This window comes from Anomaloglossus baeobatrachus, chromosome 5, assembly GCF_048569485.1.
Source record: "Anomaloglossus baeobatrachus isolate aAnoBae1 chromosome 5, aAnoBae1.hap1, whole genome shotgun sequence".
In the NCBI taxonomy this organism is placed as follows: domain Eukaryota; kingdom Metazoa; phylum Chordata; class Amphibia; order Anura; family Aromobatidae; genus Anomaloglossus; species Anomaloglossus baeobatrachus.
In genome coordinates, this window is record NC_134357.1 from 181,401,551 (window position 1) to 181,473,639 (window position 72,089).

The following is a 72,089-nucleotide window of genomic DNA, read 5'->3' on the forward strand; positions in this document are numbered from 1 at the left end:
GATGGTGTAGTTTTCAAATATCTGCAATGTTCTTGCTTTATTGTAGTCTGGGACAGCTTTGTCATGGTTTCTGTGGCTGCTATTGTTATTTCTGCTGATGTTACTAACAAGTGCCTTGGTGGTGCAACACTCAAATGGTGTGTCCACTTCTATTACTTTTACAATTTGGCTTTTTTGTGTGTGAACACCTAATATTTCTCCTTTCCCTCCTTCTATTGCTTCTTCTTTAGTCACTACTAAGCCAAATATTTTGAAAATGTGGAGACTCCAAGTTGGGTCTCCAAGTTGTGTCTCTGTCTGTATTGGCAGGGATCTCAGAGAAACAGGCCTATACTTGTCACTCGTCCAAATCTTCATTTGAAAGTTGTAAATTTTGGGCCAGACCCTGTTTGTTGCATGGCCCATGCCTCACTGCTGCGCCAAAACACTATTTGTACTTTGGGGCAATTGATGCCTTTTTCCTGGTGTCTGTCCCTAATTTTTGTAAATGTGGAGACTTCAAGTTGCGTCTCCAAATGGTGTCTTGTCTGTAGTGGCATGGGTCTCAGAGGAACAGACTTTCTCCTGTCACTCATCCAACTCTTCATTTATGTAACACCTGCCTGGAGCCACAGACTCAGACTAGCTGTAAAGGGAGGCTAGAGGAAAGCCGCTCACCAAGCAGGACCCTGAGAACTCTGCAACCCTTTAACCCCTATACAGAGATTTGGAATTACACAGAGCCCCAGAGATCACCACCAGTGGTAGTTCTGTATTCCTGGTTTCTGTTCTATTTGTATACTAATTCCCGTGCACTGACCACTGCTTCTTTTCTGACTACCCTCCTGCCTGTCGTTTTTGTACCTTGCTGAAAATTCCACATTTGACCTCTGCTTTGTTTCCTCATTACGCCCTTGCCTGACGATTCTGCTCCTGTATTGCATCTCCTGGTTTTTGACTCTGCCTGACTACCACAGACTACAGCCTATCTCTGGCGGTGGCCAGCAGACAGGAGGGGGAAAAAGAAGGGTGTGGTGTCTTCCAATTGGTTGTAGCTGAATGATGGTAACTTCAGCTAGTAGACACATGCCACCTACAGTCAGCCAGTGGTACTGCAGATCCCATGGAAATCCAGCCCAGTGGATGAACAGAGCCTGCGCTCACCAGCACCACTGGCATCGACTCCTCTCCCACCACCAGCACTATCCACGGCAGGAACACGGCGTCACCTGGTGATCGAAGCAGAAGTCAATGGAGCGGACTCCAGTGGGGACATATCAATTTGAAAGCTGTAAATTCTGGGAAAGAACCTCTCTGGTGCATGGCCATTGCCTCATTGCTGCGCAAAAACAATATTTGTACTTTGGGGCAATTGATGCCTTTTTTCTTGGTGTCTGTCCCTAATTTTTGAAAATGTGAAGACTCCAAGTTGGGTCTCCAAATTGTGTCCTGTCTGTAGAGGCAGGGGTTTAAGAGGAACAGGCTACTACTGTCACTCATCCCCTCTTTATTAGAAAACTGTAAACTCTAGCTAGATCCTGTCAGGTGCATAGCCTATGCCTCACTGCTGTGACAAAACACTATGGTTACTCTGGGGCAACTGATGACACTTTTCTTTGCGTCTGCTCCTAATTTTTGGAAATGTGGAGAATCCAAGTTGGGTCTCCAAGTTGTGTCTTGTCTGTAGTGGCAAGGGTCTCAGAGGAACAGGCCTGCTCCTCTTAGTCATCCACCTCATCATTGTGCATGGCCCATGCATCACTGCTAAAACACTATTTGTTCTCTAGGATAATTTATGGCACTTTTCCTAATGTCTGCCACCTAATCTTTGGAAATGTGGAGACTCAATTTGGGTCTCCAAGTTGTGTTTTGTTTGTAGTGGAAAGGGTCTCAAGGAACAGGCCTGCTCCTGTCACTCATTACCTCTTCATTTGAAAGCTGTATATTCTGGGCCAGACCCTGCCTGGTGCATGGTCCATTTCTCACTCATGTGCAAAGATATAATGGGTTGTGAGACTGTGACCGGGGTTATCTATGACGGCCGGTATGTCTCGCCCCGGTTGTGCTCACTCCATGATAGAAAGTAAATCCACTCTAGGGTTAATGCTGTTTCCCTACAGGCTGAAGGAAGGGTTAAATGGAAACAGGAACAAGGGCAGGTGTGCCGGGTGTGAGGGAGTGAACAGAACTCCCTGAGTTCTCTGCTGGAGAGGCACATGTATATTGTTGTGAACTTTTGTTTGGACATTAAACCGTGTGCTGTGAACCTTAATGCCTGGATCCCGTGTCTTCTGCTGCGCAGCCGACCACGCTACCTCACATATGGTGGAGAATGCGGGCATGCCAGCCGGTGAGGTGTAGCATCCATCCCTGGTGACCCAGTAGCACATGTCCTGGATTCGAGCGGCTAAACTACAGCCCAAACCCGGTGACGCCATGGAGGACATACTAAAGCAGCTGGCTCAGGCTAATGCACAGCAACAACAGGCTAATGCACAGCTACAAGAGGCTAATGCACAGCAGCAACAGACCAATGCACACCTGCTCCGGGCGTTGGAACGTCAGCAGCAATCCTTGCAAGGGCAGGACAAAAGGCACCAAGAACAGCTGGTTCAGGCCAATGCACGTCAGCAGCAAGCCTTGCAATTGCAGGAACAAAGACATCAAGAACAGATGGTTCTCCTGGCCAAGTCGATCCGTGCCGGACCGGCAGCATCAACCCCGGGACCGGGTGACGACGGCAGCGTCCGGAAAGCGGTGAGACAAGCGTTGCAAAAGATGACCCCGGGGGATGATGTGGAAGCGTTCCTGGCGGTGGTAGAGCAGCATGTGGCTACGCAGGACTTGATACGGGACACTGAGACTTTGCGTACCGCCCGTCGGTCCGGCCCCTCCAAGCCTAGGGCCAAGGACCCACCGCTGACAACGGTGCAGGAGTCCCCTACCGTCCCGTCAGAGGCCGCGCCCGCCATTCCTGAGGTCCGGAAGGTTCTGTACCCTAAACGACAACCCGTCAAGGGGGTTTCCGTCCCCATTAGATGTTGGCGGTGCCAGCGGGTGGGACATATGGAAGCCCAGTGTCCACTCACCACGAAGCCCATGGATTGTGGGGTTACCCGGCGGGGTTCAATGTATGCTCAGGTGGTGTGTACCGCTGACCTGGACTCCCCAAGAACGGAGCCCCACTTGTGCCAAATACAGGTGAATGGATGTCCGGTTACAGGATTGTTGGATTCCGGGAGCTTAGTGACCCTTGTGCGATCCACCTTGAGGGCTAAAGTAAAGGCCACAGGACGTACCGTGGGGGTGGTTTGCATACATGGGGACCGCCGAGACTATCCCACGGGGATTGTCACCATCACAGCACCTTGCGGTCAGGTGCAACATGAGGTGGGACTTCTTAACACTCTTCCCTATGACGTGATCCTAGGAAGGGATCTGCCCTATTTTTGGACTTTATGGAAGGGACCCCCTAAGTCTCCTCAGATATTGGTCAGTCCGGGACCTGAGCCCTACAATCCTGAATCCGGGACACCTGCCGTAGGGATCCCCGTGATAGGGACAGAATGTGAACCCGATAGGTCGCCCCTAGAGGTATTGGCAGGAGAGGCTGAGACGGTCGAACCCATCCCGGAGTTGGAGGCGTCCCCGGATACGTTTGGGACTGCCCAACTCCAGGACCCTACATTAATACATGCCCGGAGTCGGGTGACAGTAATTGACGGGGTGGCACAGCTGCCCGGTGCCCAGGTAAGGTACCCCCATTTCGCTCTTAAGCAGGATTTACTCTACCGGGTAGATGAAATACGGGGCGTGGGGGTAGAGCAGTTGGTGGTGCCCCAGCCGCATCGCCGGCGGGTCCTCGACTTGGCTCATAAACACCTGATGAGTGGCCACCTAGGGGTCAAGAAAACGCAGGAGCGAATTTTGCAAAGGTTCTATTGGCCCGGAGTCTTTGGGGAGGTAAAACGGTTCTGCGAAACCTGCCCGGAGTGTCAGCTTACCGCACCCCTGACCCATTTTCGCAGTCCGTTGGTACCGTTACCCATTATAGAAGTCCCTTTTGAACGGATAGGGATGGATCTGGTGGGGCCCCTCGTAAAGTCCGCTCGAGGGCACCAACACATCCTAGTGATCGTTGACTATGCCACCCGGTATCCCGAGGCGATACCTCTCAGACATACTGCAGCAAAGCTTATAGCTCGGGAGTTGTTTGCTGTGTTCTGCCGGGTGGGGTTGCCCAAGGAGATCCTTACGGATCAGGGGACCCCATTCATGTCTAAAGTGACCAAAGAGCTATGCCGGCTACTCCAGATCAAGCAGTTGCGTACGTCTGTGTATCATCCTCAAACGGACGGTTTAGTCGAGCGTTTCAATAAAACCCTGAAAACCATGCTCAAAAGGGTGATCTCAAAAGACGGGAAAGACTGGGATATGATGCTTCCCTATTTGATGTTTGCCATCCGTGAGGTGCCACAGGCATCCACGGGGTTTTCGCCTTTTGAATTGTTATACGGGCGACATCCCCGGGGATTGTTGGACCTGGCAAAGGAAACATGGGAGCAAGAGCCCACCCCCCATAAAAGTGTGATTGAACACATTTTGGGTATGCAGAACCGCATAAGCGCGGTCATGCCAATTGTGAAGGAGCATTTACAGGAGGCTCAGGCCGCGCAAAGCGGCCGCTACAATAGACAAGCCACCGTGCGGACCTTTAAACCCGGGGATCGGGTGTTGGTATTAATCCCCACGGCAGAGAGTAAATTCCTGGCCCAGTGGCAAGGCCCCTACGAGATAAAGGAAAGAGTCGGGGAGGTTAACTATAAAGTATTGCAGCCCGGTAGGCGGAAACCTGAACAAATATACCATGTCAACCTATTAAAACCTTGGCAGGAACGGGAAAGCCTGATGGCTGTTTTTTCCCCATCTCCCTCTTCTTCGGGTCGTTCACCTCCGGCTCCAGCGACCTCCGGAGAGGATGAACCGGAAGTAAGGATTGGAGAAGCCCTCACCAAGACTCAGAGGCGAGAGGCCAGACGGTTGGTTCAGCAGACCCCCGATGTCTTCTCCGAGCTGCCCGGTAGGACCAGTCTGATACGACATGATATTGTCACCGAGCCCCACCTGAAGGTACGCCTGAAGTCATACCGGGTACCGGAGGCTCGACGACAAGCCATATCGGAGGAAGTAAAGACAATGTTACGCCTGGGGGTCATCGAAAAATCCCGGAGTGAATGGGCTAGTCCGATTGTCCTAATACCAAAACCCGATGGCTCCTTAAGGTTCTGCAATGACTTTAGGAGATTGAACGAAATATCCAAGTTCGATCTCTACCCCATGCCCCGGGTGGATGAGCTGATTGATAGGCTGGGACAGGCGCGATATTTTACCACGCTCGACCTGACCAAGGGGTACTGGCAGGTGCCACTGACGGAGTCCGCCAAGGAAAAAACCGCTTTTGTTACGCCGGAGGGTCTCTTCCACTATGTTGTCTTGCCTTTTGGGTTACATGGTGCTCCGGCCACGTTCCAGAGGTTGATGGACTTAGTGCTGGAACCCCACCAGGCGTATGCATCAGCGTACCTTGATGACATCATTATTTACAGCTCCGATTGGCAGACCCACTTGGAACAGGTACAAGCGGTGGTGGACGCGCTTCGAACAGCCGGATTGACAGCCAATCCCAAGAAATGTGCGTTGGGACTCACGGAAGCCCGCTACTTGGGCTACGTGATAGGCCAAGGAGTGATTAAGCCCCAAATTAACAAGGTTGAGGCGATCCAAAAGTGGCCTAGACCCCTGACCACGAAGCAGGTTAGGGCCTTCCTGGGTATCGTGGGGTACTACAGGAGGTTTGTAAAAGATTTTGCGGGACTATCAGCCCCCTTGATGGACCTTCTCAAAGGCAAGAAGTCCGTCATGGTGCGCTGGACTCCGCAGGCCGAGGACTCCTTCCGGGCCCTGAAGGGTGTCCTGTGCGGACAGCCCGTTCTCGTACACCCTGATTTCCGGAAGGAGTTCATAGTACAGACTGACGCCTCAGAGGTCGGCCTGGGGGCAGTGTTGTCTCAGGTGGTTCAGGGGGAGGAACACCCCGTCACCTTCTTAAGTAGGAAGCTCACCCCTCCCGAGCGGAATTATAGCGTAGTGGAGAAGGAGTGCCTGGCGATCAAGTGGGCCTTGGAGTCCCTACGCTATTACCTGCTGGGACGGCAGTTTCGCTTGGTGACGGATCACTCTCCGCTGGTCTGGATGAGGTCCGCCAAGGAACGGAATGCCCGGGTTACCCGGTGGTTCCTTTCTCTGCAGAACTTCCGGTTTACGATTGAACATAGGACCGGTGGGTTGCAGGGCAACGCCGATGCCTTGTCCCGCGGCCCGTGTTTGATGGCGGGAGTTCAATCCCGCACGCTTGAACTGAGGGGGGGGGTATATGAGACTGTGACCAGGGTTATCTATGACGGCCGGTATGTCTCGCCCCGGTTGTGCTCACTCCATGATAGAAAGTAAATCCACTCTAGGGTTAATGCTGTTTCCCTACAGGCTGAAGGAAGGGTTAAATGGAAACAGGAACAAGGGCAGGTGTGCCGGGTGTGAGGGAGTGAACAGAACTCCCTGAGTTCTCTGCTGGAGAGGCACATGTATATTGTTGTGAACTTTTGTTTGGACATTAAACCGTGTGCTGTGAACCTTAATGCCTGGATCCCGTGTCTTCTGCTGCGCAGCCGACCACGCTACCTCACAGGGTACTCTAGGGCAATTGATGAAAAGTCATTTAAGCTATTCCATGAAGTATGAGGGCTCCCAGCCCAACAGGCCTAGACCTGTCAGTCATTCACCTCAATATTTCTTATGTTAATAGTCCAGGGAAGGTAATGGCTGTGCCACAATAGTGTGGCTTCACTGTAAAATAATTTGAGCAGTTTTGGCAGCTTTTGGGCCACTGTAAGTGTGTTGTCTATGCCTGTGTTCTTGCCTCTCATTGAATTCAATAGAGTCGAGATATATTCATCTAGCCATTTAGCAAACACAGGTGAAGTCGGCAAACATGAACCGAACCTTGGGGGTTTGCTTATCTCCACGCCTTACAACCAGAACTTTAGATAAGAAAGCTAAGGGATAGAAATGGACAAATGGCCCCAATACTGACCTACTGGATGTAATGCAAGCTGGGCCTCAGACCTTTAATGACAGGGGTAAAGACCTGTCAGGGGTTTTGTCACAGTGCAATGTCACTGTGACAAAACCCCTGAGGTGCCAGAGCAACAGAAATCCCCCACAAAAGACCACATTTTTCAAAATGCAACCCTCAATGAATTAATTTAAGGATGCAGTGAGCATATTGACACCACAGGTATGTCACAAAATTTTATACTATTGGGCAGTAAAGGAAAATTTACATTTTTACTACTAAAAGCATTGCTTGAGGCCCAGATTTCCAATTTTCACAATGGTAATAGATAAAATAGTCCCCATAATGTGTTACACAATTTCTCCAGAATGTGGCAAACTCCACATGTAACTGTAGAGCACTGTTTGGCAACATGCTTGGGATCAGGAAGGAAGGAGCGACATTTGACTTTTGGAGCACAAATTTTCCTGGAGTAGTTTGTGGACTCCATATGCAAAGCCCCTAGATGCCAGAAAAAGAGAAACCCCTTAACTGATCACATTTTGCAAAGTATACTACTTTGAGAATTCATCTACTGGTGTAGGGACAAATTTGTCTCTGGAAAATACCCATGGAGGTAAACGCAGTAATGCAGAGAATGTTGCAGAATTAAAAATAACCAACAAGTCCTTGTAGTGGCCAGTACATTGTAGTAGTAGTACATTGTGCACAGCTTGTGTTTCTGTGGAACCACACCCCATAGCTTAAGCAGGCTCTCCTCACTGCAATAATGTTAAACATGGGGACATTAAACTTTAGCTTAGGCACACTGTTGCGTTCAATAGGGAAGGGGCATTTGATTTTTAGAATGCAAACTTTGCTGGATTTCTTTTTCTGAGAGCCATGGCACATTTATGCAGCCTTTTTGTTACCAGTAATGTGAAAGCACCCTATATTTCTGTAAACAGATGATGGACCTGAGTGGGGACTTGTTTTTTTGTGAGTTGAGTTGAATGCTAGTTTATGGCAATTTGACCACAGTTCATGTTTATCCAGTTCAGTATGTTATGCACTTACATCCAGGTCATGTTTATCCAGTTCTCTATGTTATGCGCTTCCTTCTAGATCGCCGAAATATGTGATTCAGGTAAAACCCCCGACGAATCCATTCACAAATGAGGCAGCAGTTACTCCAGACTCCGTTTGGCCTTCTTTTCAAAGACGCATGAAAAGATGGACAACCGTGGACCGCAGGCCAGATGGGAGTTCCAAGTGATTCCATCTACCTCATTACAGTGAATTTTCTATTGGGAATCTTGTTTGAATCACATTTTTCAGAGATGTATATGTAAACCCCAGTGTAAGTGCTCAGTATACAGTGCAGGATAAATATGAGCCCAGACTTACTGTGATTTTTGGGAGGTAGAATAAACAAATTAACAGTAGTTGGAGATTTGACTATTTTTTATGCTGCTCATCTTGGTATAAGTGATAGGTCAGCTTTATTCCTCATGTCAGTACAATTACAACAATACTAGATTTATATTTTTTTTAGGTTTGCTACAACCACACTAAAAAACCCTTTTTACAAAATAAAAGTTTTTTGTATTACCTAATATTGAAGGCTACAGATTTTTTTATTTTTCTTCTGACAGAGTAATGTGAGGGTTTAATTTTTGTGAAGTGAGTTTGAGTTTTTATTGGCTTTTTTGGGTCATAGTATTTATTGATCGCTGTCTATTCCCCTTTATTAGAAGCAGAATCTAAAAGAAACAGCAATTAAGAATGTTTTTTTGTTTGGTTGTTTTTTTTACTTCTTTTATCGTGTCATAAAAATGATCAGACAGCTTTATTCTTCGGGTCAGGACAAATATATTGATACCACATTTATATTGTTTTTTTAGTGTTTTGCCCCTGTTATACAATTTTTTTTTACATAAAAAAATAGTTTTTGCATTGCTATATTCTGACAGCTATAGCTATTTTATGTGTTTGCTGATGGAGCTGTACGGTTGCTTTACTTTTCAAAGGTGTTCACTGCAGAGGTTCACTAGTTTGCTAGTTTTATGAATTGGGTTGTTCTAGATAAGCTTCTGATAGGTTTATTGGCAACATCTGAGTTAATTAGAGACACACCTGTGGATGTATTTGAATGCACACCTGAAACACACTGCTTCTTTGTGTAGCATCATGGGAAAGTCAAAAGAAATCAGCCGAGATCTCAGGAAGAGAATTGAGGACTTGCACAAGCCTGCTCCATCCTTGGGTGCAATTTCCAAATATCTTAAGGTGCCTTGTTCATTTGTACAAACAATTATATGCAAGTACAAACAAGATGGGGATGTCCAACCACCATACCTCTTTGGAAGGAGATAAGTTGTGTGTACCAGAGATGAACATGCTTTTGTCAGACATGTGGATATCAACTAAAGAGCAAAAAAAAAAGACCTTTTGTAGATGCTGGTGGAAGCTAGTAAGATTGTGTCATTATTCACAGTGAAACGAGCAATGCATCAACATGGGCTGAAAGGCTACTCTGCCAGGAAGAAGCTATTACTTAAAAAAAAAACCATAAAAAAGCCAGATTAATGTTTGCAAATGCACACAGGAACAAAGAACTTAATGTTTGGAGACATGTCCTGTGGTCTGACGAAAGTAAAATTGAACTGGTTGGCCAAAATGACTATCGTTATGTTTGGAGGAAAAAGGGAAAACCTTTGACGCCCAAGAGCACCAGCACAACTGTGAAACATGGGGATAGCAGCATTAATCCTGTGGGGGTGTTTTGCTGCAGGAGGAACTGGTGCACTTCACAAAATAGATGTCACCCTGTGGAAAGAAGATCGTGTGGCAATACTGAAGCAACATCTGAAGACATCAGCCAGTAACTTGAAGCTTGGGTGGATATTGGTCTTCCAAATGGACAATGACCCTACTGCCAAACTGGTTACAAACTGGCTTAAGGATAACAAAGTCAATGTTTTGGAGTCACCATCACATAGCCCTGATCTCAATCCTATTGAAAATGTATGGGTAAAGCTGAAAAGGTGTGTGCGAACAAGGCGACCTACAAACATGGTTCAGTTACACCAATTCTGCCTGGAGGAATGGGCCCAAATTCCTACCAACTATTGTGAGAAGCTTGTGGAAGGAGATCCAAAATGTTTGACCCAAGTCATATACAGTTTAAGGGCAATGGTAGCAAATACTAATGACATTTTTATAAACTTTTAACTGTGCAGAGAGTAATAAAAATGCCTGAAAACATTCTCTCTCTCTCTCTCTCTCTCTCTCTCTCTCTCGTTAATCTGGCATTTGGCAAATATAAATAATTTTGGTTCATAACTGACCTAAAACGGGAAAGGTTTATTCTGATTTCATTTTCACATTTTCACTCTTATATATAGCTATTGGATTTTTCAAGTCAGTATTCACACAGCAGTTTCTGCTATTTCATGTATTCCCCTTATATAGTCACTGGTGTGCATACCTTATCTCCCCATAGTGATGTTTTTTTTAGGTTTTTGCACCCAGTTCAGACTTAGAATGGTGTTCCAGACGTTATTCCTTATTTGTTAGTTGTTTTTCGTTTGTGAACCCTCCCCAACCACACCTATTGCCAATCCATATCATACGCATATATAGCCTGGGTCTCAGCTTCCCATACACGGTAAGTTTTTTAACTGCATGAGAGGACACACACAAGCTAGGGACCCCAACGTAGCGAAATACTTTGGCGTAGTGTTGGGGCTCTATTGCATTGATCTATTCAGTAGCTAAATTTCTCTTGATTCATATGTTCATGGCAGTAATGCAGATTCCATTTTTCACATTTCATTCTTACATATAGCTATTGGATTTTTCAAGTCAGTATTCACACAGCAGTTTCTGCTATTTCATGTATTCCCCTTATATAGTCACTGGTGTGCATACCTTATCTCCCCATAGTGATGTTTTTTTAGGTTTTTGCACCCAGTTCAGACTTAGAATGGTGTTCCAGACGTTATTCCTTATTTATTCTGATTTCATGTCAGATAGTAAGGGAAACATGCATTTGTGTCTTTTTAGATAGTGTTTGTAAACTTCTGGTTTTAGCTGTATACATCCATATTTATTCGTATAATAATGTTTTCATTTTTTTTATTTTGTGATTTTTTTAAAAATAGTTTTACATTTTTTTAACTTTTTTTCACTTCTTACTACTTAGTCTTTATATGGCATATTCATTTTATTACTTACTGCAAAAGCATGGCAATATATTATACCTTTCAATGTTAAACTGACTGAATGCCTCTTAGAACATACTGCTGGCATATTATACGAGGCCAAATGCACACATGCACAACTCACCACGTACACAGATGTAAACATACATACAAGCACATTAACACGTCATCTCTTATATAGACTTGCACATATGTCGCGGGCGGGGAGGACGCCGCCGCTGCTGCACGCTCGCTAACGCTCGGGTCCGGCGCTGCTGCGGCTGCTGCTGCTCGGTGGCTCGAGCGGTGGGCCGGATCCAGGGACTTGAGCGGCGCTCCTCGCCCATGAGTGAAAGGGGTGGTTGGTTTGGGGGATTTAGTCCGTGACGCCACCCACGGGTCATGGTGAAGATGGGCACCACTGCTGCTGGTGACGGGGATCCCGGGAGCGATGGTAGGGAGCAGCTGGGATGTTGTTTTCCCCCTCCGTGGGTAGGGGTCGGTGGTGCCAGGGCCCAATGATGTGACGGGGAGGCAGGGTTGGTGAGGTGCAGGGTTGCAGGGACAGCGCGGCATGGTGCCGGATGGCACGGGTGTACTCACTCAGTCAGAGATGCACAAAGTCCTCGGTAAACCAAACGGCTGGATGGATGGGTCCCGCAGCCGGCTGCAGTGTCTCTCCCAGGACAGGTGATGGTGGCTGCCATTCCCTGCACCTTGATGTTCTCATTTGACTACTATGGATCCCCAACGGTAGTCCGCTCCCCGGTGTATGGATGCCGGAGGAGCCCGTTTGCCCGCAGGCGCTGGCCCTTGGGTCTCTAGCCTTAGGCGGTAGCTGTATACCCTCACGGTGTGGGCGGTTGCCTTCTATCGGGTCTTTGGCTGTTAGGAAACCCCTGGGGTTCCGGTCACACTCGGATTTAACTATTGTCGGCGGCTCCAAGCCTGGTCGGGGTCCGATGGCCCTGTCTGTGTGTGCTGGCTTCACTTCGCTCCCCAGTCGGTACCGGCGGACCAACGCCCGACCCCGGTCCTATGGTTCTGCGTTGCCTCACCACTCCTGCAGATGGCCACCACCGTCTGCCAACCTTGCTGTCAGTGCCTGGGCCACAAACCCAGACACTCAAGTGTTTACTCCTCTCAATTCCACCTCCTGAACTAAACTGTCATGGTTTTATTTTTTTTCAAAAGCTGTAAAAATATAAATAACATGTAAACATTTCAAACATATAAGCATTTTGTTAGGACACTTAAACGTTGCACATATAAACAAAAACATTTTTAATAATAACGGACGGACGGACGGATGTCTTCCGCTCTCCCACTCAAGCAACTTAGCCCTGATGCTGCCCCTAAAAAGTGGGCAACACCCCTTGACCCCAATCCAGGTTCAGGCTGCCCGAGCGGGAACGGTTACGGTTTCTCGCACCCGGCTGTCACTTCAGGGGACCCCACGTCCAGGGGGACCCCTGACCCCCGGAGGATGGCCACCGGTCCTGGTGGTGGCCGGGCCCCAGCCTGCTCTGCTGCGGGCCCTTCCTCCAATCTGCCTCTTCGGAGGCGGCAACTGTTTCCATCCCATAAAACTATTTACATGCCCACCAGTTCGTGGGTGGCCTGCCAGTTCTCAGCCATGTCCATGAGTAGTTCCTCATGTGGGTGGTAAAAGACACATAAAGTCCCTCCGGGGACAACTTGCCGGCAACGGCTGGAATAATCAAGTGGACAATCAGATGAAGATCACGGTTGATTAATGTCATTTAATTAAACTGCTGAGGGCCCCAACAGGGGACAACTGTTTGCAACGGCGGACCGCTGCCACTACTTGAGGTCATACTCTTTCAGGACCTCTTCTAGCTCCACATCCGGATGGCTTGGTGGAGGAAGAGGGAGCTGGGGCCACATCTGCTCACCTCGGCTCTTCCTCTGCTTGACGTCCAGGGCGAACCAGCCCCTCTCCCCGCAGTGGTGGGTGTAAGTCACCAGGTCTCCCGGCAACAGATCACGACCTGGATGGCCCGTGGGGAAGTGCGAATTTACATCGCGGCGGGCCACAAATACTTCGGCCTCCAGGCCCGGCTCGTATTGTTAATTGTTGGCCATAAATTTACTTTGATGCAATCTAGTCATGCATCCCTCTTAAACTGTCTGCAGTCCAAATTATGAGTCACTTGTGGTAGCATGCATACCACTCTCTATCACACACACCAGAGATGTACTCGGATATGAATAGAAAGTAAGACTGATTTATTCCGGAAGTTGGACAAACATTTAAATGGACTTATTGGCTAGGTGCCAAAAATACGTAACATGTCTCCTATTGGATAAAGTAGAACAGCTTATTCTGTGATATACAATATACTGTAATGTGCTTGCTTCCTCATTTATATTAAGCAATGTCAGCATGATTCACTTGTCACAAGACTCTGTCTGTCTGAGTCTTATGCCAAGAGATATATGTGTGGTACAGTTCAAACACCATCTTAAATCCTGTTCTTAATGGATATCTCCATATAACTCTTATATACTCATAATAGTTCATAATCTTGTCCATAACAGTCCCCCCTTTGGAGATAGCCAAAAAGTCTTTCCTTACTTTTCCCGAGTCTATTGATCTGTCCTAATGCCGATGGTTACCTCACTAACATAAGAGATACCCCATCCCTTGTGGATGAATCTCCCCACCCAACAGACTATGCATAGGAAGCCAGATCCTGACCGTATTCTCTAGACTGTCCTCATGGCTATGTTCCACTGGCACACGTTATTCAGGAAGGGGGAACGTGGCAGTAGTCTTCTAATTGGCTAATATTTATCAGGGTTGGTTTCACTCAGAGTCTCATGCTCCTCAGTTCTCAGGTGGTAATGGTGGGACATCATCAAAGGTGGGATGCACAGTCGTCTTCCAGTCCACATGCTTAGATATCATCGTCCTGGCACAAATTATCGGGTAGAAGAGGGAAGACAGCCATCTCCTGGTCTCAGGTCCGACATCTCTTTGTTGTGGAATGCATGGATCTTCGTCCGAAAGGAAAAGAGTGAGAGAAGAGAGAGGAAGAGAAGATTGAGAAGAGAGGAAGAGAGAGAAAGATTGAGAAGAGAGGAAGAGAGAGAAACATTGAGGAAAGAGAGAGAAAGAGAGGAAAAGAGGAGAGAGAGAAAAAGAAAAGAGAAAAATCTAGATCTGGTTGGATCTGGAGGAGAAAACTCAAAAACGTATATTAGGCAAATGTTTAGTTAAACAAACAACAAGCTTAGTTGAAGTATCTGGGGGTACTTCTAAACAGGATTTTATAGGGTCTCAACCTAGTGGTCCCTGCTGGGGTGTGTCTGACACTGAACAAGTCAAGGGGAAGACTCTCATGCCCTTGCTTTCTACACTGCCCCATCCTCCCAACCTTCCCTCTATTCTGTGGCTGGTATGGGGTGTGTAGAGTCAGTTCTGTGTCTAAGGCCTGCCATATCTCTTTGGCTGGCAGTGAAAGCAGGTCACTAGCCACTTTCTATGGTCTCCGGGAGCCCACAGCTGCACCCTATCTCAGTCCTCTTCTTCTTCTGAGACTTGCTCTTGTAGGGTCAGGACAATGTTTTCTCAAGACTTTCCATCTTTCCTTTCTTCTTCACATTGGGGTCATTCAAAAAGCACAGATTGACTGACTGTTTCTTTGGTAAGTGGTCTTGGGGCTTCCTTGGATGTTCTGTCAGTGAGGGCACTTCTTACTGCTTCCCTTGACTCCTCCAATGTAGGCCTCAACCCTGCTCACCACGACTCTGTCTGGCAATAGCAAAGCTTCCATCCGTTCTTCTATGGCCTCATGGCGGCGTACAGTTCCATTGGCAGTGATCAAGTCTCTTGTCTTCCATACAGAGTAGATGCTGGCTGCCATCTTGCAGGCTTCAGGGAGAGCACATACATCTGCTTCTTCACAGACAGGCATGTGGGTAGCGACTGCTCTATCAGCACAGCGTCTTCTGCTACCACCACCATACCCATGTGGAACCGTCTTCTTGATGCACATCTTGATCCATCCGCAAAGGGGTTAAGTCAGGGTCCAAAGGTGTATCCGTCACTGTATCGAATCCAGAGTTTCCACAGCTATGCCAGAGTCGACTACCTCTTCCACCAAGGTGTCAGAGGTGGGACACTGCCCCCTTGGAAGAGGGAGACGTTTAGCAGGATTAAGGACCGCACACCGGGAGATGGTGACTTTGTCAGGGAGCAGTGATGTCATACGGGCACTGATCGTCAACTGGTGCTTTAGGTAGGTGTTCAATCTGGCTGAGTAGTATTCACAGGGCTGCTGTCTTCCTCCATGGCAAACAGGTAGAATGACTTCTGGGCTGGAGAGGACGTGATGATACTCTTCAGGTGGCTGTGAATGCAGCACATCTGTATGTGGAGTGATCTTGTAAGCTGCTAGATCCATCTCCAGACATCTTGCCACTTGAAAGAGGGTGTCTTGGTCCTTCATTTCTGTAATCAGGAGTTACCAGCTGTAGTTGTGTGCATATGGGCTCTCGGAGACATGATACAAAGGACTATACCCAGGTTTGTAAGAAAGAGCAATGAGTGTAACTTGGGGTCAGGAGAACATTGAAATTCTAAAAACTAAGAATCCCTAAAACCCCGGGGAAAGAGAAAAGAGCACAAGAGGGTTTGGAAACTACCAAGCAGCACCCCCTGACTACATATGCACAACTAGGAAAAAGCAGTGGCGTGTATCTACTCTACCTCTCCTGTTCTGACCCTGTAACTGGGGGCCCTGCACTCTCCCTCATCCCGACGGTAGACCTGATGGTGGTCAGGGTCGGGCCTCCAACGTATCCCTCTCTCCTGTCAGACCCTACAACCTAAGACACAAAGGATTACTGGGTGGTGCCAACAAAAACCCTAGTATATGCCGACTCCTGATGATCAATGTCCCCTTGGGACCACGTGATCCTCCACCCTCTCTATCAGGGAACTCTTGTGCAAGATACCAGGCAGGATAACATACAAGTGAAAATATCTCAAACCAGGCTAAGCAGCAACTGCCATAGGCAGAAAAATATTCACTGTCCACCAGGACTAATAGTGAGCAGTCTATATGGTCTACTAAACTGTATACTAGATACAGCAAAAACAAACATGCAAAAGTGAAGGGAAAAGGTTTCCACAGGACTATCAGCAATAACCTCTGCTAAGGTTCATTAGTGGGAACACAATGGGGCACAACTGCATATATGACCAAAACGGAGTGTGTGTTTCAGGTCCCTATGTCCCCCCTCTGCAGCCTCTGCTGCATCAGCAATAAACAGAGCAGTGGCTTTGGCTGCTGAAACAAAAATGGGGAACTGGGTGTCAGCTGGACTAAAATGGCGTCAAAAGATGAACTATGTAGTGTCTGAGTTAAAACGGCCGCTAAAGAGAATTACCGATAAGAAACAGCCGCTAAAAGAGGAAGTAGGTGTTGGTTTAAAATGGCGTCTGAAGAGGCCTGGGAGGGAGGGACATGGGTTGTGACATGGGTTGTGCCATCTACATTCAGGAGGTATTCAATCTGTCACTGGGAATATGGATTATATAGGGACCCCTGGGCTGACCCTGTAACTAGGGACCCTGTACTCGTCCTCATCTCCTGTCAGCCCCTGCAATAATATCCCCATACCATACCCCACCCAGGGCTGGGCAAAACACAGAGTGACAGAAAGAAATCTACATTCAGGACAGGAAATAATGGGGTGGGCTTACGTGGACACAGTGTTCCACAGACAGCACACAAGTCCACCCTATATATCAGCTTATAGCATCTTATTTTCACAGACAGATAAAATACACATAGTGTAGTTACTAGATTCAGAATTACATCTCTTCAAATCATGTCTCCCTTGGGAGAATTCTCTTTTTCAACATACGTGTGTCATTACATTTAAACTTCACAGAACTCCATTGAAATAGAAACTAACATTTCTCTTTTTTTTTTTTGCTACAGTGTTCCTCACCAGAAACTGCGTGCATTATACATACAAACATCTTCCAGGAAAAACTAGAGGACCAGTGTCATTTCGGTGATAATAAAGTACACTCACCACTCACCCTTACTGTAACACTGTAAACCTGGTTCCATTACTGGCCAAAAATTATCCCCAGCTTTAATTTGGGTGAGCCCATACAAATCAGTTTTGGTGGTGGGGTGAATCATTGTTAAATCATTGTCATCTTCCTGCCCCCCCTCTGTGGCTTCTGTTGCACCAGCAACTTGGGACTTAAGATGGCTGGAAAGGTGCGGCCCGACCTGAAATGATGTCTGGAGAGGCTAGGGAGGGCGTTTGGTGGGCAGGGGGACAAACTACACAAGTCCAACCCTCTGGGGACGACTTATAAGGAGGGGGGCGTTGCTTCCTAATGGGCTTGGCCATTTCCTGAGCTGACATTTTCTGAGCTGGTGCAATATAGAAATATCTACTATCTCCATCCCATTCCTCTTTCCATGCCAATTTTCATGCCAATTTTCTAACATCTTTTGACGTTCTATACCATGCCTCAGCATCCATAAGGAGATCTTTATCTTTCAAAATCCCTCGCTTATTTAACAAGACATCTGTTACGGGGGGACCAGCAGATTAGGACCAGGGGTATATATCCCAATCGCCAGTCGGGGCCCACCGTGCTCCAGATGGTAATGGAGCTGCTGGCACCCTGTGGGTTAGGCGGAGACTATAGAGCTGGATGGCTCTGAGATAACTCAAGGAACCGGTCACGTGTGTAGGGACACGTCAGACCGGACGACAACCCAGTTAGCGTTTCGGTGGAGCGGACGCTACTCCGACCACGTGTGTAACAACACGTCAGGCCGGATGGTAACCAGTTAGCGTTGACCGAGAAGACTGCTGCGACAGCGCCCTGCAGCCACGTGTGTAAGACACGTCAGGCCGAGCGGTCCTCTGATTAGCGTTTCTGGCCACCACTCGACTGGCCACGTGTGTAAAGGACACGTCAGACCAGGTAGTCACACCAGTAGCATTTGACTGGGAAGCCGAGGAGGATAATAGGGTTCACACACCCAATCCAGGAACACCCTGTTAACTTCACAGGGGTTCTGGGGTGCGCTGTCCGTGCGCGTAGAGGGCACAACTGGACAGGTGGCGCAGCAGGTACACTGTCCGTGTGCGTAGAGGGCACTCTCGAACAGGTGACGCAACAGGTATTCTGTCCGTGTGCGTAGGAGGCACAACTGAACAGGTGATGCAGCAGCCGAAGCCCAGTTAACGCCACTGGACTGCTCTAGCACAACAGGTTTGGTAGCAAGGAAGCACGGCACCTGACCCTCATGTGCTGAGCCACGAATCTTGGCGTGACAAGCACCGTTCGCCTAGCCCTACCTACCGCTTCCAACAAGGCTTATGCCACCAAGAACTCTAAATGAAGACTGCGCACCTCCATATTGTCTCCAGCCCCTTTTATAACCTGGGTCCGCCCCAAAGCCAGGGTGGAACCACCAAGGTCCAATAGCAGAGTGCCATGTCATCAGTGACGTCACATGCGACCTATCCGGAACCGCCACGTCATTGATGACCTCATGGCAGCCACGCCCCAAACACTTCACCAGTCATCATCTGACGATCAATGGTGAGGTGCCAGATCATAGGGGTGGGCCTCTGCGAGCCAGTCCGGAGTTGCCACATCATCAGGACACCTGACACCCTCTGCCCTATCAGGGCCTGCCACCTCACGGACATGCTCAGTGAGGTCCTTACCGGACCTAGCCTCTGATGCACTAAGTGCCTGAGCATGCTCAGTAGCCTGCGCAACAGGCTCAGAAAGCAGACTATCAGTTTGAGCATGCTCAGTGGGCACATCCCAGAACTTAGACACAGCACGAAGTCCAAGTACCTGTGCAAAGAGGCTGTTAGGGTTAATTGTGGAAGCATGCTCAGTAGCCTGAACTAAGGACTTAGTCGCAGACATAACACAAACAGGCTGAGCATGCTCACTAGGCAAAACACCGGGCTTAGACTCTGGCTGGGGTAAATCGGCGCACGCATGCGCACTAGCCGCCTCTCCACACTTAGACGTGGTGGAAGGAACAGCCAACTGGACGACCCGAGGCACGGCCAAGAACGGCAGCCGGCGCCTGGGCGCAACAGGAACTGCAGCAGACTGCTTGCGGCTATGGCGGCGCCGGTTCGTAACAACATCTTTCTATTCTTGCTCCTCTAATCTCCCTCTTGGCAGTGATCCCTGAAGGAGCAACTTCATATTTTTAACATACTTTTTACCTTTTTTGCTCGCTTGCTAATTCATCTGCTCATCTGCCATTAAATTGACAGGTGTGGACTGATTAGACCCCATGCTTAAAGGGTACACGACCTAAAACTAACACGTCAACCTGGATGTCTGGTCTGTGCCGTGGTGCACTTCCTCTCCTGGACCAGCAACTATACACATCTACAGAATACACAGATTTCTCTCTCATTCCTACCAGGAAGAAGTGTCACGTGGGTGATAGAAACTAAATTCACCCTCACTATATCTTACTTCAAGTACTAGTAACCTCTGTTCACACTATATACACCTTATTTGAATGGTCCGTCCAGAACATCAATAACACTGATTAAAACCAAAGTCAAGGGATTCTGCCAATGTTCCTCCTACCTAGGATCGCGGAGAACACATTCCACCAGATACAGTCAGGGCTCTTACCATAACTCTGTACTGGCCAAAACCAAAATCAACCCCCCTATCGTCTCCCCTCTGTGGGAGACGTACCAGGATACAATCAGGGCTCTTACCATAACTCTGTACCTGGCCCTCAGCCTTATCAACTACTGACTATCGACCGGACATGTCACACACCAGTGTATCTCACAGTATACATAAACAGTATACATAAACAGTTAACCTTCTCAAAGTACAGCTTCTGAGTTTTTTGTTGTTTTTTTTTCCAACCAAACGACAGCTCTCACTACATTATCGGCACACTTCACCTTTTTCTGCCGTAACTGAACAAAACAGAACTTCCCGTTTCTCGAAAGCCAGCAAGTACTCCACCTGCTGCAAATAAACAGACATTTCAACAGGTAGACACAGATAAACACAATGACATAACAATAAGGACACTATATATACCATCCAGGTGGCTGATCTTGCCTGCAGATATAACCATATATATATAACCAGCGTATATAACAACTTCCTCATTTTCCCCTACCGTTAATTCAGAGAAAAATGAAACTTAGAACTTCTGCTTTCTCCCAGAGCAGACAAAACCCAAAACCACATTACATTTCATGTGATTTAGAATTACATTTATACAGACAGCTTAGGGTGAACCTGACCACCTTGGTGTGAGATCTTTTAGGACGGCTTATCTCATGCGAGATGGCGGTCATTAGGTGTCTAGACTGAGACAGCCCAACCCCCCTTTCGAAATGCAAGTACACGCATGAGGTTTGCAAGGTGAGATTAGACAAATGATCTCACTTGCATTTGGAGTGCGCATCTCCCCTCTCGTTCAGTTGCCGTTCGAATCAAGGTGTCAGCATGGCCGTCCGTCATCCAGAGCTCCGTCCTAAGGTTCGTTGGGCGCCACTGTTAATGTTGGCCATAAATTTACTTTGATGCAATCTAGTCATGCATCCCTCTTAAACTGTCTGCAGTCCAAATTATGAGTCACTTGTGGTAGCATGCATACCACTCTCTATCACACACACCAGAAACGTACTCGGATATGAATAGAAAGTAAAACTGATTTATTCCGGAAGTTGGACAAACATTTAAACGGACTTATTGGCTGGGTGCCAAGAATACGTAACACGTCTCCTATTGGATAAAGTAGAACAGCTTATTCTGTGATATACAATATACTGTAATGTGCTTGCTTCCTCATTTATATTAAACAATGTCAGCATGATTCACTTGTCACAAGACGCTGTCTGTCTGAGTCTTATGCCAAGAGATATATGTGTGGTACAGTTCAAACACCATCTTAAATCCTGTTCTTTATGGATATCTCCATTTAACTCTTATATACTCATAATAGTTCATAATCTTGTCCATAACAGTAGATGAAGCCGAACCCTCTCCGCTGGTCAAACTGCAGGACTTGGCCCTCGTACACCGGGCCCCGCACCCGAAAGGTGGCATGGCGGAGTGCATCTTTCTCTTTAATCACCCTCGCCATCACTTCGGCCCTCTGCTGCTCCCTGGCAGCAATCTCCCACGCTGGCCATTACCGGTACTCTTTCGTGGGGGTCCTGCGGTGACGTGGCCTGTACTGCTGCTTTGCAGTGGCGGCCTGGCGTAGCCTCAGCCGAGGCGGGGGATTCAGGGTCTGTTGGCCTCACCGGTTGGGCCTTCGGGCCGGCAGCAGCCGGTTCTTCCACGTCCGGGCGTACTGCCGGAGCCGGGACGGTCTCGGGTACGGCCACTTCCGGGGCCGACGGCTTCTCATCGCTGACGGCTACTTCCCGCGGGGAGTTTCATGGTAGCGGGAGGGACACAGGCTGTTCCCGAACAACGCCCCCAGGCCGGCTGCAGTGTCTCTCCCCGGACAGGTGATGGCGGCTGTCTTTCCCTGCACCTTGATGTTCTCATTTGACTACTATGGATCCCCAACGGTAGTCCGCTCCCCAGTGTATGGATGCCAGAGGAGCCCGTTTGCCCGCAGGCGCTGGCCCTTGGATCTCTAGCCTTAGGCGGTAGCTGTATACCCTCACGGTGTGGGCGGTTGCCTTCTATCGGGTCTTTAGCTGTTAGGAAACCGCTGGGGTTCCGGTCACACTCGGATTTGACTATTGTCGGCGGCTCCAAGCCTGGTCGGGGTCCGATGGCCCTGCCTGTGTGTGCTGGCTTCATTTGACACCCCGGTCGGTACCGGCGGGCCAACGTCCAACCCCAGTCCTACGATTCCGCGTTGCTTCACCACTCCTGCAGACGGCCACCACCGTCTGCCAACCTTGCTGTCAGTGCCTGGGCCACAAACCCAGACACTCAAGTGTTTACTCCTCTCACTTCCACCTCCTGGACTAAACTGTCACTTTTCCCGCCTCCAGGCCTGTGAACTCCTCGGTGGGTGGGGTCAATCGCTTAGCTCCACCCCACCTGGTGTGGACATCAGACACTGGAGGGAGGCAACAAAGGTTTTTGTTTGGCTGGTGTCACTGTCTAATGGGGGTGGGGGTGTTTGTGTGTTATCTGTGATGACCTGGCTAATCCAGGGCACCACACATACACACAAACAAACTCATATACATTTCTGCCTGACTCACAAATACTTTATGTGCCCTATCTTCTCCCCTCTAGCTGAGTTTCACCCTTCCTACTCCCCAAACAACTAAAAAATAAAGACATATCTATATATATAACAACCATCGTGATTACTCGCTAATCCCGCCCCCCGCACATTAACTCTGCCCCCCGCACATGCCTTTGGATTTCAGTCAATTAAATTTTCCAGTGGCCCACCCGTTTAGTCATTCACAGACAAGCGTACATCAACTTCTATGAGGTAAAAGATCAGAATACAATTAAATGTACGTTTTTAATTCATTCCTGCTCTTTTTTAATAATTTAAAATTTATTTGTGTTTTCTTTAGATCTGATCCTACTTCATATTCACAACTCTACATCTGATCCTCCTTCATATGCACAACTCTACATCTGGTCCTCCTTCATATTCACAACTCTACAGATTGGATCCTGAGTATGCAAACATTCAACGATTAAATAACGAGCGAAATGAAGGATGCAAAAGGGACATAATGAATACTATTGACCGTTTACTCAGAGATATCAATCCATTTGCTCAGACTTTCAAGATGATGAAGGATTTGATTGATCAGCGTGACTATGACCAGCATAAAATCGAAATGTGGATAAGAAAGGATAGACAAGACGATCCTCGCCGATACAACTTGCCGACAGCCAATGAAGTTGTAGCCGTGTTTGTCTCCGATGATGGAGAGCTACCGATCAAAAGAGACATTGCCGTTCATCCCATTGGGCAGTGAGGACTACTGAATTTTGTGTACCATATCTCAAACTGTGATCCAATGGTGTATCTGTGGCGCCCCTGACCTGGTCAGGCACCACTGAGTACTGCACCCATGCTGGGTCAGTACAAACAGGTAATTCTAATGGCTGATTAGGGTGTGGACACACAGACACGAAGTACCCAGAACACACAGCTTAGAGGGGACCCCTGGGCAGACCCAGGGAGGGGGCGTAGCCCTTGTATCCCAGCTAGTGGTGGGTGGTGGGACAGGAGACAGAGAGTTGTGCAGTGGCAGGCAAAGGAGTAGGAGTGGAGCAGCCGTGTCTGAAGGGTAGAGCTGAAGAGCAGGACCCTGTCGGACCCTGCCCCTGTAGTGGCTGCTGACGCGGGAGAACATTACCACCAAGTAAGACTGAAAGACACCCGAAGAGAGAGAGAGAGCAGTAAGGAGTTGAGTACGAGGACTCCTGGTAATGAATGCACACATGGGAAACAGGTCCCCAGAGCAGAAATCTATTTACTGGAGCGGCTAAATCCTGCAGGCTGTGGGGACTAGAGGTACCACGCCAACCAACACAGAACTCGCAGCATCAACAGCAACGAGGGGGCCCATAATAAGGATCGAATCGAGTCTGGAGTCATCTTATCCTTGGTCCACGCTGTCAGAAAATGGGTCAGAAAGGGGAGAAAGGCAGTAGTGACTTCCCTGGACACACCCCACGATATACTTCAAGTCAGGGGTGATCCGAAACAAAGGTGCAGGAAGGCGAGTCAGCAGTCACCCCTATATCAGCCGGAGGGATACCTGGTTCCACCTGGTTCATCATAGCATCACCCGGGTTGTCTCACTCTACCAGCAAAAAGTGAGTAAAAACCCTGAAAGACATTTCTGGACTCTGTGTGAGTTCTTCTGCGACCTGTGGTACTACGCACTTACACCCGAGCCCCTGGGGCCAGCCTCACTCTCAGGAGGCCATAACACCAGACTGCAATTACCATCAACCCCAGACGCTCGTTAAACTGCAGTGGCAGTCCCTCCCCACCCTGACCGCAATTACCGAGATTGGGGTCACAACTAGATATAAAGAAAACCTGACTGACCTGTGGCCAGGAGTATCAACAGGGTGGGTCCCTGTGGCGTCCCTGCAAGTGGATAGAAGTCCTGAGGAGCGGTGGGTGACTCATCTCATCTGGCATCGCGAACAGGATCAGGACTAGACCTGTTCAGACAGGTGACCGAGCGCCTTGGCGGTCCTCTTGGAAAATTTGAAATGCCACCATATTGGTACCGCAGAAAGCGCACCAAGAAACAACAGCAGCCCACGCAAAAAGAAGTAACCGCCCACGAAGAGGTGTGGCTGACCCAAGAGAACTCCTGGAGTACTCTGAGAGAGAGACCGCGGGAGATGAAGGCGGACCCGTCCCTAGACGGAGGAAATGTCCCAGGCTGGTGGAGAAGAAAACGAAACTCAGGTTGCAGCGTGACAAGAACCTGGTGAGCAGCGAAGAAGAGAGGATGGCGTCTGCATGCAGTGAGCCAGAACCTCGCACTGCCGCCTGGTGGGAGTGGGAGCTTGTCCAGTTCTGTGACCGGATGCAAGCGAAGATCCTCTAGTAGGTGACGGAGTGGCACTTTGAGCTACGGGAGACGGTTGTGGCGGTTTGGGCCTACGAGAGGTGGACCGCATGACAAGTGCCGTGCAGAGAAGGGACCACCCAGACCTTGGGTGAGTCCCACGCTGCCCCCGCCCACTTGGGTACGCTGACCCCGCCGGCGCTGTTACCGGAGTTGGTCCCTGCTGCAATGCCCGTTGAGACCCATGCTGCGATGCCCGCAGTGTTCCATGCTGCAATGCCCGCTGTGACCACTGCTGCGATGCCCGCTGAGACCCATGCTGCGACATCCATGCAGCAACGTCCCGTCCGGCCAGACCAGACCAGGCCACAGCAACGTCCCATCCGGCCAGACCAGACCAGGCCATAGCGACGTCGCGCCCGGCCAGACCAGATCAGGCCGGAACGCCTTTCACTTCTACCCCCGGACCAGAAGCGGTCACAGCGCCCCAGTCACAGACTGGGGATGCCACCCATTGGTTCCTGCCAGAAGTGGCCGAAGAGGTGGCTCGACTGAAGGAAGATCTAAAGACATGGTTCCCGGCGCACCTGGTGGACATGTACCTGGTCCCCAGGCTGCCATCCAGACCCACCGCAGCAGCGTCAGCACCCTTCAGGTCAGAGAGCGGTCCACGACCCTGGTCCTCTGATGAAAACCCATCCTTGGGGCTGCTGCCAGAACAGTCAGAGGAAGATGCAGCACCCTTTGAAAGTAAGGGAGGCCTGGTGGTCGCGCTGTCGTCCCCCCACTGCTGGGAAGAGGTTGCGACATCCCCTGCTACAGAGGAAACATCGGATGTCTTCATGCCCAGTCTGCATGGGACCTGGGAGCCCACAGACAGTGAAATGATGGTGCTGCAAAGGCCAGCCAGCAGAGGAATGCGCCGCATCAGGGCGAGACAACTTCCAGTACCACCCCCCTGAGAAAGAGCTGGTAACGGCCCAAAATCTAGAGGAGAAGCAGTCTCTACGTCGAGCCAAGTACCAGGTTAGAGGTCCTCTCCACCGCAGAGTGGTTGAGGAATTCAACCTGCGGACCGGCTACAGTTTTATAGAGGAGGCTGGCATCAAGGATGGCATCTTTGTGTCAAGAAGGGATGTCCAGTCCCACCTGCCCAGAGAACATCCTGGGTGCGACCTGTTTATGGGAGACCTAGAAGAATACACCAGACACAAGGTTGAGAGAGGCTGGTACGCATTGGATGTAGTACCATGCCCAAAGAGCTCCAGCTACAGGTGCAGCTTCCACCAGGTCCCCACAGTCATCGCCACCAGAGGACGCTCAAGATGAAGCTCAAGGTGAAGATACAGATACAGCTACAGATACAAATACAGATACAGCTACATCACTAGATACAGCTACAGCTACAGATCAAGGTGAAGCATCAGATGACACTACAGTTCCAGATGACAGCGCAAGTGCAGTGCCAAGCGCCAGCGCCAGCGAGAGGAGAAAGTCTTTCTGAGTCCTGCAACAGAAAGAATGTAAAAATGTGTGTTACCAGTTAAGCAACATTTAAAGTTCAAGATGTGCCCACAAGAACTCTTGTGAGAACCCTCATGTACCACCTGTTTTAAGCACCTGGTTTTGTGCATTTTGAAAAATACGGACCATAAGGCTATGAACTGGCTATAGCCACAAACTCTCGCAGTGTGTATAGTTACCCCAGCGGTACCAACCAGAGCACGCCTGTTTATGGGGCCTGGCTCTGCACCATCTGGAAGCACGCTTGTGATGGTGCTTGCTGTCCAAAAAGCCAAGAGCATGAATGTTTATGGGGCCTGTCTCTCCACCATTCGGAAGCGGGTATGCCTGTTTATGGGGCCTACCTTTTACCACCAACCTCAGGAGAATAAGATGAAAGGAATTTGGGTGGGTAATGGACTTGTGGTTGGAGGGTGGTGAGACATGGCACCTGGTATGTTTTGTAATGTTTTTACATGTTTTATGATGTTTTATACTGTTTTAAATGTTTTACAAGTTTGCACTTTAAAACGTTCTTGTCTTTGCAGCCCGAGGACGTGCTGTTGATAACTAAGGGGGAATGTGGCACCCCTGACCTGGTCAGGCACCACTGAGTACTGCACCCATGCTGGGTCAGTACAAACAGGTAATCCTAATGGCTGATTGGGGTGTGGACACACAGACACGAAGTACCCAGAACACACACACAACTTAGAGGGGACCCCTGGGCAGACCCAGGGAGGAGGCGTAGCCCTCGTATCCCAAGCTAGTGGTGGGTGGTGGGACTGGAGACAGAGAGTTGTGCAGTGGCAGTCAAAGGAGTAGGAGTGGAGCAGCCGTGTCTGAACGGTAGAGCTGAAGAGCAGGACCCTGTCGGACCCTGCACCTGTAGTGGCTGCTGACGGGGGAGAACAGTACCACCAAGTCAGACTGAAAGATAGCCGAAGAGAGAGAGAGCAGTAAGGAGTTGAGTACGAGGACTCCTGGTAATGAATGCATACACGGGGAAACAGGTCCCCAGAGCAGAAATCTATTTACTGGAGCTGCTAAATCCTGCAGGCGGTGGGCACTAGAGGTACCACGCCAACCAACACAGAACCCGCAGCATCAACAGCAACGAGAGGGCCCATAAGAAGGATCGAATCGAGTCTGGAGCCATCTTATCCTTGGTCCACGCTGTCAGCAAAACAGGTCAGGAAGGGGAGAAAGGCAGTAGCGACTTCCCTGGATGCACCCCACGATATACTTCAAGTCAGGGGTGATCCGAAACAAAGTTGCAGGAAGGCGAGTCAGCAGTCTCCCCTATATCAGCCGGAGGGATACTTGGTTTCACCTGGTTCATCATAGCATCGCCCGGGTTGTCTCACTCTACCAGCAAAAAGTGAGTAAAAACCCTGAAAGACATTTCTGGACTGTGTGTGAGTTCTTCTGCGACTTGTGGTATTACGCACTTATACCCGAGCCCCTGGGGCCAGCCTCACTCTCGGGAGGCCATAACACCAGACTGCAATTACCATCAACCCCAGACGCTCGTTAAACTGAAGTGGCGGTCACCCCTCACCCTGACCGCAATTACCGAGAGTGGCGTCACAACTAGATATAAAGAAAACCTGACTGACCTGTGGCCAGAAGTATCAACAGGGTGGGTCCCCGCGGCGTCCCTGCAAGTGGATAGAAGTCCTGGGGAGCGGTGGACGACTCATATCCACTCCTCTTTTCATATGGTGAACACGGCTGGCAACCTGGAATACGGAAGCAAGGGAGAACTGCAAAAAGGAAAAGTCATGAAATGGAGGATGGTGACTATGAAGAACAGGAAGATATCAGTCTCGATGAAGGGGAACAAGAAAAAAACAGGAATGTGTCAATAAGAGAATTCTATGCGTAGCACCTTCAGGATCGACAATCCTTCAACCCGCTGTTAAATTCCGGAAAGCTGACACAACAATACATAATTGATGCCTACCTATAAGTTGAAGCGCAGCGACTGGACTGGAACAGACAAAACCAAAAGAAACTCAGAGTAGAATTATATGTCAAGCTTCTGGATTATATCAACAGTAGGGCTGAACAGCAAGATCTGAGACCGGGTCGCATCGTCATACTTCCCTCTTTTTTTATCGGTGGAAAACGTGCCATGACACAGAATTACCAAGATGTGATGACTTTGGTAGAAAAATTTGGAAAACCAGATTTATTTATTACGTTCACTTGCAACCCAAAGTGGGAAGATATTCAGTCCGGCTTTTACAACATGAAACAGCAATAGACCACCCAAATTTGGTATCTACCATATGCCACTTAAAGCTACAAAAGTTTCTAAACGACTTGACTGCAAAAAAGAAGGAGTGATGGGAAAAGTAAAGGCATACACCTACGTCATTGAATTTAAAAAAAAGAGGTATTACATAGATTCATCTGAATGTTCGTAACAGTAATGTTAAGAATGGATTGATTAATAATGCACATTTAATGCATCCATTTATTGTTTCAGGTCTTCCTCATTGCCATATGCTCTTAATTCTGGACAACGAAGACAAGTTTCGAGAAGCTATCGATTGTGACAATGTTGTTTGTGCAGAAATTCCTGACCCTGGTATTAACAAGGAGCTTTACGATGTTGTCACCAGCTGCATGATTCATGGGGCTTGTGGAGAACACAATAGAAATTCACCATGTATGGAAGTTGTAAAAGGAATCCGGACACGCTCCAAAAAGTTCCCCAAAGACTTCAGCAAAGAAACAAATATTGATGTGGATGGTTATCCAGTATACCGCAGACGAAAAGATGGGATTAAGCTCCAGATTAGGGACATGGAAGTTGACAGCCACTGGGTTTTACCATACAACCCCTACCTCTCTCAGAAATTCAACGCACACATACATAAATGTGGAAATCTGCTCTTTCATCCAGACTGTCAAATATATTTTCAAGTACGTGTACAAAGGACATGATGCAGCCATCGTTCAAGTGAACAAAGCCAGCAACACCGGCACCTACCACTCGGACGAAATTAAGACTCACATTGACACACGATATTTGGCATTGCTTGAAGCAATGTGGCGGCTGAGAAAATGTGAGATGTCTACATGTTCCCATGCTGTAGAAAGACTTCCGGTACACGTACCTTTCCAACAATCAGTTTACTTTGAGGATGGAGCAGAGCAGCGTTCTCTGGAAAAAGCTCAGAGTGACAGCACAAAATTTACCAAATGGTTCATTCTAAACCAAACTGATCCGTCAGCACATCAGTATTTATATTGTGAAACACCCTACCATTATGTCTGGACAAATAAGTTTTGGAAGACAAGAAAAAGAGGTGCTGACAAGATCCTTCCAAGAATGTATTCTGTCTCTCCACAAGATATGGAAAGATTTTCCCTGCGCCTACTCCTGATGCATATTAAGATTAAGTCATATTCATCTAATTGTACATTATTAGATCATCCTGACTTTTTTATACTTTTTTTTAATTATTTTCTTTATGTTATTTACAGGTGCTACATCATTCAAAGATCTGAGAACAGTGGAAAGACACACATATGAAACTTATATTCTGGCAGCAAGGGCCATGGGATTATTGCATGATGACTCAGAGTGGGACAAAACCATGGAAGAAGCATCTTTATTTAGAATGCCCAGTGAGCTTCGACAGTTATTTGCTGCAATCCTGAACCACGCCAACATCACAAGTGGACTTGATTTATACAACAAATATAAAAATAACATGGTGGAAGACTTCCTCCTGACTCACAGCAAATGCATGGCTGAGCAGCAAACACTTGCCGATATCCAAGACCCCTTACGACAGTTTGCTAAAGATTGCAAAAGTTGTGGACTACCTTCCCCTTTAGATGCATATCAAATGTGTGACATTGTGGATGTGGAAAGGGAGAAACATAAATCTGAATGACTGCAGGTTCTGATGAACCTAGAACAACGAGGCACCTTTGAAGCAATCATGAACGCAGTTAATAATCCAACCACGTCACAAAAATGCTTTTTTATCTGGTGCAGGAGGTTGTGGAAAGACATTCATGTATAAGTCTTTGACATCTACTATACGTGTGAATGGTGGCATTGTAAAAACAGATGCCCCTACCAGTTTGGCAGCTACATTACTAAAAGGTAATTTTAATTATGATTACAGAATAATGAAAAATGTAAATTTAAGATGTCTGTATTGAAGATTTTTTTTTTTTGTTTTACGCAGGCGGTAAAACAGTCCACCCCGGATTTGGAATTTCAATTCATTTGAATGAGAGAACCGTATCAAGTATTAAAGAAGGAATCTCAGTCTGCCGAGAGCTTCTGGATACTAAGCTTATTATATGGGATGAAATTCAATGTCTCACGTTCATCTTTTCAATGCTGTTGATAGAAGCTTACGCTTTCTCCTTCAGAATGAAGAACCTTTTGGTGGGATCCCGATTGTTGTTGGAGAAGATGATTGTCAGCAAGCTCCAGTTGTACTTCACAGAAATCGCGTTAGAATTGTAGAGGCGTGTGTCAAGAGCAGTCCAGTCTGGAAATCGTTCAACAAACTGAAATTAATCAGGAACATGCGAGTCAATCCTGATGAGGTACAGTTTTATGAGTGGCTGCTAACTGTTGGATCAGGAGTTGAAGATGGGAATCTGGTGGATTTTGTGAAGCTGAACAAATACATGCTGACTCATGATATCGTGACGAGCATATTTGGGAATGACCTGAACTCTCTCACTCCTGCTGATCTTGCTTCCAGAGCAGCACTATGCCCTAAAAACTGTGACACGCTGACAGTCAATGAACAAGTGTTGAACATGCTTGGAGGTCAGACTAAATCATACTTCAGTGTTGACAAGATTTCATCTTGTGAGACAGAAGAAAGAGCTCAGTACCCCATCTAATTTGTACATTCCCTGACTCCTATGGGCCTCCCTCCTCATATGCTGAACCTTAAGAAAGGCTGCTGTGTCATGCTTCTCTACAATATAAATCTAAAGAAAGGACTGTGCAATGGTACTCGATTAATCGTAGAAACTCTTGGCACAAATCTCATCGACTGCAGTATTTTTTCTGGGGAGCGTCGTGGTCAAAAGGTTCTCATTTCAAGAATACCATTGGATACTAGCAATAATTACGATATCCTGTTTAAGTTTAACAAGAAAACAATTCCCACTTCGTCTAGCTTATTCCATATTCCATGACAATTCCAAAATCACAAGGACAAACATTCAATAAGATTGGCGTTCTCCTACCTGATCCTGTATTAACACATGGTCAATTAGACACTGCATTCTCTAGAGTAAAAAGTCATAAAGGTCTTTCAGTTCAAATGATACCTGGTAGAAGTCAAGCAAAGGTCTTTGAAAATGACAAAAATTACAATACAGTTAATCGTGCTTACAGAGAAATTTTAACTTAATTTATGTTTCGTTATGAAATTTGTTTAGATGCTGGAATGAATAAAAAATCGCACATCTTATTGAATCCAGTTTGTTTTCGATTTTACACTGTGAATAAAATGTATCATTAGTATTATTCAGATTTTTGATGATTATTATTGTTATTAACTTCATTTTAATTTAATTTACCACCTGTGTAAGCGCTACTGAATGTTGTCATTATTACCTTTAGTTTAATCACCAGCAGTATTAATTAGATAGCAATGAGCATGCTGAGCTGGAAACAGTTAGTCTTTTTATAAGGCTTCTTGATTGCATGTAGCTGTTCTCACATCTGTAGTTCATTCCATATGGTTTGAAGCAGCCAACAACAGCCTGCTCAGTGGTAGAGCTGTCTGTTTACTTCTTTCTGATTGGTGAGGAAGCACACTGCAGCCTCGAGTGACTGCTGCCCCACCAATCGGAGAGCAGAAAGCAAACTGCAGCCTCTAGGGACTGCTGCTCCATGAATTGGAGAGCAGAAAGCACTCTGCATCCTCTTATGACTCCTGCTCCACCAATCGGAGAGCAGAAAGCGCATTGCAGCCTCTTGTGACTTCTGCTCCACCAATCGGAGAGAAGAAAGCATACTGTATCCTCTTGTGACTGCTGCTCCACCAATCGGAGAGCAGAAAGCACACTGCAGCCTCTTGTGACTGCTGCTCTACCAATCGGCATAATGCAGCTTGGTCAGCAGCTCATTTACATGTACAGTGTGGCTGTCAAAGCTGCTGCTAGGAGACCAGCCCAGGGGGCATATGCAACTCTGCCCCCAACCCAATCCACCCATGCCTTTGCAACCTACCTCTATATGTCTTCTATATTTTGTCTTTGCATGCTTTCATCTAAAAATTAAATAAACAATTCACATATAAAATCTGTAATTTATGATGAATCATATGTTCTGAAAATATGAATTAATCCTTCAATATTGATTTCAGATTCCTCCTGCATCCTGAAAGTGTCCTCGTCATGACTCAAACAAATGAAACATCTTGTGATTAAAATATACATCGCAGAATGACAGTTACATTTGTCACTCATATCCCTGCTAGGCATGAGTGATACTGATATAACTTAAGGTCACGGTGAAGTTTCTCTCTTCCAGATGGCAATGGTTATATATAATAGTCTGTATAAACTTTTTCTTAGAGTTTATAATGCAGCAACTATAAACGCATTTAATCCAACATCTGTCCGGGAATCATTCTGTCTCAGGCTGGTACAATTTGTTTTTAAGCATCTCAGAAAATAAAAGCATTAAAGCTTCCTTTTTATGAACATTTTATAACTTCTGGCAATGGACAGATTTAAAATATATTTCTTTAGATTTTTAATATCCACTTAAATTACATTAAGCAACAGTGTCTGTAATAGGAGACCCTGAATAAATGGGCAGCATTAGACAGGTGAGTACTTCTTGCAGGTGAAGAGGTAGCAGTGTCTCCCAGATCCTGGCCTGAGGGGAAGAAAGTCTCCTTTGTCATCTAAGGCTGTGTGCGCACATTGCATAATTTCATGTGTTTACGCTGCGTATTACACTGCAGCGTAAACGGATGCGTCCTGCGTCCCCAGCACAATCTATGAAGATTGTGCATAATCCATCCATACATTGCGTTTTAGAGCACAACAATTTGTATGCTGAAATTTTGATCCAAATCGCTGAGCTCAAAAAAGCAACATGTCACTTATTATGTGCGCTTTGCATGCTGCTCCCACTCTGTCTACGGGAGAGGCAGCATCCAGAGCGCATGAAATCGGCATCTATTCTGCAGACACACTGCATTAATTACACAGTTTCTGCAGTGATTTGAAGTGCACATGCAGTGCCAAATCGCTGCAGATTTTTTAGCAAGGACACGCAACGTGCGCACATAGCCTAATGCCGGCGTCACACGGTACAATATATCGGGCGATATGTCGGCGGGGTCACGTCGTAATTACGCACATCCGGCATCATTTGATATATCGTAGCATGTGACAGCTACGAGCGATAGTGAACAAGCAAAAATACTCACCTTATCGTTGCTCGTTGACATGTCGCTCATTTTCAAAAAGTCGTTTCTTCTTCTGTGCGCCAGTTGTTCATTGTTCCCGGGGCAGCACACTTCACTCCTGGTGACACCCAGGGAACGATGAACTGCAGCTTAACTGCGGCCGCCGGCTATGCGGAAGGAAGGAGGTGGGCGGGATGTTTACGTCCCGCTCATCTCCGCCCCTCCGCTTCTATTGGTCGGCCACTGTGTGACATCGTTGTGACGCCGAACGTCCCACCCCCTTCAGGAAGAGGATGTTCGCCGCGCACAGCGAGATCGTCTGGGAGGTAAGTGCGTGTGACGGGGTTAACGACTTTGTGCGACACGGGCAACTAATTGCCCATGACGCACAAAAGACGGGGGCGGGTACGATCGCACGTGCGATCGCATGATAGATCGTACCGTGTGATGCCGGCATAAGACATCAGTAATATAAATGACAGAATTGACACAGGAACTTAGTCTGGTAACTAATGTTCTGCACCCTTGACCTGCTCTTTGTCAGGATGTGAAACCATAGTACTTATAACAATAATAGAGAATAGAACTTTTTTTGTCTCATCTACAAAACTTAGTTCAGTTCACTTCTCAAAATCACACACAACAAGTAGTGATGAGCGAATGTATTCATCACTATTAGCTATTCGCAGAATAGTGTGGTATTCGGGCTACTCGTTATATTGCGAGTAATGGTGGATTCGACTCGCTATATTTGGATGTCCCACCAAGCCATTTTGGCATCTGATTTGCAGGCAATAAACATGCTGGGCTTCTTAAACAATCACAGTAATGCTGCAGCCATCTTGGTTGTGGCATTACTATGATTGGTTGGCAGCTCAGCGTCATTGGGTCTATAAATGACCTTCCACTGCCATTTTTCGCACATTGCGTCTGGAGCCTGCTTTGTATCAGCATAAGGATAGAGAGAGCAGCTGCATGTGAGAGTGTAGGCCTCTTTATAACACAAAAAGCCCTTTTCAGGGCTGCCTGAAGTGTAGGCCAGTGTAGTGTAGGGAGGGACATATTTCCAAGAAGGGACAGTGTTTAAAGCAGTGTGTGTCACTACCTTCATGGTACCATCCAGAAACAAGAATACGATAGCTCTTTTAAGAGCTGATAGCACTGAACAAAGTCACAGCAGGGATGAACAGATTGTGGATTAGGTAGGGAATCGGGACCTGTTTCCACAATATTTAGGGGTTCACAGCCTGCCTTGTGGCATCCAGATCAGCCACATTAATACATTGCTAGTGGATTTTGCAAATAATTACAAAGCAGTTCTCTAGCAATCAGTGCTGCCTGATACAGTAAACACATCTGTCCTGTTTCCACAATATTTAGGGGTTTACAACCTGACTTGTGCCGTCCGCCCACATCAGCCACATTAATACTTTGCTAGTAGCCTTTGCAAATACAAAGCAGGACTCTACCATTTTGTGCTGCCTGATACAATTCCTGTTTCCACAAAATATAGGGGTTCACAGCCTGACTTGTGTTGTCCATCCACGTCAGCCACTTTCGTACGTTGCTAGTGGCCTTTACAAATGAAAAGCAGAACTCTACCATTTTGTGCTGTCTGATACACTAAACGCACCATTCCTATTTCCACAATATTTAGGGGTTCACAGACTGACTTGTGCTGTCCATCCACATCAGCCACATTAATACATTGCTAGTGGCCTTTGCAAATACAAAACAGGACCATTTTGTGCTGACTGGTACAAAGTACTCACAATATTTTTGTAGTCAAAGTTTGCTTGGCTTGGGCCATCAACATCTGCAAATATGTCAGAAAAACCCAAAATGACAAAAAAGGAAGTTGTTAAGGGACAGGGACATGGACATGGGTGTGGTGTTGTCAGTGGTGGGCGACAAGGCACTGAGTCTGTGTCAGGTCAGAAGAAGCTTGATGCATCTACTATGTTCCCTGCCAAATTTCCCAGTCTGGAATGTAAATGTGTGTGGAAGCCAGAAGAGCGAGAGCAGATTCTGTCTTGGATGCCAGACAAGGGCTCTTCGCATTTGTCAAGCAGCAAGCAATCTTTGAACCACACAGTCTACTGTGGATACACAGAAGGCTTGCCCATCCAATCCCTGGTCCTCCATCCTCCCCTCTTCATCAGTCACAGGAGACATATGACCCAAAGCTTGGCCACTCTGAGGATTTGTTTTGTACGTATCCTTTTGATTGCTCTGGCCTCTCGCCATGCAGCATTGAAGAGGGATGTGAGGAAGTGGCATGCGTTGATGTGCAAGTATTTAAGGACCTACAGCCAGAAGAAAACCACTTTGAGTAACATGATTTACTGTCCCCAGAGGTAGAGGCTGATGACGATGAGACAAAGTTGCCATCAGGTCAGCCTACAATTTCAAGTGGGAAGGAGGATGAGATGGAAGACGAGGTGGTCGATGACGAGTCCACTGATCCGACCTGGACCGTTGACATGCACAGCCAGCACAGCAATACAGAAGAAGATGAGTATGTAGCACCAAAACAGGCACCAATGAATAGTGGTTTGCCCACAGTGAAAACTGGCTCAACTGTTCCCAAGAGCAGCACCCCCCACTGTAGCCCAAGTCAGGTCAAGGGGGCATTTAGCCACTGTCTGGATTTTTTTTTTTCTGAAACTCCTTCAGAGATAAACATTGTAATATGTAGCATCTGCCATACCACGTTAAGCAGAGGCCAGGGTAAAGGCAACCTGAACACCACCAGTATGCAGAACCACATGGCAGCCAAGCATCAAAGTAGGTGGGTGGACCACCAGGGTACCAAATTTGTGTCTGCGGATCAAACCACTGCCCTTTCGCCTGTGCCACGTCCTTCACAATCTGCTGTCCAGGAAGCAGGCTTTCATACATCCTGCCCACAAGATGCAATTGCACAGACACAGCAAACATCAACCACATCCCCTTCCCTGTCCCAGAGAGGTGTCCAGTTTTCTGTGCCTGAGATCTTGGAAAGGAAGAGTAAATATCCAGCCACACACCCACAGGCACAAAACCTAAACTTGCACATTGCCAAATTGCTAGGCATGGAGATGTTGCTGTTTAGACTTGTGGGAACACACTGTTTCTGTAGTCTCTTGACTGTAGCTGCGCCACGATATTGTGTTCCCAGCCACCACTATTTTGCCAATTGTGCCGTCCTCGCATTACACAAGCATGTTTTAAACAATCTCAACCGCGCTCAACCTCTGACAAACACCATAACCGGGAAGTTCCACCTAACAACAGACATGTGGACATGTTGTCATGGACAGGGACGATACAGATCTGTCATGGCACACTGGGTGAACCTTGTGGAGGCTGGGACAAACTCGCAAATTGTAATATCACACATCCTACTCACGCCAAGAATAGCGGGCCCAATTTCTACCAGCATTTCCGTCTCATCATTTGTCCCTGCCTGTCTCCCCTCTTCCTCCTCCTGCTCCTCATCATCTGCTGAAATACCCTTCCCAGCACTGCAAAGCTGGGAGCTGTGCAGCAGCACATCGGCAAAGCGGCAACATGCTCTGCTTAGGTCACAAACCACACATTGCAGCAGAGTTGTTACAAGGTATAAAAGAGCAGACCAATCAGTGACTCCCCCCGCTGCACCTCCAACCGGCCTGGTGGTTTGCGACAATGGGCGTAACCTGGTAGTGGATTTAAAGGTCGCAAGCTGGTACACGTGACATGCATGGCTCAAGTGCTGAACCTAGTTTTCCGAAATTTATGAAAACATACCTTGACTTGCCATACCTACTTGAGAAGCTGTGCCATATTAGTGACCATTTCCACCATTCCTCTACCGCTTTTATTGGTCTTACATCGCTGCCAAAGCGCTTTAAGTTGCCAAGTTACTGAGTTATGTGCGACTTGCCCATGCGGTGGAACTCTACATTATATATGTTGGCTAGGATTACTGAGCAGTAGAGGGCAGTAGCTGAATACCAGCTTCAACATGCCCATCAGACTGATAGTCAGCCACTACACATAACAACAGTCGAGTGGGTGTAATCGCTGACATTTGGGAGCACTTTGAGTACTGCACCAAGCTCGTGAGAGGTGATCAGGTTATTATCAGCTTAACCAATCCGCTGCTTTGTCTGTTGAAACAATAACTGCATAATCTCAAAGAGGAAGCTTTGAGTGCCCAGCATGTGGCTATGGAGCCAGATTTCCCAATGGGTGATACTACCCAGCCCAGTTAATATTCTGAGGCAACATTGGGTGATGAGGAGGAGGATGAGGAGGAGGAGAATGAGGAAGAAAACTTGTTTTTCTGTGCTACCCAGGGGACTACCTGTGCTACACAAGGGACTCTCAACCCCTGCTTCATGTCTGTCCGGCATGGATGGGCTGGAGAGGAGGAGGTGAAGAAGGTGAATTAGCATGAGAACAAGATGAGTATTGTTCCTCCTGGTGGGGACACAGAACCTTTGCCAATTTGCAGCTTGGCCCACATGTCACAGTTCATGTGTAAGTGTCTGTGGCAAGACCCTTGTGTGATAGACATTTTATCCAACAACCTATACTGCATTTTTGGCGATTGGTGGCTGTTCACACATTGCCATCCAGCCTTGTCCATAGGCTATATATTCTAAGCAGCATGTGCCTGGGCCTATCCCGCCCACAACCATGAATTAGTCATGGAGACGAGACTGAAAAGCACCAGGTACGTGTTGTGCAGTCCTATTTTTGCATATGTGAGGCCGCATGGCACACTTTAAATAAAAATATTGTAGTGTAGGACTGCCTCAAGAGATTTGCCGTGACGTGGCGAGGTAGCTCGAAAAATAGCAATTTTTTTGCCAAAAATCTCATTTTTCAATAGTACAGTTTGGAATGTTGGTACTGTGCATGTGAAGCCCCACAAGTGCAGTGTCGGTGCATTACCTTCAGGGACTCCACTCAGCTGGATCTTGTCACAGGTAGGAGATCTTCTATTTAGGATTGTCGTGACGCCACTCTCAGAATTGCGGTCAGTGGAGACCGCCACTGCAGATTAAGGGAGGCCTGGGGCTGATGGTGGATGCAGTCAGTTGTAATAGCCTCCTGAGAGTGAGGCAAGCCCCAGGGCCCTGTGTAGGTGTGTGGAACCACAAGGCGCAGAATAACTCAACACAAGCAGAATGTCTTTCAGGGGTTTTACTCACTGTTGATGGCAGGGTGAGTAACCCGGGCGTAGCTGGGATGAACCAGGCTGGAACCAGGCGTCCTTCAGGCTGACTGATGAGGGTGGCTACCGACTCGCCTTCCTTAGCCCTTCTGTGGTTTGTGGTAACCCCGACTTTTAGTCCCTATGGGGGTCACCCAGGGAAGTAGCTGCTCCCCTCGTTTGTTTGCCGTTTGCTTGTCGCCTGGACCAGATCACTCCAGCTGCTTGCCTCCTGTGAACTATGGGCCCTAACTGTGGCTACGTGGCTGCGGCTTTTGGGGTGTTGTGGCGTGGGCTTTAAGGGCCCCACACCGGCAGGTTTAGCAAGGAAAGGTGGATCTATCCCCGCACCGGGATCTGCCGCCCGTTTGGGCCTGGTACTCCCTGACAGTCTCCGTACTTTCCACTACGCGGCTCTCTCTCCAGCTGTGTGTGGGGTTCGGGCAGCACTACCAGGTGACCGTTCTCCCCCGTCGGTAGTCACTGCGCGGACGCTGTTAGACTGCAACAGCTCCAGGGGTCTGCTCCTGACGTCTGCTCTCCCTGGACTCTGCACTAAACTGACTCACTGTTCCCTCCTCTCCTGTTCTTGCCTACGCCACCTAGCAACCAGGCTCTCTACCACACCCCTTGAGTGGAGATGGAGGCTTCGCCCCCTCCACTCCTCAAGTGGAGGTGAAGGCTTTGCCCCCTCCTGGGATCCCCAGGGGTCCTCTCAAAGGTACATGTGTGAGACCTGATCACTATGCGCCTGTGTAGTCACACCTCGGTCAGCCTTCTGGATTACCTGTATTGTACTGTCCCCAGCATGGGTGCAGTACTCAGTGGTGCCTGACCAGGTCAGGGGCGCCACATGCACACTTTGCAAAACACAATATTTTGAGTAGAACTTATACTGGTTGGCCACCTTTCTGGACCCACGGTACAAGGAGAAATTGCCTTCTCTCCTTTTGGAGTCACAAAATGGTTTCACAATGGAATCCTTCAAGAGGGTCATTGTAGATTAGTTAATGAAAACATCACCCTCAGACAACGCTGGTGGCAGTGTTACCGGCTCTTTTCAACACCACGGATTAAGGGGAGAGACACGAACACCGGGTCCAACAAAGGTGGGGGGAAAATGTGCACAACGGCACCGTTTTCAATAAACCAGGACATCAGCCAGGACTATCTGTGCCTGTAATAATGCCAAGGAGTTAGTGTGCAGTTTTACCATCCAGCAATCGCCCCCTCTATGTATTGGAAGCGTGTGTGTGATTTGCGCCTCTTGCACCTGTGATGCCTCTATCTAGTGGGGGCTGAGCTCTATCCTGCTTTTAGTAGTAGTTTTGGCCTAGGTAATGTACAGCAGCAGTTCCATCTATTTTGTAATTTAAACAAAGATTTCATATGACTCCTGTTGTACACTTTTTGTATAGGATTTTATTGTTATTCACATTTTACATCGACTACTTTACATTGTATTTTATTTGAGAAATTTGCTCCTTTCTTCTCCATGACTGATCTTACATTCTCAAAATTCTCAATTTCTGTCTGCAGTGAATACAGTTTGCTACATTACTGAGATAAGCATAAAGACAGAGAAAGAACTTTATAAGTCAGTTTGGGGATTTCCATTTGTCCAACAAAAAATGTAACAGGATCTTCTGGTGAGAAGTGAGCCACACGCGGCTGATCCCAGCTATATTAGATAGCCAAAATCTGTCTCTAGAAGCAGTGGCCAGATCTAAGGGGTACTTTGCACACTACAACATCGCAGGTGCAATGTCGGTGGGGTCAAATCGAATCGAAAGTGACGCACATTCGGCTTCGTTGTCGACATCGGAGTATGTGAATCGTTTTTACTACGATTAACGAGCGCAAAAGCGCCAAAATCGTATGATCAGTGTAGCATCGGTCATTTCCATAATTTTGGAAGGACTGATGTTATGATGTTGTCCCTCGTTCCTGCGGCAGCACACATCGCTGTGTGTCAAGCCGCAGGAGCGAGGAACATCACCTTACCTGCGTCCCGGCTGCAATGAAGAAGGAAGGAGGTGGGCGGGATGTTTACGTCCTGCTCATCTCCACCCCCCTGCTTCTATTGGCCGCCTGCCGTGTGACGTCGCTGTGACGCCGCACGACCCGCCCCCTTAGGAAGGAGGCGGTTTGCTTGCCACTGCGACGTCGCAGGGCAGGTGAGTGCATGTGAAGCTGCCGTAGCAATAATTTTCGCTACGGAAGCTATCACAAGATATCACAGCTGTGACGGGGCGGGGACTATCACGCTCGGCATCGCTACCATTGGCATGTGATGTCATAGTGTGCAAAGTACCCCTAAGTGTCAACCACTGATGTCAACAATTTAAATGCCAATATCAAACACTAACAGAGATGCTCGTGGTGTTATTGCTGGTGCTCACATGCCGTAGCTCCCATCAGACCTCCACATTTGCAGGGTATAAATGGGATACAATGACAGTTGGAGGCCTACTGAAGACCCCGTCATTGTCATATTGGTGCTAATCAGCCTTTTCAAAGAAACTGTGATTTTCCCTATATAATGCATTATGTTGTAATATAAGTGATTGAATGATCTCAGATTCATGATCTCTAAGGGGAGTAAAAAAGGTAGAAAAAGAAATGAAATAAAAAAGGTTTTAAAAATACTTTTTAATAAAAAATAATTATTCCTCTCCTGATGGTCACTGTACTTGTCTTGCTGTGACGGATTTCCTCTGGGCTTTATAGATCAAAACATCATATATGCACTAAATTCAATAATCAATAAAACCATTACCTCCAGGTGCAAAATGTCAACACAAAACCAAAATTTATGTATATTTTTTTAAAACTTCAGATTTTTTTTTATTGCTTAATTAAAAGATATATATTTGTAAACTTGACATTGCCGTAATCATACTGGCCTGCAGACTCATACTACCCGGTCATATTTACCAGTACGTTAAATGCCTTACAAACAGAACCCCAAAAAAAACAAGTATGGAATTGCGGGAGGTTTTTTTGCAGTGTCATAGCTCTTCGTGACATTAAATGGTAAAATGAATAATGTCTTTCACAAGTGCAACTTGCAAAAAATTCCTTCGTATGGCACTTTGAAGAAGGCAAGTAAATAAAGGGTTAATCCAGGTATAGATGTGGCAATTTGAATATGGTAGTGTTATTTAGATACCTTGTGGTGACATTATCCAGTTACAGTGTGATGGCATTATTCAGACACTATATGCCATTATCTAGCCATGTTTTCAGTTATGGTGTAGTGGTATTATTCATTTATGGTATAGTAGTATTATCTAGTGATGGTATGGTGGTGTTATTTCATTATGTCATGGTGGCTTTATACAAGAAGTGTATGATATCCACTTGATTCAGTTAACATTCAGATACACTATGGTTGTGTTCTTTAATGTGTCTATCATTTGGTCATTTGATCTAAGTATACTGATTCCAGATTCTAGTCCAGTAAAGCATGCCCTGTATGTCCATTTAGTATCCAGTAATGCCAAATGTAAAGGTCAATAATCTACATTTACATCAAATGTTGATCAATGATAAAGGGCATTGATGATCTTTACACTGTGCTTACTGATGCAGATCATGGTGACAATTGGTGAGTGTAATTGGGTCTTTAGTAGAGATGAGCGGATCGGTGGACTTTTGGGTTGCTTGGATTCGGCCAGACTTTAGTTAAAAGTTTGTTTCAGGACCCAGACTTGACCTGAACTTTTTCCTGAGCATAAAACCCCCATATAAGTCAATGGAGTCCCAAACTAACAGGGTCGACTGAAGTAATGAGTATAATGGAAGTCACTAATTGGGCAGTTTGGCTCTCGACACACATACAGCCAGCCATAAACAGAGCATTTCTGGAGGAGGCTGTTTTTTTTTTTTATATACACGCAGCATCTGAAAAGTTTTTACCCTCAGTGAGAGCCATTCAGAGATTGTAAGCGGACCCACTGAGTCGAGCAACGAGCGTACCTGTGCACCCCAATGCCCAATGGAGTGGTTAGCATACAAACAGCACTCGAACTTTGACATAGACTTTTTTTTAAAGAACTTTGTTTGGGTTCGAGCCCCAGACACCCAGTGTTTGGTACAATCCCTGACCTTTACAGTTCAGGTTCGCTCAGCTCTAGTCTTTAGTAGAGGTGTATGGGGTGATTTCTTGGATTATAAATACTATCCTAATTATTTCATCTCTTGGATACAAAAACATTTGATACAGAGTTAGACGGTCAGAGAAAAGTCTCCAGTATTGCTTGTGAACACGTATTTCAACTTTGAAAATGTTGTGTATGAGTTGTTTATTGTTCTATTTGTTGTAGTTTTATTTGGATATAAAAAGAAACTCCAATGTTGTGTTTGTGATCTACCCAGTCAATAATTTGACTGGATAATTATCTCCTGGCGTCAGATCAGCCGACACTCTACGGTGTCTCTGACATCTTATTTGTTATGTTACAAACTTTATGAAATCCAAAACTTTAATATTGTCAGACTACATTTCCTCACAAATAGTCTAACAATCTTTTAGATCTCGGCTTATTGAACTGCTTTTTCATTTCTCCTCCCACACAGAGATTCGCTCTGTTGTAATCGCTACTTCTCCATAACTTTGTGGAACTAATTTGTAAGAAGAGTACAGCTCGACCTAGTCGAGAAAGCTCTTGAAAGTGTACATTACAAAAAAAAGTGCTAAACCTCTCAGAAAAATGTCATGACAGAAGAGTAGAGCAGAGATATTAATGTCTGCACTCGCCTTTTGAGGCTGCTACTGAATAGAGAAATAATTGGTAAATACAATGCAACAGCATAACAAAATGTTCCATGTATAATTAATTTTTGATTGACGTAAGACAGCAATTAATTGATTTTGCTTCGTTCTGTATACTTGGGATGCCTTTTTTCATGTCTCATTAATTCCTTTTTTGATACGGATCTTTTCATAGAATAAATATAAAAGTAAAATGCAGTCTTCTTTCAATAATAATGAAACTGACTTAGTGTATGCTTGTTAGAAAAGGATGATACATTTAAAAGATATTAACCAATAAGTGGCTGTATTAACAGGGAGATGAATACATTTCTAGATTCTGCTACTTTATTGGAAAGTCACACTGACTCCATGTGACAGGTTCAGGGAATGCCGAAAGAATCATATGAAATAAATGATGAGAGATGGAGAAGTCTGGGTAATGTGTTCATTTGATCAGTCACCATGATAAAACATGGCCGTATATGATGTTGACATAGGATATACACAAGGGATGCCGCCAAAATGTATGTGAATACATAAAGGAATAAGATTTAAGTCATCCTTAATTTTAGAACCTAAAGGAGCATTTGTTGAAAAAAATCAACATCAGTTCTAGCAGATGCAACACAGATCTCGATCATTGTAACCTACAGATTTTTGGTTTTCTTTTCCTTTTTACTATAATTTCTGCTCATATTAATTTTCTATAATTGTGCCTATCAGTATAGCTCTTCCTAATATAAAGCAAGAGAGCTGTGAAGCGTGCTAAGTCTAATCAGCAGCCTTCTGACTGCTCTTCTTCATCACCTCACAGCATGGGTATCATATAAGAATATTTCGTGATTCCCCATCCTCCAATCCTCTCCTCTGTGTCTTCAGTTTTTCTGATTGATTGCTCTCAGTGAGAAACAAAATTGTAATCTTGCATTTGTGATACCTTTTAATGGCTAACTAAAATAAAATAAAATGATGTTACAAAAAAAGCTTTCGAGACTTCTCTAGGTTTTCTGTTATTGTAGACAAGTTTTCAGGCCCAGATTACACTACTATCATGGCTTCTGCTCTTAATGGAATTTTTTCCATAAACAAAAAACATCACTTAGCTATACATACTGTGGCTATAAAAAGGCTATACATGCCTATTAAACTGCCAAGTTTTTGTTATGTAGAAAAAAAATCAGAAAATGAAGAATCATTCCAGAACTTTTTTAACCTTTAATGTCTTTCATAATCTGTACAAAACAGTTGAGAAACATTGAGAAATAAACATATTATTTTGAGGGTGAAAATAAAAAAAATACCAACAAAACCTTCAGCAATATGGAAAAAAAGCTTTGGCGCTGCTTATACAATTGTGCTCAAAAGTTTACATACCCTGACAGATTTTTTTGCTTTCTTGACCTTTTTTTCAGATAATATGAATGATAATACAAAATCACAGGTGTGTGTCTTGGTCAGACTTACAGTCATATGAAAAAGTTTGGGCACCCCTATTAATGTTAACCTTTTTTCTTGATAACAATTTGGGTTTTTGCAACAGCTATTTCAGTTTCATATATCTAATAACTGATGGACTCAGTAATATTTCTGGATTGAAATAAGGTTTATTGTACTAACAGAAAATGTGCAATCCGCATTTAAACAAAATTTGACCGGTGCAAAAGTATGAGCGCCTCAACATAAAAGTGACATTACTATTTTGTAGATCCTCCTTTTGCAAAAATAACAACCTCTAGTCGCTTCCTGTAGCTTTTAATGAGTTCCTGGATCCTGGATGAAGGTATATTTGTCCATTCCTGTTTACAAAACAATTCCAGTTCAGTTAAGTTTGATGGTCGCCGAGCATGGCAGCACGCTTCAAATCATCCCACAGATGTTCAATGATATTCAGGTCTGGGGGTTGGGATGGCCATTCCAGAACATTGTAATTGTTCCTCTGCATGAATGCCTGAGTAGATTTGGAGCGGTGTTTTGGATCATTGTCTTGCTGAAATATCCATCCCCTGCGTAACTTCAACTTCGTCACGGATTCTTGCACATTTTTGTCAAGAATCTGCTGATACTGAGTTGAATCCATGTGACCCTCAACTTTAACAAGATTCTCAGTGCCGGCATTGGCCACACAGCCCCAAAGCATGATGGAACCTTCATCAAATTTTACTGTGGGTAGCAAGTGCTTTTCTTGGAATGCCGTGTTTTTTTGCCTCCATGCATAACGCCTTTTTGTGCTTTTGCATACCTCAGGCGACTCTGTGATGTGCTTGCAGAAACGGCTTCTTTCACATCACTCTCCCATACAGCTTATCCTTGTGCAAAGTGCGCTGTATTGTTGACCGATGCAGATTGACACCATCTGCAGCAAGATGATGCTGCAGGTCTTTGGAGGTGGTCTGTGGATTGTCCTTGACTGTTCTCACCATTCTTCTTCTATGCCTTTCTGATATTTTTCTTGGCCTGCCACTTCTGGGCTTAACAAGAACTGTATCTGTGTTCTTCCATTTCCTTACTATGTTCCTCACAGTGGAAACTGACAGTTTAAATCTCTGAGACAACTTTTTGTATCCTTCCCCTGAACAACTATGTTGAATAATCTTTGTTTTCAGATCATTTGAGAGTTGTTTTGAGGAGCCCATGATGCCACTCTTCATAGGAGATTCAAATAGGAGAACAACTTGCAAGTGGCCACCTTAAATACCTTTTCTCATGATTGGATGCACCTGCCTATGAAGTTCAAAGCTCAATGAGGTTAAAAAAACAATTAAGTGCTTTAGTAAGTCAGTAAAAAGTAGTTAGGAGCGTTCAAATCAAGAAATTGATAAGGGTGCCCATACTTTTGCATCGGTCAAATTTTGATTAAATGCGGATTGCACATTTTCTGTTAGTACAATAAACCTCATTTCAATCCGGAAATCTTACCATCAGTTATTAGATATATGAAACTGAAATAGCTGTTGCAAAAACCCAAATTGTTATAAAGAAAAAAGGTTAACATTAATAGGGGTGCCCAAACGTTTTCATATGACTGTATATAGCCCCAGACAGATGATCACATGGAAGCATGCTGAGCCACCTGCAAAGCAAAATATGGCACACAATACAGTTCAACTTACAAAGGGTGAGGGGAGCAAAGCATGAATTTGAGACTAGTGTGTAACATAAATTCATACAATATGTATTATGCACCTAATTCACTCACACACAGGTAATTGAAAGGGAAGGTGTGGCCAAACCTAAGTGGTTCCTGTACAGACTAAAAGGCCATAGCCACACAATTAGCAACATCACCTTTGACCTAACTCTCTGAAAGGCTCTTGAAGGGTTTCTCATGATACCTGAGGAACCAGAAGGGAGGCTGCTACACATTGCCTACAAGGTGAGAGGAAGGTTTGCAGAAATAAACCCAGTTTAGGATAAACTGAAACAGGAACTAACAAGGTGAAAGGAACAGAGGCTGGGAAGGGAAACACACAGACTAACAGCCAATACTCAACTGGTGTTTTTTTTCCAAGGTAACCCCTTAAGATGAAAACCTGGAAATCCCAGGAAAAAGTTCACATAGAAATATAGTCAGCAAGGTAATGCAGTGAAGGCAGAACATATATATCACCACCCAGGCTGTGATAGGACAAACGAAAACAGGACAATAAAAAACACTTTAAGAAGATAAAGCCCAGAAGAAAAAACAGAAGTAATAGTAAACATCAGTATAAGGATCAAGAGGAAAAGGGCAATAACTCAGCAGACAGAGGAATTAACCACGAAGCAAAAGGACATTGGATGAAATCCACAAATCAAGCAGTGACAATACTTCAACACAGTGTTACTTGATTTGAAGGAATGCATATTTATGCCACCACATTATTTTCTTTCCATTTTCCACTGAAAAAGATTTTTTTATTTTTTTCATTTGGCCTGTCGGATAGGTTAGCAAGACACAAGCCTTTCCTTACAAAGAAAAACATCCAATCTCAGTTATTTGTTGCCAAAACCTACATCAAATCTGTCAAAAGCATGAGTGAAAATATGCTATTGTCTGATAAGACCAAGCTTAAACTTTTTGGACTTAATTCCGAAAGGTATGGTTAGGAAAAATTCATCACAGTGTATCACCAAAAGAGCACCATAATCTCAGTGTATGCTTTGGGGCTGTTTTTTTGTCAGTTGGTACTGAAGCTTTATTAAAGAGAATAATGAACTGTTCCTGTTCGAACCCATTAAATTCAATGGGATGCAAAAGTTATGTGTTGTAAAATGGTGTAGAGGGCTGTAAAAAAGAAAGACCATAAAAAAGGGTTAAAGCAGTACAGTAGACTGTTGCATCTAATAGATGTGACAATCTTGGGCGGCTGCAGGCTCCTTATTTTTAGGTTGGGAGGTCCAATAACATGGGTCTCCTCAGCCTGAGAATACTAGACCCCAGCTGTCGGGCTTCATCTTGGCTGGGCAACCAAATTCAAGGGGACCACACACTGTTATTTTAAATTATTTATTTAAATAATAAAAAAAATTCACATAGTTACTCTTATTTTGATACACAGCCAAGATAAGCGCACGGCTAGGGGCTGCAGCCTGTAGCCGTGGCTTTATCTGTGCTGGTATCAATATATACCAAATACCAGCTAATTCCTTTAAAATTGAATACTTTATTAATAATGATTAAAAACAGTCAGTGAAGTCAAAACAGACAAAAAAACAGAAAGGTTTTGCGTAGAGAAAAAACAAACAGGATACTTTATGTGGTGAAAGAGCAGTAGAGCATGTGACAGTCCAAAGGCTATTTTTTGCAGTAAAAATGTCCAAAAGAATCTATATATGTACTGGGGAAAATATGGAAAATAGTTTTCCCTGCTCTGTTTCCTGCCTGACATTGTAGGTAATATCACCTTAAATTTTTGGGCACCCCTGCTCCTCGTCAGCTTCCCCTCGTCTGCCCTTGCTAACTACCAGGAGTGAAACTACCGAGGTAGCAGAGGTCACCACTGTGACCAGACCCAGGGGTGCAGGGGGCCGGCCAGCCCCAGCTTCAAATAGATGTGTGTCGGAGGCTGCGCATCCAGCTGAAATACATCGCAGCACAAAGATCCATTGGGTTCCTGTACTGAGATGTGCCGGCCGCCGATTAAGGCCATAAATATTGCTCCCAACGCACACGATCCTGGGCATGGAAAGCAGAGAATACATTGATAGCTGATGCCGCCGTAAGTGGCCGCACATGACGCTGACATCATGCGCTGCGCTGCTTACATGCTGGTCAGTTCCCAGCATCACAGGAGTATGCTGGGGGAGCGCGGGGTAAGGGAGTACAAAGGCCACCATTTGCACAGGGCCCCTTCCAGCAAACAGCAGATGGTGTGCCACAGGCAGCAGTAGTTCACTGTCATTTGCTGCTCCAGCACAGGGTGCCCTCCCCTTCTCTGTGTCCTGTCTGCTCCTATCTTCACCACACAGAGAGAAGGGACTGGCGCCTGCACTGCTGCGGCCAGAGAAGCTGCTTCTAAAGACCCTCTGAACTCCAGAAGGCCAAGAAGGAGGTGAGTGTAATGTGAATCATGTGTTATGTGCTGTATGTATGTGTTATGTATAAGATATGTTTGTCCTGTATAGTGTGCAATATGTAGCTGTCTGTCTGTGTATACTGACTGTGTATACTGTCTGTCTCTGTATACTGTCTGTCTGTGTATACTGTCTGTCTGTGCATACTCTCAGTCTGTGTATACTGTCTGTCTGTGTATATTGTCTGTCAGTCTGTGTATACTGTCTGTCTGTGTATACTGTCTGTCTGTGTCCTTGGAGATACACCCCCCACTGATTTGGAGGTATTATGGGTATGTGTCATATATTCTTTGCAAAGCAGCTTTTTACATTGCATGTGCACTTTATGAGGGGTGGGTATTGATAGCAATCTATATGTGCTGCTATAACCTCTGCTGCTTTTGCACTTGAGCACTTTATTGTGTGCTTGATACCCCTTTACTATTGTAAACATTGCTGCTACATCTGCGTAGGCACTTTATCCCCACCTCTTTATATTTTCTGTTATCTACTTTGTCAGTGTCTGGGTGTTTTGTCCTTTACTTTTGTATCCTCACAAGCACTTGTTATCCTATTTATATGTATTTGGTGCTTTTATGACTAATTTATAAATAAAATTCTATATTTTTCACTGAGGTAGTATTTGGACTCTTCTCTGTACTTATAGATCTACTAGAAGGTGGCCCGATTCTAACGCATCGGGTATTCTAGAATTTACGTATTGTGTAGTTAATGTATGTTTTTTGTTATATATATCGATGTTGTGTGTAGTTGCCAGTGTTTCTGTAGGGCGCTGTAAATGTTCTGGGTGTTGTCTGGGTGTGCGGTGGGTGAGAGCAGTGTTGTTTGTGTGTTGCGTTGTGTGTGTTGCGTTGTTTGTGGAGCGCTGTGTGTCTGCAGTGTTCTGTGTGTGGTGATGTCCGTGTTGCGCGGTTTGTGTGGGTATGGAGTGCGTGTGTGTGTTTTGGGGAGGTATGTTTTGTGCAGTGTGTGTGTTGCGCGGTATGTGCGTATATTTATGTATGCCGTGGTGTTTGTGTGTTGGATGTTGTGTGTGTGCGGCGTTGTCTGTGTGTGGGTGTCTGTGTAGGGCGGTGTTTGTGGTTCCCAGTGTGTGTGTGGTGTGTTGTGCGGTGCGCGTGTGGCGGTGTGTGTGTTTTGGGGGGAGGTGTACACCCCCATCGTGCTCCATCTCCCATGCTGCGCACCCTCCATCATGCTCCATCCCCCATGCTGCGCACTCCCCATCGTGCTCCATCCCCCATGCTGCGCACTCCCCATCGTGCTCCATCCCCCATGCTGCGCACTCCCCATCGTGCTCCATCCCCCATGCTGCGCACCCCCCATGGTGCTCCATCCCCCATGCTGCACACCCCCATCGTGCTTCATCCCCCATGCTGCGCACCCCCCATCGTGCTCCATCCCCCATGCTGCGCACCCCCCATCGTGCTCCATCCCCCATGCTGCGCACCCCCCATGCTGCGCACCCCCCATCATGCTCCATCCCCCATGCTGCGCACCCCCCATCGTGCTCCATCCCCCCATGCTGCGCACCCCCCATCGTGCTCCATCCCTCATGCTGCGCACCCCCCATCGTGCTCCATCCCCCATGCTGCGCACTCCCCATCATGCTCCACAGTCACACATCAGACAGTATACACGCACACATCCGATCGCATACACACACACATCCGATCGCATACACGCACACATCTGATCGCATACACGCACACATCTGATCGCATATACACACACATCTGATCGCATACACGCACACACACACACACACACACACACACACACTGACGATATCGCACATACGCGCTCACACACTAACAACATCCGGAGATGCCACATGCTTCCGGCCATGTGATCCTCCGGTAGGTCCTGGAAGGTCACTGCATGCACAGTATCGCCGCCGAGAAGTAAGCGATATCACTGGATGTTGTGAGTGTGTGGATGCGATCTGATGTGTGTGTGAGGTGTGTGTGAGAGTGAGTGAGTGTGATCTGATGTGTGTGTGTCTGTTCTTATGTGTGTGCGTGTGTGTGTGTTCCGCCACTGCAGGACCTTGATGCGCTCACCTGCTCCCGGTCGGCGTCTGGTGAGTATGACTGCGGAGTCTTCTTTCTTCTGTCTTCTCTCTTCTGGGGGTACCCACTGCCTATAATAAAGTGTCTTGCAGTGTCTTTAACTCTTTCACCGCTGCATGACACTTCATTATTGACCGCACCGGTGTACGCTGGTAACCATGATACAAAGCGTTTCCTATAGTTACCCGATGTTTTTCATGGTTACCAGCGTACACCGACTCCATCACGATCCCAGCATCGCAAGGTTATATCTGGGCTGGGGGAGTCGGGGCTTCGTTTGAATTCGGGGGAAGGGGCGTGGCCGAGCGGTCGATGCGTGCGGAGGGTCGGTGCGAGCTGCCAATCCATGCGGGGGGCAGGGCCAGGCTGAGGCGACCGGCCAATCCGTGGGGGGGCGGAGCCAGGCCGAGCCCAGAGCGGCTAATCCATGCGGGGGGCGGCCAATCCATGGGGAGGGGCGGGGCCAGGCCGAGCCCAGCGGCCAATCCGACAGTTGTCACGCTAACGACACTGTCACGGTGACACTGTCACCGTTACAATTTTGGAGCAAGATAGACAGACAGACAGAATAAGGCAATTATATATATAGATATACTTGGTCTCTAACAGATATTTTGACTTTTTTGTCCGTATGTGGGTTTATGGTGGGTTAGTGTAGGCCATCATATACATCTCCCACCCATTTATGTTCAGATGTTTTTGTCTGTCTGTCTATCCTGTCTGTTTGCCTGTCTATACTGTCTGACTATCTGTGCATACTGTCTGTCTGACTGAATGTTGTGCTGGACCTGTTTATTGTTCCTAGTGTCATGGCCAAGATTTATCCTCCGTGCACCGTCCTAATGAACTTTTATAATTTTTATAATACACCGTATTTTTCACTTTATAAGATGCACCTGATTATAAGATGCACCCCCAAATTTGATGAAGGAAAAGAGAATTTATTTTTTTTAATGTTAAATGGGGTCCATCTTATAATGCCAGTGTCCGTCTAACAAATCTTATAGGGTATATGTCCCTCATAGCCCCCATCCTAAAATTAGCCCCCCTTAATCTGGATATGGCCCCCTTATATTGAATATAGCCCCCTTGTGCTGGGACACGTCCCCCTGTGCTGCCCATGGCCCCTATAGATGGCACACCTCCCCTGTGTTTGATATGGCCCCCATACTGCTGCCCATGGCCACTATAGATGGCACATCTCCCCTGTGTTTGATATGGCCCCCATACTGCTGCCCATGGTCACTATAGATGGCACATCTTCCCTTTGTTTGATATGGCCCCCCATACTGCTGACCATGGCCACTATAGATGGCACACCTCCCCTGTTAGATATGGCCCCCATACTGCTGCCCATGGCCACTATAGAGGGCACATCTCCCCTGTGTTTGATATGGCCCCATATTGCTGCCCATGGCCACTATAGATGGCACACCTCCCCTGTGTTAGATATGGCCCCCATACTGCTGCCCATGGCCACTATAGATCGCACATCTCCCCTGTGTTTTATATTGCCCCCCATACTGCTGCCCATGGCCACAATAGATGGCACATCTCACCTGTGTTAGATATGCCCCCCATGCTGCTGCCCAAAATAAAATAAAACACTCTTTCTTTACCTTCTCAGCGCTGTCCCTCCTCGTGTTTCCCTCCTTGCAGTTGAGCTCCGGCTTCCTCCACTTCCTGGTTCTTGCTGCCTGTCATGTGATCGGCACGGCAGCGGCAGAGTGATATAATCTCTGCGTGCCTTATCACAGACAGCAGCAGCAGGAGACCGGGAGATCAGCGCTGGAGGTAAGTAAAGCTTTTTTTTATTTTACTATGGGCAGCAGCATGGGGGCCATATCTAACACAGGGGGGATTGTTACGTTTCCGTTTCTGGGGATCTGCGTGTCTCCTTATAATTTGCTGTGGTCTGGCTATGCTATATCTTGGTCCCAGGTCTGTGTGGCGCTGGAGACTATGTTCTGATTCCATGTTACTGAGCATGTGCGAGCGCTGGAGACTAAGTCCTATCTTGGAGCCACTGCACATGTGCGGGTGACATCATCGCTGACACGAGGTCACATGACTCTGACACATTCTAAGCCGATTTGCCGCTGGTCATGTGCTTATGACACTTTGCTCTATTATAGGCCAGCGTGACGTCATTGCTGACGATTCTCGCAGTGGATTGGCTGGTGTCCTCCATCTTGGATGAGGCACAGAGTCTATATAAGACCCTGACGCACGCTACTCGGTGCTCAGTCCTCTTGGTTCCTGCATAGGAATGGACGCTCTGTGCATGTCCCTTTCGGCACCTATTGTCTATCTAGGTGAGCGTTATCGGTAGGGTAACGCTCTTGTACCTTGCAGCTTATGCTGTGGTCCGTATCCTTGCACCTTAGTGGAGCGGACATAGGCAGGTGCTTAAATAAACAAAAAGGAAGAAAAAAATTCTGTACAACGACTTAGTGATAGAAAATGTATATTTTATTGATAGGAAATAGCTAAAAAACAGACAAACAATGTTGGATTAAAATTAGCAGAGACAAATACTGGTGAGTACCAATAGATGGCGCCCTCACCCCACAGTAGGTATATGGTAGCACATGTTAAAGTTTTAACACACAGCACATGAAGGGCTAAAAAGCCAATATTACATACAAACTAAAGCGTGCTGCTGCTTATTAGGTGCCCGTTACTGATACATCAATTACATAGTGTCAAAAAGGTTCTTGTAACAACGCACTATAATACCTTGCAACCAACATACCTAAATGGTGGATGAGAGCCCAATTCCCCGACCCATAGGTTTCGGTGTCACTCCTTCTTCCGGGGGTGGTCTCTGATTAAAAGAGGTGACCTTATAAAGGATAAGTATCCAATCACTATCCGTATTGACCCTAACCAATCAGGTCATAGGGTATGTGCAGTGACGTTATGTCCGATACCATGCCCATCACCTCAATAGGTGGATACACAGGGCGTGATGCAAGTGGGGGTGTGGCCAGGACCCCCATGTGCAAACACATATGAAAAAGCCACAGAATACACCCAATGACCTGATAACGCCAAACCGGAAGTGATGTATGCCGAACCGGAAGTGACGTACCGTGACTCTCCGCGTCACTGACATGGGGGCGCGCGCATCCTATAGCTAATACAAGTATACCCTCAGTGTCCACATGCGCCTGCGCACCCTAACAGTGACACAGATTAGCAGATAAATGTTACATAGCGAAATCATCACTAGTGGATGCCGGTATATCATTATACATAACGGATTAAAGTGCATCCATAACGATTTGAATACCCAACAAAAAACATCACACAACATCGCCGTAATGAGATTGCACACACTGCGTGACCCATAGGGACATGCCCCCAGTCCCACGTGTGTGCACATACCCCACCAAAGCGACGTGAAATAATATGTAATATGGTAAGTATTCAAAATTATACAAACACCAATGGGCGTTAATATATCTTTCCGCGGCGCGGATTATAATACCGACACACATATATAGGTGTACTGCAACATTAAAATTCAGAATAAGTGGCAAGGAATATAGCATCGCCCTAGCATATCTAACAAAAGCGCAAAGGCCAACGCAGTGCACACGCGTATGACCAATTGGACCCACGCCGCCACGGGCGCGCCAAGCCACAGCCATGGAGACTCGGTCGCCAGGGCGGTGGAAAAGGCAGACGCGCACATGGCGGCACCGGGCCCACGGGCAGACGCATGCGCGCACCGGCCTCACGGATATGAGGTAGAAGTATGAGATCACATATATTAACAGATGTAGTACACCTCTGGGCCCTGACACAATTAATCATATATATCAGAGGACTCCACACAACCCAATATAATCTATATTGATTATTCCACGATGATCACATCAACAGAAGTTCTGTATATTTGTCGAAAAGGCCCAGGTGGATAATATGCTTCTCCAACTTCATATATCGAGGGTATACAAGGACAGAATACAAGACGGATATGAGAGGAACTGAAAATAAAAAGTAAATAAAACACAAATAAATATAAGACCAAATTAGAGCAGAGCATCATGGACGCTAACTGAAACCCCACATGTCATCTTAAACCCAAGAAACCCAAGAGAGATACCATCAGAGAAGAGCTCCCTATTCTAGAAAGGACACGAAACTTAAATACTCATTCAATCCATCAGGCTGTAACATTTTCAATGTCCATATCCACTCAGTTTCGCGTTGTGCAAGAAGTCGGCTAATATTACCGCCTCTGACCCCGGTCACAACCTGGTCTATGCCTCGTACCTTCAATAAGCTATAATTGCAGTTGTGATGTTTCTTGAAGTGCCTCGGTATAGTCTTAAGGCCCTCAATGTCCACATCATCCATGGCGGCTTGGATATCACGGACGTGTTCTCTCACACGTACCTTAAGGGCTCGTGTGGTAAGGCCGACATAGATGAGTGGACACGGACAACTGGCATAGTATACTACAGCCTTAGATAGACAATTAATTCTCTTCTTGATTCGGAAGACTTTCCCATCCGACGAGGCAAAATCGGTTGCTGTTTCAATATTGGGGCATGCTATACACGACCCACAAGGTGAACAACCAAATCCAGACCTCGGGGAACGAGAGGATATGGGCAAAAATGGAAGGACAGCATTATCTCTTTTATTATAATGACTTGATGTTAATATGTCCTTGAAGTTCCTGGCTTTGCGGGCCGCAACTGACGGTCTATCAGGCAGGTAGCTCTGCAGAATGGGATCAACGGTAAGAATAGACCAAAAGCGGGACATAACATCCAACATTCGACCCCACTGCGAGTGATATTTGGTGATCATCCTTACAACATTAGATGTCTTTCTCACGTGACCACCAAATAATAACTCCACACGTGGTGAATTTCTGGCTCTATTGTAGGCTTTTTTAATAGATCTATTACTATACCCACGATCACGAAATCTTTGTTTAAGTTCAAGGGCTCTGGACTCAAAAGACACATCTGAGGAGCATATCCTTCGCAACCGAAGAAACTGCCTCACAGGAACTGCCCGTATCACATGGGCAGGATGGGCTGAGGTGGCATACAAGACTGAATTAACAGATGTATCTTTACGATATAGGTCAGTCTGCAACTGACCCGATGGGTCCCGCTTGACCAGCACGTCCAGGAATTCGAGGGATGTGTCACTGAATCTGTGAGTCAATCGTATATTGACCTCATTAATGTTCAAACTCTGAATAAATAAATTAAGATCATGGACACTCCCCTGCCAGTTGAAAAAGATGTCATCGATGTACCGCGTCCAGAAAGGGATGCGGTCTACCGATGACATCACATCTGACAGGAGAAGGTCCCTTTCCCACAGCCCCAGGAATAAATTAGCATATGAGGGCGCAAAGGCCGCCCCCATTGCCACGCCCTGGAGCTGTAGGTACAGGGACCCCCCGAAAAAGAAAAAATTATGGGTTAATGCAAAATTCACAAGATCCATGACAAAACCCCTCTCCGTCCCGGACATGCTGGTCATTGACAGGAAATATGCAATGGCCCGTAGTCCGTCGTGATGTCGAATGCTAGTGTATAGCGATTCGACATCACAAGAGACCAGCAGGGAACCTTCCCCCACATGTAGAGAATCTATCTTTTGCAAAAAATTGCTCGTATCTCTCGTATAAGATGGGAGCGATTCCACTAGGGGCTTGAGTAATGAATCAATATAAATGCACACCCGCTCAAGAAAATTACCCACCCCGGATACAATGGGTCTCCCCAGGGGTGTATTTGTGTCTTTGTGCACTTTGGGCAGCAAATATAATGTCGGTACCTTTGGTTCAAATACAACTAATAAATCAGATAGTCTCTTCTCTATGGTCCCACTCTCCACAGCACTATTCAGCAAATATTGCAGTTCTTTCTTGTATTTGCTGAGGGGGTTGAAAGTGAGACGCTGGTAGCACTCACCCATCCTGAGTTGCCTATATGCTTCCTTTTCATATAAAGCACAGGGCCAAACCACGATATTCCCACCCTTGTCGGCTGGTTTTATTACTATGTCATCCAATCGCCTGATCCTGTCAATGCAGCTCCTCTCCTCCCTCGTAAGATTATCTTTATAGATTTTAGTAGGAAATTTAGAGAATTCATTGGAGACTAGCCGCACAAACAGGTCAATATTGGGACAAGCCGACAAGGGGGGGAATTTTTTTGACCGAATCCGCAGCCGCGAAGGGATCTTACCTAAGGCACTGGAAGAGTGTTCCTCCGATAGTTCCTCGAGGATCCTGAGGCAGGTGCTTGTTGCACATGGTCTGACTGGGCCTTGTGGTTCTACTCTGAGGTGAGCGCTATTGGTAGGGTAGCGCTCCTGTACCTTTCAGCCGTACTGTTGTCCGTGTCCTCGCACCTTAGTGGAACGGACATAGGTAGGTCAGGTGGTCGTTGCCTTCAAGGGTAACGCTTCACTACGCTGCCTCCTACAGCAGTCCGTATCCTCGCACACTAGGGGAGCGGTCATAGGCAGGATTTTCAAGTTAGCAGCATTGCTGCTGTCCGTATCCTTGCACCACAAGTGGAGCGGACATAGGTAGGTGCCATATTGCACACACTACACTTAGTCTCTGTGACTGTTAACTGAGACAGGTGCTTTCACGCTCACAGATTGTGAGACTTCTTTGCACTTTTATATTGTATTCCTCACTCTTTTGCATTTCCACTCCTATGTTATGCTAAGAGGTAATCGCTGTGACTTAAACAGTATACGCCGCTATTGGCGTTGGTGACACTGTGATGTAACAGTGTCAGTACCGCTTTGGTGGTACCGTTTTCCCCTAGCCTCTGCCCTACTCTGCAGCAGAGCTCTGCACAGTGGACCCTGACTGTCGGATAGTTTTCCATTCCATTATTATCCAACCGCCCCCGTAACATTAGGACTGAGCCAAGGGTCTGGCAGAGATGGCAGAGTATCAACAATTACATCGGTATATACAGCTTCTTGAAGCAAGGCTCAAGACTGTAGAGGATAAACCTCAAACTTTGGTGTCTTCGCCACATGACCCACGACTTGCTCTACCCAACAGATACTCTGGCGATGCCAGGTCTTGTCGTGGGTTCATAAGCCAGTGTCAGATTCACCTTGAGGTTAATGCCTCACGCTTCTCTATGGAGAGGTCCAAAGTAGGCTTTATTATATCCCTGCTTCAGGATAAAGCCTTAGAGTGGGCTACTCCCTTATGGGAGCGCTCTGATTTGGTTACTCATAGACATCAAGACTTCCTTGATGCTCTTAAAGCAGTGTTCATGGGACCGCAGGTTACCCATGATGTGGCTTTGAGACTGCTAGATCTGTCTCAAGGTTCGTTATCTACCAGCTCTTATGCCATTGCTTTTCGTACCTTGGTAGCAGAGTTAGACTGGCCTGAGAAGGTGTTAATACGTATCTTCTGGAGAGGTCTTGCAGGCTATGTCAAAGATACTCTTGCTATTCGGGAAGTTCCTCCTTCTCTGGAGGACTTAATTACGGTAGCAACTAGGATCGATGTACGCCATAAGGAACGTAGACTCGAGGTTACCTTGTCACGTCCCAAACGTCGAGTTGGCTCAGATGCTGTGGTTCCTTCTCCATCTTCCTCAGTATCCGAGACATCTCGTACTCCTATGGAGTTGGGCTATACTACTTCCCGACCTCGTAAAGCGGGTCCTCCTATCTGTTACATATGTCATAAGGCTGGGCACTATGCCAACAAGTGTCCTAGCCGTCAGGGAAACTCCCAGGCCTAGTAACCATTAGAGGTGGGTTACTAGAGACGTCTTCTGCACCCTCTAAGTGTAGAGTCCCAGGTCAGCTCTCATTCTCTGAGAATACATGGCCTATTATGGCTTTTGTGGATTCCGGAGCTGACGGGACTTTTGTGTCTTCAGGATTTGTAAAGAGACACAATATTCCCTCGATCATGTTAGAGGCGCCTATTCCTGTCCGTGTTGTTAATGGGACTATGTTGTCTGACTCCATTACATTGAGGACAGTTCCCTTGCGCCTTTCCCTGTCTCAGGGTCACAGAGATTTCTTTTCTTGCTTTGCCTGAGGGTATAGACAACGTACTTCTGGGTCTCCCATGGCTTCGAACTCATGCTCCTCTAATTGACTGGGAGTCCGACAGCATTATTAGTTGGGTTTTGAAGTGTCAGTCCCGATGTCTTCCCTTACGACCTAAGGTAATTGCAGTTGCATCAACTGATCTCTCTCCCTTACCTACACCCTATTTGGATTTCGCTGATGTGTTTTCCAAACAGGGTGCTGAGACTCTTCCACCTCATAGGCCTTATGACTGTGCTATAGACCTCTTGCCGGGTTCTGTTCCACCAAAGGGCAGGGTCTATCCCTTGTCTATCCCAGAATCCAAGGCTATGTCGGCCTATATAAAGGATAGTCTGGAGAGGGGCTTCATCCGCAAGTCTGTCTCACCTGCAGGGGCTGGGTTTTTCTTTGCTTTGTGCGGAAAAAAGAGTGTGATCTGCGTCCCTGCATAGACTACAGGGGTCTTAACGCTATCACTGTGAAAAACAAATACCCCTTGCCCCTAATTTCTGAACTGTTTGACAGACTACGGGGAGCTAAGGTATTTACGAAGTTGGATCTGCGAGGTGCTTATAACTTAGTGCGAATTCGAGAGGGTGACGAATGGAAGACCGCTTTTAACACCAGAGACGGTCACTATGAATACCTCGTCATGCCTTTCAGTCTATGTAATGCACCCGCAGTGTTCCAGGACTTCATAAATGACGTGTTTAGGGATTTACTGTTATCATCCATGGTGGTATATCTGGATGATATACTAAATTTTTCTCCCGACCTGGAGACACATCGGTTGGATGTGATCAGGGTTCTGTCTCATCTAAGGGAGCACTCCCTGTTTGCCAAGCTAGAGAAATGAATATTTGAGCAAGCCTCTCTACCCTTCTTAGGCTATATCATTTCTCATGAGGGATTGGCAATGGATCCTGCGAAGCTTTCTGCAGTTATGGAGTGGGCTGAACCTCATTCCTTGAAATCAGTACAACGCTTCCTGGGATTCATAAATTATTACCGGCAATTTATACCACACTTTTCTACCTTGGTAGCTCCGTTAGTGGCTTTGACTAAAAAGGGCGCCAATCCTAAGGTCTGGTCTACTGAGACATCCCAGGCTTTCAAGGCAGTTAAGGAACACTTTTCATCTGCTCCTGTCCTCCAAAGACCTGACGAAAATAGGCCCTTTCTCATGGAGGTGGACGCGTCCTCTGTAGGAGCTGGAGCAGTTCTATATCAAAAGAACAGCTCAGGTAGAAAAAGACCGTGTTTTTTATTTACAAAGACGTTCTCCCCTGCTGAGAGGAACTACACTATTGGTGACAGAAAACTACTTGCCCTAAAATTAGCATTGGAGGAGTGGCGTCACTTGCTCGAGGGAGCCAGGCAGCCCTTTCAGGTCTTTACGGACCATAAGAATCTGACGTATTTGCAAACTGCACAACGTTTGAATCCTCGGCAAGCTCGTTGGTCCTTGTTTTTCTCTCGGTTTAAATTCTCCATTAATTATCTTACCGGGAGTAAAAATAACAAGGCCGACGCACTCTCTCGCTCTATGGAATCATCTCAGGAAGAGAATGAGGACCCTTGTCTCATTCTTCCATCTAGGGTTTTTCACACATTCTCTCCTGTAATGTTAGATCAGATTCCACCAGGCAAGACTTTCATTCCTCCTAGTCGACAGAATGACATTGTGTCATGGGCCCACACCTCTAAGGTGAGTGGGCATTTTGGCATTAGAAGGACATGAGAATTACTCGAGAGGTGGTATTGGTGGGCCCAGTTGGCCAACCATGTCAAGAGATACATCCGATCGTGTTTTTCTGGTGATCGCAACCGTCCTTTGCGGCAGAGACCTGATGGTATTTTACACCCATTTCCCGTGCCAGATAGACCATGGGAGGTGGTAGGCATGGATTTTGTGGGTGAACTTCCCTGCTCTCAAGGGAATCGGATTGTGTGGGTAATAACTGATCATTTCTCTCGGATGGTTCATCTGGTACCCTTACCGAGAATACCATCCTCCAGGGTATTGGCCAAATTGTTCCTCGAACATGTTTTTAGGCTGCATAGAATGCCAGATCGTATCGTCAGTGAAGGAGGTCCACAATTTGCTTCCCAGTTTTGGCGAGATCTGTGTAGTCTCTTACAGATAGAGTTGAACCTCTCTTCGGCCTACCATCCGGAGACCAATGGGTTGGTTGAACGAACCAACCAATCTATGATCATATACCTACGACACTTTGTCTCAGAGAATCATGACAATTGGTCTACTCTCCTACCCTGGGCAGAGTTTGCCCTTAACAATTCCATGGCTGAAGCCACAGGGCAGACGCCTTTCATTCTCAATAATGGGACACATCCCAGGGTGCCTGTTCCATTTCCCGCCTCCGTACCACCGCCTCTTGTGGCGGATTGGGCAACCAATGCTAGGGAGGTCTGGGATCAGACTCAGAGTGCGATCCAAGTAGCAAAGGATCGTATGAAGACTGTAGCCGATCATTTTCGCCGTCCCTCAACTGTCTTTTCCCCAGGGGATTTCGTATGGCTCTCTGCTAAAAACGTGAAACTTAGAGTGGAATCTGCCAAGTTTGCTCCTCGATTCCTGGGTCCTTATGAGGTACTTCGCCAGGTTAATCCTGTGGTATATCAACTGAAGGTACCTGCCCATCTTAGAATCCAAAAGGAGCAAACAATAGTCTGAACACAAAAAAGACCTAAAACATAACTGTTAATAAGTACCAAATAAAAGAGCCAACGCTCAAAAGATGAATAAAACCAGTAAAGCAATGCTACCTAAAGTTCATAAGGGTGTAAGCCCCTTAAAAGGTCGCCCCATTGTTTCAGGCATAGGTGGTCTAACAGAAAGGCTGAGTGTCTACGTGGATCGTATTCTGCACCCTTTTGTGCTGTCCTTGAATTCCTACCTGAAGGATACTACCGACTTTCTCCGTAGGATAGAGGACATCTTTCTGGAGGAAGGGCTGTTGTTATGCTCTATTGATGTAGAGGCCTTATATTCATCCATCCCACACTCGGCGGGACTGGGAGCAGTAAAATACTTCTTGGGATCAAGAGGAAGCCAGTTTTGTCAACATAATGAGTTTGTGGTAAGGGCTCTGGAATTCTGCCTAACGAGAAATGCCTTTACCTTTGGAGGGAGATTCTTTCACCAGCTCAGGGGGACCGCAATGGGGAGTTGTTGTGCCCCATCGTATGCGAACCTCCTCCTGGGCTGGTGGGAGGAGACGGTGGTTTTCGGCGGCCTTCTGGACACCGAGGACGTCGTCCTTTGGCTAAGATACATTGACGACGTCTTCGTTGTCTGGAAGGGCCAGACCGAGGGCTTCCACCAATTCATAACCAAACTTAATGATAATGACATTGGCCTCACATTTACCAGCGAAATTGGCAGGGACAAATTGGCCTTCCTTGATGTGCTAGTGGAGAGGGGACCAAATGGCCACCTTGTTACTACCACCTTCAGGAAAGCAACATCATCCAATTCCCTACTTAAGTGGGAAAGTGCTCACCCTGCCCCCCTGAAGAAAGGAATTCCAAAAGGGCAATTCATGAGAATGAGACGTAATTGCTCAGAGGAAGCGGGTTTTAAAAAACAGGCCCTCGATCTGATGGGACGCCTAAGGGAAAGAGGCTATCCCGAGGGTATTATCCATGGAGCGTACAACTCTGTGCGTAGTATGGATCGTACCAAGTTATTGAACCCCAATATGAAGAAAGATTAATCGGATGAAATTCTTAGATTCATCACAACCTATAATAGTGGGGCGATGGACTTGAGGGGAACCCTTTCCAAACACTGGCATGTGCTACAAATGGATCCTTTGATTGAGAGACATCTTTTGACATATCCATCTATCACCTATAGGAAGGCAAGATCCCTTGGTGATAGACTTGTCCATAGCCATTTTAATGAGGACGGGCCAGTGTTGACAGCTAGTATGATTAAGGGCTGTTTTAAATGCCACGACTGTGTGAATTGTAGGTTCATTGAGGAAGGTAAGGAATTCACCATCTATAACAGCAGTAAGACCTTCTCTATAAGATCATTGATCACCTGCAAATCAAAGGGGGTCGTTTACAGGATGAAGTGTGTGTGTGGAAAAATCTACATTGGCAAAACCATCAGAGAACTTCGACGACGAGTGGGAGAACATAAAAATGACATCCTAAAGAAGAATGATACCCCGGTTGCTCGGCATATCAACAACTTTCACAACGGCAACCTCGAATGCCTCAGAATCATGGGAATCGATCTTATTCGTCCACCACCCAGAGGGGGTAACTGGGACCGAATAATACTCCAGAAGGAGTGTTATTGGATATATAGCCTGAACAACATGACACCACTAGGCTTGAATGAGTCCCTGTCCTTCACACCCTTTCTGTAGGAGCACCTTAGAGGTAGGGGTGAGTATAGGAGGGATATACGTCGGCCGAGTGGGGGCACCACATACGTGGGTTCTTTAGGGTGCCGACCCCCACATGTTAGGCAGGGCTAGTGACTACCGTAGGGTAACTTCTTAGTGTGCACATTAGTTTTTATCCTTACCACTGGGTGTTTCATTAGCCCTCCCCACCACTGATGTTTTGGGATATTCTGATTCATATTGCCTGTTCTATGCTGGCCTGTCCTCATGTGTTATATACCCCTTCTATTATCTCCATGTTTATTGGGGATTTAATAAACAGGGTCAGTCCCTGTAATAACTGTTATAAACTTTGAGCTATGCTCTGTGACCCCTTTGCCTTTCAATCCAAAGGGTATTAATGACAACCATGGGATATTCTGTTTGTCAATATTTTTATACCCCTGGTTTCGTTATGGTAATATACCTTTCTCTCCTATCTGTGTTGAACTATCTAAGTTGTCTGGACTATCCTATGTACCTTTATGTACTTTTGTTTTTATCATAGGCCTTTTATATGTGAGTGTCTTGAACCTGATCATACTCTATTATACTGCCATGTATAGCCGTGTATACCCACCATGATACTGCCCTGAGCTGGCTTGGTGATTTTTGTACTTCGCTCCGCTGATTAAACCTGAGCGCGTCCATGTTGTGATGGTAACGCACTCAGTGTTTGTGTTTGCTGAACCAGCGTGTGCGGCTCCCCAGGATGTGATGTCACTGGAGGAGGCTGTGCTGTCTCTATGGCGACGCGGCATCTGATGACGAGATACTTCCGGTCCCGGTGTATTCTGGGAGTGCATGTCATCGGACTTTTTGGTGCTTCTGCGCATGCGCCGGTATATAAATGGGAGCTAGTTTCCGGACGCCCGGCGTGGCACCTTTTGAATTTGTACCTTGACATGTGGATACTTCTGGTGAGTTACTCACTTAAGGGACATTATGATGGGCCTAATCAATATGCTGATTTGGGCTTCTTCCACCTTTGATTTTTGTTTACAGTGTCACTGGGCATGACAATACTGCAAGATAAGCGATGAATGGACAGTACCCAGTAACCTTCACCTGAACTCCCCTGATGATTGTTCCCCATGAAACGCGTTGGGAGTGAGTGTTTCTCAATAGTATGGAGGTGATTTCTTCATGGCGTTCCTGAGGGATCTAAAATAGCTGGTTGACAGCTTCCCCACAAGCCATGATGTGCATCTAGTCGCCCTTTTTCTCTACAGGACTGGGTAAGATTGTTCCCTTACGGAACGGACTATGTTTAATACCCTGATCCTCTGTGCATGATCAGCATTTGGTTCCCTCTTATAGGGGATTTAACTATGCCATGTGAGTCTGACCTGTATTGCCAGCATTTGTAGCACACTCTTGCTTCCCCCCCCTTCCTCCCCTGAGGTTGGACTACTGCACTAGGGGTAGTGGGTGTGAGTGTGTCTTATTATTGTCAAACATCCTCTAGGCACCTATCGGGTTGTTCCTGGATATTTACTGGTTTATATGATACCACTGTGATAGTGACCTAGGAATGGTGGTTTGACTTGGGCTATATCTGATGCACTTTCTGCAGAGCATGAGTAATATCATTGCTTTACTGGTTTTATTCATCTTTTGAGCGTTGGCTCTTTTATTTGGTACTTATTAAAAGTTATGTTTTAGGTCTTTTTTTGTGTTCAGACCATTGTTTGCTCCTCTTGGATCCAGCTATTTACTCTTGTGGATATTGTGGGTCCTCCTGGTATTTTGCTAATTGAATACCCATCTTAGAATCCATGACAAATTCCACGTTTCGCTCTTAAAGCCGGCTATTCTATCCCATGCCCGTGCAGAACCATCTCCTTCCTCCGATTCCTCTCAGTCCAGCTATGAGGTACGGGCCATCGTTGGTTCTAAGATGGTTCGTGGTCGCAGGTTCTTTTTGATCGATTGGGAGGGCTACGGTCCGGAGCATCGCTCCTGGGAGCCTGAGGAGGCTGTCAATGCTCCTGACTTAGTTGCCGAGTACCTGCGCCGCCGGAGGGGGGGGCCCTTGAGGGGGAGGTACTGTTACAGTTTCCGTTTCTGGGGATCTGCGTGTCTCCTTATCCTTTGCTGTGGTCTGGCTATGCTATATCTTGGTCCCAGGCCTGTGTGGCGCTGGAGACTATGTTCTGATTTCATGCTACCATGCTACTGAGCATGTGCGAGCACTGGAGACTAAGTCCTATCTTGGAGCCACTGCACATGTGCTGGTGACATCATCGCTGACATGAGGTCACATGTCTCTGACACATTCTAAGCCGATTGGCCGCTGGTCATGTGCTTATGACGCTTAGCTCTATGATAGGCCAGCGTGACGTCATTGCTGACGATTCTCGCAGCGGATTGGCTGGTGTACTCCATTTTGGATGAGGCACAGAGTCTATATAAGACCCTGACGCACACTGCTCGGCGCTCAGTCCTCTTGGTTCCTGCATAGGAGTAGACGCTCTGTGCATGTCCCTTGCAGCACCTATTGTCTATCTAGGTGAGCGTTATCGGTAGGGTAACGCTCTTGTACCTTACAGCTTATGCTGTGGTCCGTATCCTCGCACCTTAGTGGAGCGGACATAGGCAGGTGCTTGCTGCACATGGTCAGACTGGGCCTTGTGGTTCTACTCTGAGGTGAGCGCTATCGGTAGGGTAGCGCTCCTGTACCTTTCAACCGTACTGTTGTCCGTGTCCTCGCACCTTAGTGGAGCGGACATAGGTAGGTCAGGTGGTCGTTGCCTTCTAGGGTAACGCTCCACTACGCTGCCTCCTGCAGCAGTCCGTATCCTCGCACACTAGGGGAGCGGTCATAGGCAGGAGTTTCAAGCTAGCAGCAGTGCTGCTGTCCATATCCTTGCACCACAAGTGGAGCGGACATAGGTAGGTGCCATATTGCACACACTACACTTAGTCTCTGTGACTGTTAACTGAGACAGGTGCTTTCACGCTCACAGATTGTGAGACTTCTATGCACTTTTATGTTGTATTCCTCACTCTTTTGCATTTCCACTCCTATGTTATGCTAAGAGGTAGTCGCTGTGACTTAAATAGTATATGCCGCTATTGGCGTTGGTGACACTGTGATGTAACAGTGTCAGTACCGCTTTGGTGGTACCGTTTTCCCCTAGCCTCTGCCCTACTCTGCAGCAGAGCTCTGCACGGTGGACCCTGACTGTCGGATAGCCTTCCATTCCCTTATTATCCGACAGCCCCAGGAACAGGGATCATGTGCGATCAAAGGAGGGTGCAGGCAGATATAGTATGCCCCGCTGTCCCAGCCCATCAGCGCGATGCGGTTTCAGCACCACGCTGATGGACAGTGGCTGTGCATATTATATGAGCGGGAGCAGGAGATCTAACGCTGCCACCCGCAGCTTCACCAGCTCTCAGCAGCACTCCAGAGCGGACCCTGCAGTATATATATGTATACATACATATATATATATATATATATATATATATATACAGTCAGGGCCAGAAATATTTGGACAGACAGTGACACAAGTTTTGTTATTTTAGCTGTTTACAAAAACATGTTCAGAAATACAATTATATATATAATATGGGCTGAAAGTGCACACTCCCAACTGTAATATGAGAGTTTTCACATCCAAATCGGAGATAGGGTTTAGGAATCATAGCTCTGTAATGCATAGCCTCCTCTTTTTCAAGGGACCAAAAGTAATTGGACAAGGGACTCTAAGGGCTGCAATTAACTCTGAAGGCGTCTCCCTTGTTAACCTGTAATCAATGAAGTAGTTAAAAGGTCTGGGGTTGATTACAGGTGTGTGGTTTTGCATTTGGAAGCTGTTGCTGTGAGCAGACAACATGCGGTCTAAGGAACTCTCAATTGAGGTGAAGCAGAACATCCTGAGGCTGAAAAAAAAGAAAAAATCCATCAGAGAGATAGCAGACATGCTTGGAGTAGCAAAATCAACAGTCGGGTACATTCTGAGAAAAAAGGAATTGACTGGTGAGCTTGGGAACTCAAAAAGGCCTGGGCGTCAATGGATGACAACAGTGGTGGATGATCGCCGCATACTTTCTTTAGTGAAGAAAAACCCGTTCACAACATCAACTGAAGTCCAGAACACTCTCAGTGAAATAGGTGTATCTGTCTCTAAGTCAACAGTAAAGAAAAGACTCCATGAAAGTAAATACAAAGGGTTCACATCTAGATGCAAACCATTCATCAATTCCAAAAATAGACAGGCCAGAGTTAAATTTGCTGAAAAACACCTCATGAAGCCAGCTCAGTTCTGGAAAAGTATTCTATGGACAGATGAGACAAAGATCAACCTGTACCAGAATGATGGGAAGAAAAAAGTTTGGAGAAGAAAGGGAACGGCACATGATCCAAGGCACACCACATCCTCTGTAAAACATGGTGGAGGCAACGTGATGGCATGGGCATGCATGGCTTTCAATGGCACTGGGTCACATGTGTTTATTGATGACATAACAGCAGACAAGAGTAGCCGGATGAATTCTGAAGTGTACCAGGATATACTTTCAGCCCAGATTCAGCCAAATGCCGCAAAGTTGATCGGACGACGCTTCATAGTACAGATGGACAATGACCCCAAGCATACAGCCAAAGCTACCCAGGAGTTCATGAGTGCAAAAAAGTGGAACATTCTGCAATGGCCAAGTCAATCACCAGATCTTAACCCAATTGAGCATGCATTTCACTTGCTCAAATCCAGACTTAAGACGGAAAGACCCACAAACAAGCAAGACCTGAAGGCTGCGGCTGTAAAGGCCTGGCAAAGCATTAAGAAGGAGGAAACCCAGCATTTGGTGATGTCCATGGGTTCCAGACTTAAGGCAGTGATTGCCTCCAAAGGATTTGCAACAAAATATTGAAAATAAAAATATTTTGTGTGGGTTTGGTTTATTTGTCCAATTACTTTTGACCTCCTAAAATGTGCAGTGTTTGTAAAGAAATGTGTACAATTCCTACAATTTCTATCAGATATTTTTGTTCAAACCTTCAAATTAAACGTTACAATCTGCACTTGAATTCTGTTGTAGAGGTTTCATTTCAAATCCAATGTGGTGGCATGCAGAGCCCAACTCGCGAAAATTGTGTCACTGTCCAAATATTTCTGGACCTAACTGTATGTATATATGTATATGTATATGTATATATATATATATATATATATATATATATATATATATATATACACACACACAAACACACACACACACCCACACACCCGTATATTCGGTTTATAAGACGCACCCCCTACTTTCCCTACTTTTTTCGGGGAACAAAAGTGCGTCTTATAAAACGAAAAATAAGGCAAATATTTTTATAATAAGTAATTTTGTCGGTCTCGACTGTCCCATAGACACAGATAACAAGGGTATTTGGTATATCCAGCTTGTTGCCCGAGCAGCATGCACAAGACTTTCAAATCCCCGCACACTTGCCAACTGTGGTCTTCATATTTAAGTTTACGAAGAACCAATTCCAAGTTCTCGTAGGTTTCCTTGAGGTGTACGGAATGACCTACAGGGATGGAAGCATAAAAACCGCCGTTGTGGAGTAAAACTGCTTTGAGACTTCTTTTTGAAGAATCTATAAAAAGATGCCATTGCGCTGAATCATATTGGATTTTGAATTGACCCATCAAACCTTCGACATCAATGCAACAAACCAACTTATCTTTTTGGGCAAAGTAAGGAACGAACTCGTCTTCACGATGTCTGAACCATGAAAAATATTTCAAAAGACTGACCTGCACATCCTACAAGTGTGCCAGCTGAAAAAACCTAACAAAATGGATACAGCCGCACACTAAATGCCATCAATGTATAAGGGAACTCTGGCACTGCATTACTGCTATATGAAAAAATGAGATTTTTAGTTTATGAATTGGCCAATGCATGTAAGCCCGGAAACCAAACGGCAAGGTAAATTCATAAACTAAAAATCTCATTAGTGTGCGGCTGTATCCATTTTGTATTTGCTAGTTTTTTTCAGCTGGCACCTATACACACTTGTAGGATGTGCAGGTCAGTCTTTTGAAATATTTGCAGTGAGTTTTTTTTCTGACTGAGCGCTCCGCCCTATAAACCAGGCTGTGTTCACAATCCTTATACCAGGAGTCCTAGCTGCCCAGACATGGAGGTTAGTCCAGATAGTGGCATTTCAAGTTAGATTTTTAGTCTAGCTGCCCAGGCATGGATGTTTTTACCTAGATAGTGGCATTTTAGTTAGGGACCCGGAATATTGAGATTTACTTTGCCTTTTGGTTTCCGGGCTTACATGCATTGGCCAATTCATAAACTAAAATTCTCATTTTTTCATATAGCAGTAATGCAGTACCAGAGTTCCCTTATACATTGATAGCATTTAGTGTGCGGCTGTATCCATCTTGTATTTGAACCATGAAAAAGACACTCCTGGCAACAATAAATTCTTGCTTTTGAGCCTTGAGCCGAGGAACTCAGCGGCATCTTTGGGAAGATTTAAGTCTCTTACCAAATCATTCATCTCCTCCTGGGAAAACAACTTTGGTCTTGTATCATCTTCAAAGTCAGAACTTGATTAATCTGGTTCAGGTATGACTCCACCTTCATCGGACATAGTTATCTCTTCCAAGGTAGCAGGGGCCTTGGGTACTGGTATATCTGTGCCATGGGGGATGGGACGATTGTGAATATTGGGGTATGAAATGGAATGCTTTCATTTTGAATTATACCCTTTCACATCGCATGAACAAAAGTAACAATCGTCACTATGGTTCTTTTGCTCTCGCAATAACATAGGAATCCCATATCAGAAAGCTTTTCTCTTACCCTTGAACCAATTTCAGAGGTCCTCCAAACACCGTTTGCACACTTTATGAGGCGCCCAAGCTTTAAGTTGATCTCCAAGCTTTAGTCCGAAATATGCGAAATATACTTTTTTCACAAAGTCTGTAATATTCAGCTGTTGCTTCAACACTGTAAATTCACCACAAATGTAACAGAAACTGTCAGGCGAATTAATATACTTCCGCTGAGCCATAATGCTAATTTTGGGAAACACGGTTGAATATGAAGAGCTAACACGAACTGAGATTAAAAAGTGTGAACAGAAGAGAACAAAGATAAAACAATTGAAACAAGCCCTGGCATGTCAGAGCCCGCTCATTCAGCTTGCAAAATGTTGATGCTGGTTTCATTAGCTCACTCTGAAAGTTCTTTTCTTTGAAAGTTATATTTTTTTGGCATTATATATCTTCAATTCATTGATGTGAATTAATTAATAGTAATTTTGACTTTAAAAACCCTAAAAAAAAAGAAAAAAAAATGATGAAAAATTTACAAAATTTGAAGAGAATTTTTCATTTTGTGGCAAATCCTGACGTCCAGGATTTTTTTCAATTTTTTTTCACTTTCAGCACACCAAAATACATGGAAATTAGATGAAAATAATCAAACAGCTTTTTAGTCGCAGACCTGTGTTATTACTTCTGGGGGTTGTTGAGTATTAATGTGATCTTTTAATTTGTAGAAATTCTTGTAAAACAGCAAATGCTTCAAAAATGTCTCTTGGGAGTTTACATAATTGGTTCTTACTGTTCTTGACTATAGGGATTCTAGTTTTAAATCTCATTTGTCGTATTCTATTCATGAATATTTTGGATAGTTTGTTATTTAAGAGGTACGAATTAGTTTCAGCTGATTGGATAATTTTGTCATATTCATCAGATAAAAACATTTTAAGCCCTGTTCTAAGTTTGAGAATTTCTTTATGAAGATAAGGGAATGGATTATTTAATAAAGCGGTTTCAACTTCTTTGATTATCTTTGAATTAGAGACAATATTTTTCCCTGTTTAATTCTTTTGTCTGCTGTTTAGTTGGATAAAAATACCCCTCATAACCACTTTATGTATAAAGTATGTATAGGAATATCCTCAGTGTCGTTTTCCTTACAACAATTCTATAAATTCCTTTTACCATTTTTATTTTTGTACTTGGAGTATTGCATCATATATGAATTACAGCTCCAGAGTTTCTCATTTTTAATAGGAGGGCCTGTTCTAACACTGAAGAAAACTGGAGAGCAATCCAACCAGGTTCTTGGCTCAACATTCACAAATATAAATTTAGGTATGGTAAATACACACGTGGTCAAATTTGTTGGTACCCCTTGTTTTATGAAAGAAAAACCCACAATGGTCAAAAAAATAACATGAATCTGACAAAAGTAATAATAAATAAAAAAAATCTATGAAAATAACCA